We start from the raw sequence: 72089 nt of genomic DNA, 5'->3' as shown, positions 1-72089 counted from the left end.
TGATCGGATCGGTAATTTATATGGTCGGACGGATTTGGGTTCTATGTTTTGGTCCAGTTTGAAATCTATTTTGATACGTTCTTATAAATTGCAGAATTATCTTTATGCTATTTTTTATATATTTTGATGTTTAATTTATTTTAGAAAATATTTATTTATAAGAATACTATATATATGTGTATTCAATATAATGTATATTGCAATATTTATCTTATATAAAATTTTGTTTTTGTTTAAATGAATGTAATTTTATATTTATAAAAATAAAAGAGGCTAATATATTTTGTCTATTTTAATGGAGTAATCCACAAAAAAACATACTTATAGTTAATTTGGAATTTTCCATTTTCACAAAATTATTAAAATAAAATCTATTAAAAAGTGGAACGTATTATTTTAGATTGTTTGGAAACATATTTTGCTAATGTATTATTTGAAATAGTTTTAATTAATGTAACACTACAAGAAAACGTCTCCATAACAACGAAGATTTACGACGAAAATATTTCCTCGTAAATTACGAGGAGACCAAATTTCGTCGTAAACTCCATGTAAATTTACGAGGAAATATTTTCGTCGTAAAGTCCATGTAAGTTTACGACGAAAGTACGTGGAATGAGAAATACGTCGTAATCGTTACATCGACATTACAACGAAACATGTTACCGTTATATTTAGGTGAAAACGTGTATTCAATGTGCTTTAACTTACCTAATTTCGTCGTAAAGTTGTTGTAAATATTATGTTAAAACCATGTAAAATCCATGTAAAACATTCCTTGTAAAATCGTTGTTATATTTCAACTACCCAACTAGAAAATTTCTCTATATATATGTCATTTCCCACAACTCTCTTCCTCACAACACACAAACGAAAAAAAAAAATCAGAAAAAAAAATTTCAAAAAAAAATCTAAGAAAAACATGGCCGGTGACGGTATTATTTACGAGTTACGGAGTTGGATGTATTTGCACAAAGATTCCGACGGGAGGGTGACGAATGCATTTCTGAGCGGGCTAGAGACATTCATGCACCAGGCGGGCTGTACACCGATCACGCAGGAAAGCGGTAAGATGTTCTGCCCCTGTCGGAAATACAAGAATTCAAAATTTTCACGTAGTGAAACTGTATGGAAACATTTAGTAAACAGAGGATTTACGCCACAGTACTTCATTTGGTATCAACATGGAGAGGGTTATGGGGGAAATGAAGCAAGTAGTAGTAATAATAATTTTGAGGATGCTCATCATAGTGAAGAACTGAATCATTTGCATAATGAATATAATTATCATCAAGAGGAGCAGATGGTAGATCATGATAGGGTTCAAGATATGATTAGTGATGCATTTTTAGAAACAACTACAACAATAGCTGATGGAACTGGAAATGTAGAAGAGCCTAATTTGGATGCAAAAAAGTTTTATGAAATGCTAGATGCTGCAAATCAACTAATCTACACTGGTTGTAGAGAAGATCTCTCTAAATTGTCTCTAGCAGCTAGGATGATAAATATTAAAACGAATCATAATTTACCTGAGAATTGCACGGATGCATGGGCGGAGTTGTTTAAAGAGTATTTGCCAGAAGACAACGTGTCTGCTGAATCTTATTATGAGATTCAGAAATTCGTTTATAGTCTTGGGTTGCCTTCGGAGATGAATGATGTTTGCATCAACAACTGCATGATCTACTGGAAAGAAGATGACCAGTTAGAAGAGTGTCGATTCTGCAAAAAACCACGATTCAAACCGCAAGGCCGTGGGAGGAATAGGGTACCGTACCAAAGGATGTGGTACCTACCAATTACAGACATATTGAAAAGATTATATCAATCTGAGAGGACTTCTGCGTCGATGAGGTGGCATGCGGAACATGTCCAGAGAGATGGTGAGGTTGCACATCCATCAGACGCAAGAGCGTGGAAACATTTCAACAAGGTACACGCAAATTTTGCTACAGATATTCGGAATGTCTATCTTGGGTTATGCACCGATGGATTTAGTCCATTTGGAATGTCTGGTAGACAATATTCTTTGTGGCCAGTCATTCTTACGCCATACAATTTACCGCCGGATATGTGCATGGAACAAGAATTTCTATTTTTGACCATATTAATCCCTGGGCCGAAGCATCCAAAACGGTCTCTTGATGTTTTTCTTCAACCGTTGATAGAAGAGCTAAAGCAATTGTGGTCAGAAGGGGTGAGGACGTACGATTGTTCCTTGAAAAACAATTTTACGATGCGAGCGGTTCTGTTGTGGACGATAAGTGATTTCCCTGCTTATGGGATGTTGTCTGGCTGGACAACACATGGAAGATTATCATGTCCATATTGTCTTGGATCGACAGATGCTTTTCAACTGAAGAATGGTAGGAAGAGTTGTTGGTTTGATTGTCATCGTCGCTTTCTTCCACTTGCCCATCCGTACAGAAGAAATAAGACATTGTTTTGGCACAAAAAAAATTGTCAGAGACAGTCCTCCTCCATATCTCACCGGCCAGCAGATCGAAGCAGACATTGATTATTACGGAGCTCAGGAAACAGTTAAGGTTGGAGGAAATTGGCATGTTCCTTGAAATATGCCTGATGGGTATGGTGTCTCTCACAATTGGCATAAGAAGAATATATTTTGGGAGCTACCCTATTGGAAGGATCTTCTCTTACGCCACAATCTGGATGTCATGCATATTGAGAAGAACTTTTTTGAGAACATCATGAATACATTACTTAACGTCCCTGAGAAGACAAAAGATAACAAAAAGTCAAGGATGGACTTACCTGATATTTTCTCAAGAAGTGAGTTACATATCAAGAGCAATGGAAACGTTCATGTTCCCATCTTCCGGTTGTCATCAGAAGACAAAACAACCTTGTTTGACTGAGTTACATCAGAAGTTAAGTTTCCTGATGGTTATATTTCAAATCTGTCAAGATGTGTTGAACGAGGTCAAAAGTTATCCGGAATGAAGAGTCATGATTGTCATGTGTTTATGCAACGACTACTTCCATTTGCTTTTGCCGAGCTCTTTCCAGCAAATGTCCATGAAGCACTTGCAGGTAATTATAATTTTATAATATATATACATATGTTATGAAATGTTATTAATTTGATTACTTTTGCAATATACAGCCATCAGAGCATTTTTCAGAGATTTTAGCACACGTACGTTCAAGGAAGAAGTCATCGAACAACTTCATCAGAACATTCTGATCATATTGTGCAACCTGGAGAAGATATTTCCTCCTTCATTTTTTGACGTCATGTAGCATCTAGTTGTCCACCTACTGTATGAAGCATTGCTTCGTGGACCTGTTCACAACGGATGGATGTATCCGTATGAGCGACAGATGAAACATTTGAAGGGGAAAGCAAGAAATCTTGCAAAGGTGGAAGGTTCAATAGTTGCGGGGAGTTTGACAGCCGAAACATCTAACTTCACATCATACTACTTTGCTCCGACTGTTCATACGAGAAAAAGAGTTCCTAGAAGATATGATGATGGTGGAGTACCGACATCATATCCAATTGATGGTGTTCCTGACATTTTTTGCGAAATTGCACGGTTTGGTGGTAAAACGAAAGAAGTATGGTGGTCATGCGAAGAGGATAAACATAGTGCCCACACTTATATTCTGCTCAAGTGCGAGGATGCTGTGACCCACTACTTTGAAAGGTAAATATTTTTGTGAATGTTAATTATATGAATTGAAGTTAATTATGTATGACTTGATTATTTGTTTAATTTGCAGCATGTTTGTATCTCAAGTTGAAGAAGCAATACCAGGAGTATCTGCAACTGATGTGGACACATGTAAAGATAAGCACTTTGTCAAGTGGTTAAAATCACAGGTACGTAATATATCTCATACATTGATTAATTAAGTAAGTGTTTTGATACTTCAATATTAATTAAGAATATCTGCTTTTTGCAGGTTGATTATGACGATCCTTATTATCCCGTATAGTTTCACGAATTGGTTCAAGGTCCAGTTACAAAGGTCACCACATCACCTATGTAATTCACACGAGGATTTACCTTTCACACATACGAGTATGGGAGACATCGGGCAACGAGTAACTACGGAATATGTGTGAAAGGTGAAACAGACTTTTACGGGATCTTGCAAGAGATTATTGAAGTGGAATTTCCCGGGTTATTGAAGCTAAAATGCGTCCTCTTCAAATGTGAATGGTTCGATCCTGTTGTGAACCGAGGGATTCGGTAAATCAAATTTGGTGTTGTGGATGTAAATTTTGGGAGAAGATACAACAAATTTGAACCTTTCATTTTAGCTTCACAAGCCGAGCAAGTTAGCTTCCTTCCTTATCCTCCTCTTCGAACTTCCGGGATAAACTGGTTAGCTGCTATCAAAATTACACCTCGTGGACGCATTGCCGCTGGAGAAGAACCGCCCTTAAAAGAAGAAGACTCTATTAATGAAGTTGAGGTACCAGAACAACCAACTGATGAAATCTTTTTGATCGACCCGCAAAATTTTCAATATGAAGATATTCCCGAAGATGCGAAAGATGAAGCACGTGAAGACGAGTTCGAGAGAAGCGACGATGATGATTGTAATGATAGTGATGAGAACGAAAATGATTTAGAGTGATTTAATATTGATGAGAACAAAAACGATTTAGAGTGATGTAATATATGTAACAAATGTTGTATTTCTCTATTGTAACGTATGTTTAAAGAAATATTGTTTTTACCATCTTAATGTATGTGTAACAAATGTTGTTTTATATAATAAGTATTTCTTTAGTTTATAAAAATTTATTTGGAGTTTTAGGGTTTTAGAGTTTAAGTTGGAGAAAGAGCAAGAAGTAGTAGAGAAGAAGATATGATGTTAGATGATATGTGACTTTGGGGTTTAGGGACTTTATTCTCGGTGTTTAGGGTTAAGCGTTGTAAAATCGTTGTAAAAATAACACGGGCATGGTAACTTCGTCGTAAATGGTTATTCCACGTAATTTCGTCGTAAATGGAAAAAGACGGGCCTTGTAACTTCGTCGTAAACGGAAAAGCCTGGTAAATCAATTCGACGTAATTTCGTCGTAAATGAAAAAAGATGGGCCTGGTAACTTCGTCGTAAACGGAAAAGCCTGGTAAATCGATTCGACGTAATTTCATCGTAAACAGACGCGGGCCTGGTAACTTCGTCGTAAATGGAAAAACGCGGGCCTGGTAACTTCGTCGTAATATTACGTCGCGTTTACGACGAAACGTTTTCTATATATTGAGACACCGAGAGAGAGGCTGCCTCGTTCATTCCTCCAAAATTCCTTTGCTCTCCCTCTAAGGTACACTCCCTTTCCTCTTATATTTTTTTTAAAGTTAGTTTAGGTGATTAATTAGTTAGGTAATTAGTTTAGGTGATTAGTTAGGTAATTAGTTTAGGTGATTAGTTAGGTGACGAAATACTATAGTTTAGGTGATTAGTTAGGTAAAGAAATAATTTTTTAATTATGTCGTAATTGATTAAATTTATTTTTATATTTTTTAGATGGCTTCTAGGAGGAAACCAGCAGCACCTACTTATGCCCAGTTGTTTGGTGATGGTTCCAGTACATCTTCTTCCGGTCCATCGTCTTCCGATGCAGTTCTAGACTCTTAGACTTCTCAGAGAGTTTCTTCGAGTCCTCCTCTTCCACCGCAGATGCCTCCACCTCCTCCTCCAGCGGCTGCACCTCAGCCTGTCCCAGAAGGTGCAGTTCATCCGGATTTGCGTATGCCTTCATATGCTCCATTCGCGAGATATACAGTGGAGGATTTGCTTGCCCAGCCTGGACGGGAGGGTTTGGATGTTCTAGACCTCGATAGACCCCGAGGAACTTATTGGTAAGTTATTAATTTTTATTACATTAAAATTTAAAATTTTTTTATTTTCTAACGGTTAAATTGTTTTTTTTTTCAGGTTTGGGGCTAACAACCGTGCTAGCCGGAGCGTTTCGGCGACGATTAAGGGTTACTACGACGGGGCATATCCGAACTGGAGCAAGACACCAAATCACGTTAAGATCACTTGGTTTATATGTTTTGCGGTAAGATTTTTAAATTTAATTAAATTTTCACTTTTAAATATATATATATATATATATATATTTAATATTTATTATTAATTGTAATTTTTTAAAAAATTTTGTGTTTCCGCAAAAGTGGCATTGGTCTTTCGAAATCACCGAGAGGGTGAAGGCGAAATTCGTTGTAAAGGCAAAAATCCGCCTCTTCAACACAGTCTCCGATTGGAAGGACAAGTGGAAGATCTACGGGTATGAGGGAAAGCCCACTGAGCTCACGAAGGATGTGTGGGATGGCCTCATCGCCTATTGGGAGCACCCCTCTTCGATCAAAAAGGCCAATTCGTGCTCGGCTTCTCGAAGGATGAAGGATAAAGATGGTCATTTTGTCCATGCTTCACCGAACCGGACAAAAATCTCATGCAGGAGTCCGTCTAGAAGCTGTAAGTTTTGTTTTTAATATACATTTTAACATTTTTAATTAATTTAAATTTTAATATTTAATTTAATTTTTTTGTAGTTAGAGAAGACGGAAGTCTTACCATCTCTGTCTGAGCTATTCAAGATGACTCACGCCACATCCGACAGAGTTTTTGTGGATCCTGCATCTGAGAAACTCTTCCATGCAGTGGCTACTCAGATTGAAGAACGGGAGACGCAACTAACCCAGCAGTCTCCCGATGGATTACCCGTCACATTGACCACCGAAGAGGCTGACAGAATCTTCGAAGAGGTACAACTTAAAATTTTTGTTTACACTATTTTTAATATTTTAACATAATTAACTATATTAATATATGTTTTAATTTTATAGGTGGCTCCTAAAAAGAAGGGACGGACAGTCGGCATAGGCTCTGTTAACGAAGTTTCAAGGGCAACTTCGTCATACACTTCGAGACGGGATGAAGAGACTTCTTAGATGAAAGCTCGAATGGATAGCCAGCATGTTCGTTTAGACTCTCTTGAGGATCTGCTAGACGTGATGGCGGTGGGAAACCCGACTATGCAGAGAATGTTTAGTGAGAGACGAGCCGCTCTTGGGTTGCCAGTACGAGATCCCGAAGAGTCCGATCCAAAACGTCAACAGCCGAGCAACCCCACCAACTACTTCGAGGATATGTAGTTTTTTTTTATATTTATGTTTGTATTATGAATTTAAATATTATTGTATGACTTTTAAATGCCTTTTTAAAATATGTTTTTCAATTTCATTTTTCGTTTTAAAATTTAAAATATTTTAAATTCCGAATATTAAATATAAATTAAAATTTATTATATACTGATTAATAATAATATAATAAGAATCGATGTAAACTCCTGGTAAACATTACATGGAGTTTACATCGAATGTTTACGAGTGATTAACATTGAAAGATTTACGAGGGTTTTACATCGAAATGTTTACGAGTGATTTACAACAAAAGTATTTACGTGTGCTTTACATCGAAATCATTACGTGGACTTTACCACGAAATCTTACGTGTCGTTTACGACGAATTCTTTCCCTGCGCTTTACAAGGAATATATTTCGTCGTAAACGTAACGAGTCGTTTATGACGAAACCTCCGTTACGACGGACGTTTAACAACGAAACGTCTGTCGAGGTTAATTCGTCGTAACATCCCGTTTACGACGAATTTACAAAGAATATTGCCCTCGTAAAAATATGTTTTCTTGTAGTGTAATATAATATAATTTCTTATGAACATATAAGTCTTTATACATTGATTAAAGAATTAAAATGAATTGATAAGTGTTTACATATTTCTTAGAAATTCCAATGTATCGGGCTTCCTTTTTTATTTTTAGTATATATAGTATAACTCTATAAATTAATAATCAATAAATTAATAAATATAATAAATATAATAAATTAATAATTTTTTTCAGTTCCAATTTCGGCTGGTTCAAAATATAACACAAATCGATGAAATAATAATATTTTTTTAGAAAATATTATGTAAATATGTTGTCCTATTAAAATTATAAATTAATCATTTATACATATACACAATTTATGGTCAAACCTTTCTTATCTTGGACGACTTTCGTGTAATTCGTGAGATGGACGACTTCCGTGTAAGTCGTGTAGACAAATTTTTTTTTTTTGTTTTATTTTTTAATTGTAAAATTAACCTGAGTCTAGGTATAACAAAATATTGATTTTTTTTTAATTTTCTACCGGGTGACTTACGTGTAAGTCCTCCAGGAAAAGTCAAATTTCTGACACAATCCAGTCAAATGCAAAACCAACCTGTTTACCTTAGACAACTTACATGGAAGTCGTCTCGAATTTTTTTTTAACAAACAAAGATGGACGACTTCCATGTAAATCATCTAGAAAAACACATTTAAAAGTCAATTGCAAACTAACCTCTGCGCTGATCATAAGACTTCCATGTAACAGATCTGAAAAAAAAAACTAATTTCATAATTTCAACCAGTGAGATAACTTGTTTAGCACACAAAAGTCTTTTCCAAGCATCCAGAATCTCAAACAAAAGTGACCCACCAAAAATTGTAAACTTCAATGGTTCTATGAACAATAAACTTTTTAGAATCAAAATCTTGATTTTTTTTGGAAGAATATGGGGAGAAAGTGAAAGAGATGTTGTTTTTAGTTCATAATAATTGAGAACGAATGAGTGTAAATCGATTTGATGTGCATTAAGAGTTTCAAATTGGTTGTTCATGGTGGTTGGTGTATTGATATCAATGACAATCTTGTAAATAATTGAAGATGATGAGGTTGAGAGAGTAAAAGTACAATTTTCGAAAAGAAAAGAAGGAACTAAAAACATTTTCGTGAATAATATGAACATGTGGGATGAATAGGGCAAAAGAAAAATCCAAAAAAATCATGGGTTTGTTTTAGGTTTGACTTTGAGTTTTGAGTCAATTTTTCAAATAGCCCCAATATATATATATATATATATATATATATATATATGTTTGTTTTATATTCAAAATAAAATTATTTTTATATTTTTAACACTTAATATATTTTTATGGGATTTAGTAAAATTATATCTAAAATTACATTTAAATTCTATGAAACATATTTTATATACACTAAATAATATAATAAAATCTACATAAATTTGACTCAAAAAATAAATCAATATATATACACTAAAAATCAAATATTCTTCTTATTTAGGAAAAATATATATTACAATATAATCAATTTAAAAGGATTTTTTTATAGATTAACAACTCTATAAATTAATAAAATACCATAATCTCAATATTATTAATTTGTCGAGTTTTTACTGTAATTGTAATTGAATGATTGAGTGTTAGATGATTTATTGATAATTTATCCATTTATACAAATGTGTTGTTACGTGGTCATTTTTCTGTTTTTTGAAAAGTTGTTACGATTCTAAATATAATTATCAAACATACTAAATTAAACTAAACAATAGTTAACAAAAAAAAAACTAAACTAAACAATACATTTTTAATTTATGAATTTCTCAGGTATTTGTTGACCAAAAATTATTAACGAAACAAGACATTTTTGGCTGTCAAAAAAAGGGATCCGCACGTGCGAAAGAAGAAGGCACGAAGCGGAGAATAAGACCGTGTGTTTTTTTTTTTTTTATCTTCTCTCATTTCGCCGCTCTCACCAAACCAAACCTCTCTCTCTCTCTCTCTCTCTCTCTCTAGGGTGAGTCGAAATGATGAAAGCTTCAGTCAAAGGCAAGTACGATGGCGACAAGAGCACCGGAGTTGGTTCCCTCGCCTTCAACGCCGGCGATCTTAAGCTACGCGCCATCATGACCGATGCAACCCTCGTCGCTGGGCCTACCTTGAACGGCCTCTCTCTCGCCGTGGAGAAGCCTGGTTTCTTCATCGTCGAGTACAACGTCCCCAAGAAAGTAACTCTTTCACCTTCCTCCTCTTTTGATTGATTTCAATTTCCATGGAGATTGCTTACGATTATACCTAGGGAATCCATTTGTGTGGTTACAGGATGTTAGGTTTCAGTTCATGAACACAGTAAGGATTGCTGAGAAGCCATTGAATCTGACTTACATACATAGCAGAGCTGATAACAGAACAATCGTGGATGGGAGCCTTTTGATTGATCCTTCTAACAAACTCTCTGTTAATCACATGGTGGGAACAAACAACTGTAAGCTTAAGTATACTTATGCTCATGGGAAGATTGCTACGTTCGAGCCGTGCTACGACTTTGCCAAAAACGCCTGGGATTTTTCGGTTTCCCGCAGAGTTTATGGTGATGATGTTGTCAAGGCTACTTATCAGACGTCTAGTAAGTTGCTTGGTATGGAGTGGTCCAGGACCTCCAAATCCACTGGATCTTTCAAGGTAAATATTACGAAAGAGTCTATATCTATCAGTGACTTAAGACATAAGTGTTAGTTTTAATGGGATCCATAGGCTTATTGACATAAGTGTTAGTTTTAATGGGATGCATAGGCTTATTGACATAAGACATGATCCAGTGTGGGTGTTTTAGATTGTTGTGTGTATTGATTTCTCTTGCAGTAGCTTTAGTGCATGTTTAGACAAACACGATGAAAGGTTTGATTGTTGATTCTTGTTTTCAAACAGGTATGTGCGTCTGTGAATCTGGCGGAGGAAGTGAAAACGCCCAAATTGACTGCAGAAACCACATGGAACCTTGAAATGTAATCTCTTTTACGATTAACCAAGTTTCCCATTCAATTGTTTGGTGTGTTACATACGATTTTACTAGCCCTTGCGAATCTTCCCAGATTTTGTGGTACATTTCGTGAAACATCATCCATGCTTCTATTATCTTTGCAATTTATTTTTCTTTTGAAGTTTTGTTTGTTAGAGGATTAAAGTTTGACATAAGTACACATTGATGTAAAAATTAACTCTGAAACGTAAAAAATTGTGACTCAACTTTGAGATTAAAGAATGAATGTCAAATCTGATTGGTGATGGGGATAAAGAGCTTTTAATGTTAAGAAAAATGATGAGAGAGCACTAAATGATAGCAATAAGTAGCCTTAGGCATTCGATTCTGATTAGGTTCTTCAGTCCTATTTAGAAAATTTTGTTCGGTTTTGGTTTAGTTATTTTGGAATTCTGTTTGGTTTGGATAGCGAAGTTGGAAACAAGCTAATATTTGATTAATTCGTGTTAAAAATAAGAAAATTCAGATTTTTCGGATTAAATATTAGATTGTTTCTGCTTATTGGATAATTTTTTTGATAATTCGGATAATTTTAAATATTTAGGATATAAAGTATTTTGGTAATTCTTTTTTTTTTGGTATTTTAATTTATAAATAATGAAATTATTTAATTATTTTAAAATTAAATATAGTTAATATTTATAAGTATATATATTTTAGAAATTTGGATACTCATTCGGTTTTTGGCTCCGGTTCGATTTAGGTTGTTCGGTTTCGATTGTTCAGTTCTAGAGATATAGGATCTGCCCGGGTAAATCTTACACTCGAACCAAAGCTCGTTTTTATTTGCTTCGGTTCTTGGTTTCGGATAAATGTGCCCATAGCTATAAAAAATGAAACTAGAGTTTAGTACATACTAAGTTCTGGTTTAGAATTTATACTTTTGTAAATAATTTATGCACCTTTAAGTTTTGTACATATTTTTATTTAAATTTGTGTCAATAATTATGTTAATTTATTAATTTAATATGTCTGACATTAGTTTTGATTTAATTACAAATATTTCACTAAAGAAATGAATTAGTATATTTTTTATAAGTTTAATTTTGTTTTATTTTTCTTCTAATATATATGATTTTATAGGTTCATTTAAACTGTTTTGTACTTGATAAATATTTTTATTTTTTCATAAAATAGCCTGCAAAAAAGTGCAATCATAAAAACTATTAAAGATAGGTAATATAGGCAGCAATTCTTCTTGTTTAGAGCATGAAACCTCACTTCTTCACATGCCTCCGATAAAATGGATAGTTTTATCAATAGGCGATCTTTTCGTATTTCATGATACGATATGGAATGATCTAAACTTAAATTTTGACTACAATGAGCTATAAAAGAGACCCCTAAACCCTACAAGAAAGGGATTAACTATTATTCGCTTTCGGCTATAGAAACATGTAGCTAAAACTATAGGGTTTACAAAACCATTACATTGTACTCCTGCTCTATTGATCAATAAAACATATCCTTAATCTATTCACCTTCCCTGATTATACTACTTCATGTTTCAATAGTATTACAAAGAAATATATTTTATTTTACCTTAAAAAATTGGCGCTAAAAAGAGGGAATAACCAATACTATAAGACGATGACAGGAAGTGAGCATGGGTAATCCTTGGCCACTGCGGTCGCTGCTGATTTACCAGCCCAGCTTAAAGCTTTACAGAGGCAAGTCACTTTGGAACATTTGAAGGGGGTCCCCCACTTAGTGGAACTCCCACTTCAAGAGTTTTTTTTTATGTATGCATGGTCACTGTCGATCGGTGTTTCCAACTCATTGTCGATCGTTGCTACAAGTTCATCGTCGATCGATATCTCAGGTTGAGTGGCGATCGATGCTTCAATCTCCGATTCCTCATCATCTTCATGATCGCTGTTGGAGAAAAATAATCCATGAAGAGATTACTCCAGCTTCCAGGTTCCTGCCCCCGATCCAGGTTCCTTCCTCCAGCCTTTGACTTCAAGTTCCGAGTCAGATAATTCCTCTTGTCTCGGCAAAGAGGAAAACTTCCATATAAGTATAAACCGCCATATACCTCAGCAAAGAGGAAAACTTCCATATAAGTATAAACTTCCTTAAAATTCAATCTCTCTCTCTCTTTCTCTCTCTCTCAATTCTCTCACTAGTTATTGTGGCTTACTGGCGAATATAACGCAAGCTTGGACTGACAAAAACCCAGGTCGACGATTTTATGGCTGTCCGCGTTTTAAGGTATGAGATATATGATGATTGAACTTATTAACTAGTGATGGAATTGGAGAGATGATTCTCGTAGATTTAATTTGGAATTTGGAATTGCAGCTTGAAGATGAATGCAAGTACTTCTCTTCGTATTATGATCATAGATCATAGAAAAGATTCTCTTCAAGTGAACCAGCCTATCCCCTGTATGGGGCTTACACAGTGGTTGGAACAAAGACACATTTGGTTGTGAATTCCAATGTAGCAGATAAAGTCATATTTCTGCACGGCCCGATCAATAGTTCAAGTCACACACTCCCATAATCCATTTTCTCTTCATAGAATTCCCATCAACTTTTTATGTCAAAAAAATAATACAATATTGTGGAGTTGAAGGGAAATATCCAAATACATGTCTTATTTTTTTAATAATCCATATTTATAGCAATAAAATATGATTGTTCCTTCACCAAGTAATAACATAAATTAGTAATTAAAAATATCTAGAATCTATATTATTTATAAGGGACCAGAAATACCTTGCTTACGTATCATTAAGAAATGCATTAACATAAATACAGCCGTAAGAAGAGGTAATACAAAAGTGTGTAAACTATAAAAACGAGTCAAAGTGGATTGTCCAACACTAGCACTTCCGCGTAATAATTCTACAAGAGGCGATCCTATTACCGGAATAGCGTCAGGTACACCTGTTACAATTTTGACTGCCCAATAGCCAATTTGATCCCAAGGTAAAGAATAACCTGTTACACCAAAAGATGCGGTCAATACACCCAGAACCACACCAGTAACCCAAGTTAATTCGCGAGGTTTTTTAAAACCACCGGTGAGGTATACACGAAATACGTGCAGGATCATCATTAGGACCATCATACTTGCCGACCATCGATGAACTGATCGGATTAACCAACCAAAGTTAGCTTCAGTCATTATATATTGAACAGAAGCAAAAGCCTCAGTAACAGTTGGACGGTAATAAAAAGTCATAGCAAATCCCGTAGCTACTTGTACTAAAAAACAAGTAAGGGTAATTCCTCCTAGACAATAAAATATGTTGACATGCGGAGGAACATATTTACTAGTTATATCGTCTGCAATCGCTTGAATCTCAAGACGTTCTTCGAACCAATCATAAACTTTATTGAGATAGGTAAACCAAGGTTCCTCCCCCTCCAAGAACTGTATATGAGAATTTCATCTCGTACAGCTCAAACAAAAAAAAGACCCAAATACTGATTGAAACGGATATGGAATATAAAGTTTTAAACTTCTCTCTCATTCAATATTATTTAAGAGTCAAAATGCGAAAGCTCTTCTTTGTGGTTAAATGCCAAAAACTCAAGTCAGCTCATACGTCTTTATGTTGTGTTGATCGTTACAGGCCTCTTGAATCTTCTAGATTACCTACCGTTATTGTCTTTTTTAGTTGGTATTTGTATGGAATGGGAATACGGATTTCTTCTTGTTTTCTTTATTATTGATAGGAATTTTCTTGTTAAGACCCTACTTATTAATTGAAACCTCAGATTCATACGAAAACCACGATAATTCAATGAAACCTTCAAAGTCCAAAGTTCACTGAGTGAGAACCATTGGATCATCACTTATTCAATAAAAAAAAAAAGAGCTATAATGATTAAAAACATAAAATACAAAGAAGCGTTTGTCCTTTGATCTAAATAAGAGTTTAAAAGCAGAAAAAAATTGATTTATGAAAATTTATAAGATAGAACGGAAAGAAGTCCGGCTACGAGGTCTAAGTATTAAGTATGAATCATAGTTCGAAAACTTTGTGATCTATTTGATCTATTTCGTGCTCCAGATACTCGAATGAATATCCGACGAAATAAAACCATCTTGATAAAGATGACAGACCCCCTTCTCTGTACTATCCATAGGGTCAATTCTAACAAGTCACACACTCATATTCCGGAAATATACAATGCAGAAAAAAATTTCGCGGTCGAACTACCAAAGGAGAATAGGTGCAAAATTTTAGACCTACATACTTTACTTTTTTGTATCGAACAAAAAGCTAGCACTTCAAGATTCTTCTCAGTCTAATTCATTGAAATTCCATCCAGTAGAACAGAGGAATTATAAATCTCCAAAATAATAGATAGGAATACCGCAAATAGTGCCATTGCAACACCCATCAAAGGGGTCGTTCCCCATCCAGGAGCTACTTTACCATATTCAGAATTCAACGGTTTCAATAACTTCCCTACAGTAGTGCTTCTTGGACCAGATCTAGAACTATCTTCAACAGTTTGTGTAGCCATAAATCTTATTTTGTATTCATTACGATCTGTTGACTTTGTATACCATTCCGTTGTAAATAAACGATCTTAGCATAGATCCATTGTGGTCTTTCAATTATATAATAATGGAAACAGCAACTCTAGTCGCCATCTTTATATCTGGGTTACTTGTAAGTTTTACTGGGTATGCTCTATATACTGCCTTTGGGCAACCCTCTCAACAACTAAGAGATCCATTCGAGGAACACGGGGACTAGTTGACGTAATCAGCCTCCAAATAGTTGGAGGCTGATTACGTCAATGAAGAGAATGAAAAATTATTTCATTTTTTAGTTGAAATTGTAGGCGGTTCCCGAAAAAAAATAGCGAAAAAATGATCCCTAAAGTCGATACTAAGAGAAATGTATAAACCAATGCTTCCATAAATTTGATCGTGGTTTACAATTATAGCTTTCATACCTGTTTTGTTTATGTTTACTGAAGGAGTATACCTCCGGATAAAGAACAAAAAAGAGTCAAAGAAACGGCAGCGATTTAAATCAAGATTCCTACAGTACCCTACCTATTAAATGAAATCAAAAAAATCGCAAACAGAAACTAAAAGAAAAAAGCAATGTTGCATCAGACTGCTTGTCTTTTTGTAGTTGGATCTCCAAGTTTTTGGAATGCCCCAAATTCCACCTGAGCATCCAAATCTGGATCAATACCAGCAAAAACATCTCTGAAGAGGGTTCTAGAACCATGCCAAATGTGTCCAAAGAAGAAAAGTAGAGCAAACGAAGCATGCCCAAAAGTAAACCAACCTCTTGGACTGCTACGAAAAACACCATCGGATTTCAAAGTAGCACGATCTAATTCAAAAATCTCACCCAATTGAGCCCGTCTAGCATATTTTTTCACAGTTGCGGGATCACTATAACTTACTCCATTGAGTTCACCACCATAAAACTCAACAGTTACACCTACTTGTTCGACACTATATTTAGATTCTGCCCTTCTAAACGGGACGTCGGCTCTAACAATTCCGTCTCCGTCTACCAAAACAACCGGAAATGTTTCAAAAAAAGTAGGCATACGGCGTACAAAAAGTTCACGCCCTTCTTTATTTCTAAAGACGGGGTGTCCTAACCATCCAACAGCTATTCCATCCCCATTGTCCATTGAACCCGCTCGGAATAATCCCCCTTTTGCTGGATTATTACCAATATAATCATAAAAAGCTAATTTTTCAGGAATTTTAGACCAAGCTTCTGATACACTTTGATTTTCAGCTAGTCCGGCACTAACTCTTCGATATATTTCTTGTTGAAAGTATCCCTGATCCCATTGATAACGAGTAGGACCAAATAATTCGATGGGAGTAGTTGCAGAACCATACCACATAGTTCCAGCAACAATAAAAGCTGCAAAAAAGACAGCAGCAATACTACTGGAAAGGACGGTTTCAATATTTCCCATACGTAATCCTTTGTATAGACGTTGAGGCGGACGAACACTAAGATGGAATAAGCCCGCTAATATACCCAACGTCCCTGCTGCAATATGATGAGAGGCTATTCCTCCCGGAACAAAAGGGTCAAAACCCTCCACGCCCCACGCCGGATTTACGGGTTGGACCTTTCCGGTTAGTCCATAAGGGTCGGATACCCATATTCCAGGACCATATAATCCTGTTACATGAAATGCGCCAAAACCAAAGCAAGCCACTCCTGAAAGAAATAAATGAATTCCAAAAATCTTGGGCAAATCCAAAGAAGGTTTTCCTGTACGTTCATCACAAAAAATTTCTAGATCCCAATATACCCAATGCCAAATAGCTGCCAAGAAGCACAAGCCAGAAAACACGATATGTGCTGCGGCTACCCCTTCGTAACTCCAAAGACCCGGATTCGTTATAGTCCCTCCTGTAATATTCCAACCGCCCCATGAATTGGTTATTCCTAAACGAGTCATGAAAGGTATAACGAACATACCTTGTCTCCACATTGGATCAAGAACAGGGTCGGAGGGATCAAAAACAGCTAATTCATATAGAGCCATGGAACCGGCCCAACCAGCAACCAGAGCAGTATGCATTATATGAACCGAAAGCAAACGACCGGGATCATTCAATACAACAGTATGAACACGATACCAAGGCAAACCCATGGAAATACCCCTTTATCAATGAAAAATAGACACTATGTAACTTTATTGCATTGGAAAAAACTATGTTACGGACCCCCCCTTTTTAGGTAATTATTTCGGAGAAAGGATTAATATTTGTTCTATTCTGTTAGTAATAATGGAACAATTCGATTCATAGGAAAAAAGGGAAGCGGATCTATTCTATATCCGATAAGTACCAATACGCAATGGGGGTGAATCCTATGTTATATGAACCAAGATAGCTATTGTTGTTCAGAAGCCCGTTCGTAAAAAGTTTCCTTTAATTTTTATTCATTCTCTCTTACTTTACTTTTATTTTATATTTTATTTTAGCTTATTCAACTTCTAATTAAATATGATTAATATTAATAAAGTAGGAAAAAAGGATAATATGATAAAAAAAAATGAAACCCCAGTCTTACGTTTCCACATCAAAGTGAAATAGAGAACTTCATTCTCTTTTTTTTTCATTTCATGCCTATTGGCGTTCCAAAAGTACCTTTTCGAAGTCCTGGAGAAGGAGATACATCTTGGGTTGACATATAGTGCGACTTGTCAGATATATTGGGCTATATGGGATTTCCCCATTTTCTCCCTCGATCGAGATATCCTCTGTTTCGCTCAAAAAGATTGATTGAATTATCAAAAATTTGTAACGCGAAGCGCAAAAAATAAATTAGAATTAAATGCAGGGAGTATTTAGATTGATATTAGATTATCAAAAATTTTTTATGGTTTACGTGATCGGACTAATAAAATTAAGTATCCAGGCTCCGTTTAGCAAAAATCCAATTGATAATTAATATATAATATTTTTATAATTACTACTTAATATGATATGAATATGATATCAAAATTATGATAAAAATTCTATTAAAAAATAAAAAAAATACAAAAAATTGAAACAGGGTGATCTAAAACTGTTGATCAAATAAAATAATATAATTAAAAATTTATTGACTATTTGACAGAAGACATGTGAAAGAAATGAATTGAAAAAAAAAGAAGGAGTAGTAAAAAAAAAAAGACGCGGTATTTGGTTCATTTGTCCTATATGTGCAAATCAAAATCGGGCAAATTTTTCCTTTTACTCGGAGTAGAGCATAAACCTAAAAAAACGGAATAAAAAAAGGAAGAAGCCCATTCAGGAACAAGAAAAAACCATCCCCATTTCAACTGAATCTCGATGAAAAAAAAATATCAATGAATCAAGTTAGTCTGACAGGCCTAATCAATCGTTTTATTATTTTATTATTAGGATTATAATATCTAATAAATAAAAGGGGCCAAAACTTATTTATTTTTTCTTTTACTTTTAAAAGGGAAGCAAGCCCTTCCCTTATTAAGTTAGAAAGAAAAGCCTTCTCTGAAAAAAAAGGGGGGGTTGGAATCGACACATTGATTTTTTAACAATTTTTGTTGAACCGTATGCATCAAAAGGTGCCTGTACGGCTCCTAAGGAATAAAATTTTATCCTAATCAACCGACTTTATCGAGAAAGATTGTTTTTTTTAGGCCAAGAGGTTGATACCGAAATCTCGAATCAACTTATTAGTCTTATGATATATCTCAGTATAGAAAAGGATACCAAAGATCTTTATTTGTTTATAAACTCTCCTGGTGGATGGGTAATATCTGGAATGGCTATTTATGATACTATGCAATTTGTGCGACCCGATGTACAGACAATATGCATGGGATTGGCCGCTTCAATAGCATCCTTTATCCTAGTCGGAGGAGAAATTACCAAACGTATAGCATTCCCTCACGCTTGGCGCCAATGAGTTTTTTTATTTTAGAGAAAAAATACTATGCCTTCGCCCTCGGAAATATGAATTAGTTAAGTAATAATAGCATGGCACTTCGAATTCGATATGAAATTTTTTAGATTAAAAAAATTAGATTATATATTGAAAGAGTAGTATGGGATAAGAAAGGGGTATTTAAAATGATATCTTCCCTATTCGGGCACATCCCAGCGTCACAAACTTTGTTTTCACACCGGAAGCTTATTTACAAAAAAAAAGACACTTTGGGATTGCTGAATCATAGACGGATCAAAAAAAATGATATATAAAGCAACGGAACCATCATAGTATTTTTTTAACTCCTACAAAACAAAAAAGAAGGATGGTAATTGGATCATTTATGGATCCGCGTATAATAGAACCTATATTTTGTTTTCTTTCGCCGAAAGGAAAGGTCAAAAACGTAAATTCCATTCTAGAGCCGTATGCAACGCACAAAAAAAGCCTGTACGGTTATTCAAATTTCTCTGTTTTTTTGGTTATCTCGCCTCATTCTGCGAAATAGAAAAAGCTTTTCTATTATATCATCAGGGTAATGATCCATCAACCCGCTAGTTCGTTTTATGAGGCACAAACGGGAGAAGTTATCTTGGAAGCGGAAGAACTACTAAAACTTCGCGAAACCATCACAAGGGTTTATGTACAAAGAACGGGCAAACCTATATGGGTTGTATCCGAAGACATGGAAAGGGATGTTTTTATGTCAGCAACAGAAGCCCAAGCTCATGGCATTGTTGATCTTGTAGCGGTTCAATAAAAATAGGAGCGATTTCATGCAAATCTACCACTGCTAATTTTATATCTTTTTAGATTAAAGGTTTAGTTTCATATTCTCTTCAATATATTTTTTTTATATTGAAGAGAATCTTGAAGAGAAGTAATTCAGAATTAGCCGGTTAGAACCCATCTAAACCAGCCCATTATTTATATGATTCCGTATGCCAACCATTAAACAACTTATTAGAAATACAAGACAGCCAATCCGAAATGTCACAAAATCCCCAGCGCTTCGGGGATGCCCTCAGCGACGAGGAACATGTACTCGGGTGTATGTGCGACTCGTTTAGATCATAGACTGAAACACAAAAAGGAAATTCTTTTTGAAATATCAAGGATCAGTACCTGTTAATAAAATAGAATGGAGGAACTCGATTCATTATTTCAAAAAGATAGATCATTCATATCTTCTATTGTGTCTGAAACTTATGGTTTACATTGGTGCAAATCCAATCAACTCCATTTTTTAGAAAACCCCCAATGATAACAAATGGTTATCAATTAAGCGGGGGAAATCCCATTTTTTATTAAAAAGATTCCACTCTTGAAAGAAAAAACGGACTAACAGGGTAAATGACCAAATCAATTTTAAAATAAAATACCGTTACTGTATAAAGTGGATCTCATTGTGAAAGATCTATTACTGGAATATTAATGGGGTAGAGCCAAAGAATGTGAATTGTACAAGTTACCAATAGTATTGATTAATTAAAAGAAGGAGCTCCGGTGTATAGAGAGGACCTCACCGTTTTAGAAGTAACCATAGAAACGAAGGAACCCACTATTTATCCATTTCTATTTACTACTTTTTGTAGTTATTCTATTTTTTTTATATCAAGTACCAAGGCAATTTATCCTTTCAAAGCAAAGGAAAATACCTAGCCAAAAATAGTGGTGGGGAAGGTTAGAGTAGCAAAAGCCATTGGAATTTTTTTTTATACATTGGAATAATTCGTTTGGTTATTAATGACTAGTAAAGGGGAAAAGAATAACTAAAACTAAAAAAAGAATTAGTTATTCATCAAAGTTTGATTTATTCAATGACTAGAATTAAACGCGGATATATAGCTCGGAGGCGTAGAACAAAACTTCGTTTATTTGCATCAAGCTTTCAAGGGGCTCATTCACGACTTACACGAACTATGACTCAACAGAGAATAAGAGCTTTAGTTTCGGCTCGTCGGGATAGGGGTAAAAGAAAAAGAGATTTTCGTCGTTTATGGATCACTCGAATAAATGCCGTAATTCACGAAACGGAGGTATTCTATAGTTATAACCGATTCATACACAATCTGTACAAGAAGCAATTACTTCTTAATCGAAAAATACTTGCACAAATAGCTCTATTAAATAGGAGTTGTCTTTATACGATTTCAAATGAGATCAAAAAATGAGGGGATTGGAAGAAATCCACTAAAATATTTGAAATAGAGTTCTTAAGTAGAATAAGCTCGGGGAGGGTAGAGTAGAAATTAGTATTATAAAAAAAGTCGTCAAAACAAAACGAGGGTATATAGTCGCTAAAAAAAGACTTATTCTTTTTCTTTTCGACGATTCTTTTTTTTTTTTTTTTATGACAGAAACAGACGTAACAATCAAATTTTGATTCTTGATTGGATTTGTCGAACAAAATATTAACCTCTTTTTTAATTCCTTCAGATTAGTTATTCAATTGAAGAATAAGTCTATTTTTTTCTGGTTCTAAGGCTAGTAGTTCTAGGGGTCGACTCACTTCTTTCAAATTGTTTCTGATTATTAAGAAAAGGTAACAAAGATAAAATACGAGCTTGTTTTATAGCAATAGTAATTAATCGTTGTTGTTTTAAAGTTACTCTATTCACCCGTCTAGATAATATTTTTCCTTGTTCACTAATAAATCGACTAATTAAACTCATGTTTCTATAATCAATTCGATCCCCCGATTGGATCGGGGGCAAACGCCGACGAAAAGATCGCTTGGATTTAGTAAAAGGTCGCTTAGATTTATTCATAATTTTTTATTCCTTACCTATAAAATCCTATTTTTGATCGGATCAAAATAAAAACGATTGCTATTTCTATATAGGATAGAGTTTCTATATAGAATTAAGAATATAGGATTTGATTTCTTTCTATTATTTTATTTGTTTATATTTATATATATGTAATAATACGTAGATACTCTCATTATTCCTGTTCTTAAAATAAAATTTGACATACAAGCACTCAATTTTATCTATTTCTTAATTTCCCCATGAATTGTATGTTTATAACAATAGGGACAGAATTTTCTCAATTCCAATCGACTAGGAGTGTTATGCCGATTCTTTTGAGTAATATATCTGGAAATTCCAGCCGATTCTTTCTTAATATCATTTCGAACACAACTGGTACATTCCAAAATAATTGTTACTCGAACATCTTTACCTTTGGCCATGAAACCTCCTTTGGATTTATGATTCACCCCCAATCTTCTATTTTAATTTTAGGGTCCATAAAGAACAAGAACAAAAAAAATAGAAGCTGTTAATTAACTCAAAAAAATGTCTTAAATATTTCGTTGCAATGAATATTAATTAGTAATTAAATAAAAAGAAAATAATAAGTAATATAATGATTTTTTGAAAACTATATTTCAAATCTTTGTACAGTATTTTTTTTAAGTATCTCGTAGGATACTCTTTCCCTAGCAACACTTTTTTTTTAATTGGATCCTGAACCCTCGTTTTTATGACCTTTCGGCCCCCCTTTTTTTTTTCTAATTCTTTTTTTAGAATTAGAAAAAAAAGGGGGGGTTATTCCCCGATCGTTGATCGTATCTCTAAATTTTTTTATCCTTTCTGATGTTAATAACTAGAATTAAAAAAAGGGAAATGTTAATGCATCTGGAAATAAACGATTAATCTCTATTAATAAACCTGCTAACGAAACGAACCATAGAGTACTTAGTACCGGTGCTACGGAAAGATATGTTTTTAGATCTCGCATTTGAAATCCTCCTTCTTTCTTCTTTATTGTATTACAATATATATAGTAATATATATAACTATAGATGTACATGTAGTTAAGAAGTTCTTGTATTTGTATATGTAACCCCCCATTTTCAAAATTAGAATTGAAATATTGTCTACTAGAACGATCTTATAGATTCCATTTTCAAATGGAAACGCCTTTTTATGTAAATTTGAAATTGATAGGATTTGCCTAAAAAAAGTAATTTTTTTAATTATACTTATATATATGTTTGTTATCTGATATGAAACAAAAAAAAAGAAGGATGTGGAAAACAAGATAGGAATTGTTTACAATGACACTGTAAACCAATCGAAAGGGATGTAGCGCAGCTTGGTAGCGCGTTTGTTTTGGGTACAAAATGTCACGGGTTCAAATCCTGTCATCCCTACCTAATTACTGCTCAGAAGAGCAGTAACGAGGAATCCATTTTAGATTTATCTTTTTTTAATAAAATTGGACATACATATAATTCTGAATTTTATGATATACTATGATATAGTATATACGTACAAAATCGATTCGAGTTAAAGAATGTCCTCTTTCTAGCCTTTTCGTTTTTTTATAAAAAACAAGAAAAGCGCTCTTAGTTCAGTTCGGTAGAACGTGGGTCTCCAAAACCCAATGTCGTAGGTTCAAATCCTACAGAGCGTGATGTCACTCTTGTTTATTAGATTGTGTCAAAATTCCACTGTTCGCAAATAATTGAGCAGCAATCTGAATTCGACCTCCCGCATATGAAAGCAAGAAGGAGGTCAGTCAAAAAAAAGAGATGTTAATTAATCAAAAGTCCAACTGATCACCACGTCTGTATTGTAAATAAGCAGTTACGAATAATCCAGCCAAAGTAATAGGAATTAGACCTAAGACGATTCCAAATAAAGAAACTTCAATCATTTCAATTTTATTTTGTTTTCATTTTTGAAAGGGAGAAAAGAGAGGTACTATCTATTCCTAGCTCTTAATCTGTATTGCCGACGAATCTCAATGACCAAAATTGGGTAATTAACACGGTAAGGAACTATCGAACATATGAAATACCATATAAATCTTTTTTGATCAAAAAAGATTCATTCAATTAATTTCAAATAAGTCGTATTTTGCTTAGACCAATAAATAGAACTGAGGTTATAGTTAAAGCTGCTAGTAGAAAACCGAAATAACTAGTTATAGTAGGCATGAAGGGACTCAATAAAATATGTTTTTTTATACATATGTTTCTAAAGTACTTCCCGAAGTTTCAATAAAAAAATTTTTTAAAGTAAAGATAGATACAAATACTAGTTCCAAGAATCAAAAAATTAAATTGAAAATTTGTGAGTTATCAAGCATTATCGGTGGTATGAACAAAAATAGAGAAAAAGAAAAAACGAAATTCATCGTCTTTGGCATCTGCACCATCTCAGGATTCAGAATTCACGTAACTGATTCATTGAAAAACTCTTTAAGAAATTAATAAGAAAAAATAATACATAAAAAAATAACTCTATTATATAACTTCAGTTAAAACATAGAACTTTTTTTGAATAAACATGTAAAAATTTTTAAAAAAGTTGTTTGATTCTTTTTTTTTTAAGTGACCTTAGAACCTAGAATATGCCCCCTTCTACATTTATTCAAATTGAAATAAATTCAATTTTGAATAAAGTAGATTAATATAGTAGAGCAGTTTTCTTCATTTAATCTATGAAATTAAACCAAAAAGCAGTATCCTACACGGAGAACGAGATCAGTCAAAAAAAGAGTTATTTATTTTAACTAGATTTTTAAAACTTGTAATTAGCAATTTCTATTATCGTTTCCTTTCTAGGTTTTAGGTTTTTTTCTTTCGATATTATATAGAAAATAGAGTGAAAAACCCATCATCTTTGTAGTTAGTTAAAGAAAGAAAAAACCTTTAAATTGAATACAACAAAACAATGCACGCATTCCAAAGATTTAGTATTATTATTTTTTTATTATTTGTTGTTCTTTTGAATTGATCCAAAACTATTCTTCCTTTTCTTGTTACTGGAAATTAATTCCTTAAAATAAAATGAAATAAAAAGCAAAAACGGGGGGGGGTCACATTATCATTACAAAAAAATATCTTCTACAATTATGCATATGCAACAAAAATGAAATTGATGGGTTTTGGATTCAATTGACTTGGGACAATATGAGAATTTCCTTAATGAATTATTAGAATTAGAAACCACCCTCTTGAATTTTCATTTTATCTAATCTTTAGTTTATTTTCTAGTCCAAAACAAATAAAGGATCAAAGCCCCTATAGATTACAGATACAGGAATTTGAAGAAGTGGAACATGGTTATACATCGACAAGCAAAAAAAAAAACGAAATAAATTATCTAACACTTCAGTTCTATACTAATTCAAATTGCGTTGCTGTGTCAGAAGAAGGATAGCTATACTGATTCGGTAGACTCTAAAAATACCCTTGGTACTTTATTGACGATCTCACAAAGATGTAATCTCAGTGAATTTGAATTTACTGATTCATCTTTTACAGAATCGATTCCCTACAAGAATATCTGGAGTTCAGTATGTCTGGAAGCACAGGAGAACGTTCTTTTGCTGATATTATTACCAGTATTCGATACTGGGTCATTCATAGCATTACTATACCTTCCCTATTCATTGCGGGCTGGTTATTCGTCAGCACCGGTTTAGCTTACGATGTGTTTGGGAGCCCTCGTCCAAACGAGTATTTTACAGAGAGCCGACAGGGCATTCCATTAATAACAGGCCGTTTTGATTCTTTGGAACAACTCGACGAATTTAGTAGATCTTTTTAGGAGGACCCAATGACTATAGATAGGACCTATCCAATTTTTACAGTGCGCTGGTTGGCTGTTCATGGACTAGCTGTACCTACCGTTTCTTTTTTGGGGTCAATATCAGCAATGCAGTTCATCCAACGATAAACCGAATTCAATTATTTATAGAGCTATGACACAATCAAATCCGAACGAACAAAATGTTGAATTAAATCGTACCAGTCTCTATTGGGGGTTATTACTCATTTTTGTACTTGCTGTTTTATTTTCAAATTATTTCTTCAATTAAAATTAAGTAAAATTAAGAAAAGAGCGTAGAATAATAAAATAAAAAACAAAGAGTAGTAATTTTCTTATCCCATTCGTTTTCTTATCCCATTCGGATGGATTATATATCATAATTATCTCTGACTGTTTATGTTTCTAGCATGACCACTCGATGAAATGTGGAGGGAAGCAGGATAAATGGCTGATACTACTGGAAGGATTCCTCTTTGGGTAATAGGTACTGTAGCTGGTATTCTTGTGATCGGTTTAATAGGTATTTTCTTTTATGGTTCATATTCAGGATTAGGTTCATCCCTGTAGAAATTGGATGAACTGAGTTATAGACGTGAAAACATAAGAACTCAACGGGGCCCAACTCTTCCTTCTTTGTCTGATTCGAGGGGGTCCCGTTGAACTGCTAATAATCAGAACAATTTTTATCGTGTTTTTGAAAAATGAACTTAATTAGATTAGTAGGTTAGGAGCATATAGTATTTATTATTAACCTTTCAAAGATCGAAAAAAAGGGGGGGGGGTCACTTAATTTTATTTTTCTGCTTTCCCGACTGACACAATATTTTTTATCATTAGATCTATCATTAAAATTTTGTCTATACTCTATACTAATAGAAGTTTTTTCTTATTTTTTTAGTATTTCATCAAACTTGAAATGAAAATAAATAAAACTACAAAAAGTAACTATTATTAATACTATTAATTAATAATTATATATACGATATATATTAATATAGATATATTAAAACCTTATATATATAGAAACAGTAATATATATGTAAACTAAGAATAGGATTTTTTAACGAATGCAATTAAGAATGACAAGATCGACACAAGAAAAGGATGTCTAAAATTCCTTTTCTTGTGTCGAAGACTCGCAAGACAAGTAATACTCCCTATAGTCCCTAAAATTTGTTATTTCGCCAATTTCTAGTTCCCTTTTTTCTACGCTTGCTTTCCTTATTTTAGTATCTAGTCAAATTTTTCCATTCTAAATTACATTAGAAAAAAACTCTTGATTATTGATACATTCTATCAATTTCAATTGGTCACTAACGACAGAGTTACATCACACCCCCTCCCATTTTTCAATACAAATTTGTATTGAAAAATAAAGAAAAGGGGGGTAAAGTGAATTCTTCTTAATATACATACTAGGATTAGGACTATCAGACAAGTAATTCCTGACACCTGGTCGAAATCGAAAGTCTAAAGAGAGGCAAAAAGGCTTTTGATAATTTTTTTTGTTCTTTCTTTTTTACGAATTTGATAAGGCGAAATAGACAGATCTAAAAATTCATTTCGGATAATTGAACCTTCTCAAACTGTTTCTTTTTAAGAACCAAAAAGATTTGTGCCAAAACAACAGATCCTAAGAAGAACAAAAGGCCTTGGACACGTAATGGATCTTGAAGTACTATTTCCGCATCCCCCTGACCAAACCCACCCACATTAGGATTGCTTGTTAATGGTTGATCGAGTTTAATGGATTCGCCCTCTGAAACAAGAAGTTCTAGGCCTCGAGGGATAATATCAATTACTTGGCGTTCATTCGATGCATCCACTATGGTTATTTCGTATCCCCCTTTTTCTTTTCGTAAAATTTTACTTATTATCCCTCCTGCCGTAGCATTATAAACTGTATTGTTACTTTTGCTACCATCAGGATAAATCTGACCCCTTCCCCTATTTCCACCTACGTATATAGGATATTTTAAGAAGTGAACATCTTTATTAGTAGCAGGGTCTGGGGCAAGAATAGGAAAGGTTATTTCACTATATTTTTGACCAGGAACAGGACCTATCACAAGAATATTTTTTTTATTGGGGCGATAATTCTGAAAAGACAGATTTCCTATCTTTTCTTTCATCTCGGGTGAAATACGATCGGGGGGGGCTAATTCAAACCCCTCCGGTAAAATAAGAACAGCTCCCACATTCAAAGCTCCTTTTTTACCATTAGCTAGAACTTGTTTTAGCTGCATATCATAAGGAATTTTAACAACTGCTTCAAATACAGTATCAGGAAGTACCGCTTGTGGAACCTCAATATCCACGGGCTTACTAGCTAAATGGCAATTGGCACATACAATACGCCCAGTTGCCTCTCGTGGATTTTCATAATTCTGCTGGGCAAAAATTGGATATGCACTTGAAATGGATGCCCAAGTTATTATATATATCATGAGTGAGACAGATATGGAGCGAGTAATCTCTTCCCTTATCCAAGAAAAGGTATTTCTAGTTTGCATGGTCCAATCGTTTATCCCGAAAATTTCTACAATAAAGTTAGGTAGGTCGATAATATACTTCCCTAGCCACAATTCTGCTATTTACATTTACTGAAAAAATAAATTTTTTTGAAATATACAAGGAATCCCTCGTGGGTAAAAAAGAGTAAAGTAAATACGACTTTGATTTGGTTATGATGTATAAAGTAAGAAAGAGTAGAATTGGATCAGTGAATCGTTTTTTAGTCATTTATTGCATGATAAATCACTACAAGTGACGGAGATACACGATTTAAATAACGAAAGATCCAATATTTAAAAATTGTATCAAGAATGACTGGAAAGGTAGAAACTAGACCAGATAAAATTTGCTCATAATGAGCAAACCCAAAATCTTTGTAAATATAACCAATCATTAGTTCCCAACCGTGAGGCGAATGGAATCCGATACATAAATCAGTTAATAAAAGAATCGAAAAAGCTTTAATTGTATCACTTAAATTATATAGGAATTCTTGAACCCAAGAATTGAGAATAAAAAGCTTTTCCTTACCCCAAAAGGAATAACCACTTAGAATAACGAAAGATATTAGATTTGTCGAGAAGTGCAAGATTGTATGGATACGATACTCATTGTGTATTTTGATGAATTGGATCGTTTCTTTGTGGATTCCTAGACGAAATTGTTGTAAATCGGTTTCTGGGTATTCCTTTATCATTTCATCCAGCTGGAATAGTTCCTCTAATTGTATGAATTTTTCTAGAACACTTTTTTCTTGAATATCATTCAAGAAAGTTTCGCATTGTCTAGTATTCCACCAATTAGTAATCCAAGTTTTCAAACTTTTATTACAGCAGAGAGAGATCAACCAGGGCAAAAAGACTATAGATGTAAAATAAAAAAAAGGAATGAATGCTTTCTTTTTTGCCATTTTGAATCTGTGAATTGTTAATGAACCTACCGCATTTGTGGATTCTATTAGATCTACTATTTCTATCGAGCATGAGTTTCTATTCTAATTCAAATAGAATGTATTGAGCCTATAATCCCTTTTCTCTTTTTCTTTTGATTCAATACTTAGTCTTTGCTTTGAATCTAGAAAGAATACAGAAATAGACTCAGAATACACTTACAATTTGAATAAAGAAAAAATTGTATTTCCAGGATGTTATTCCCCCTTTTTTCGATCAATACTAAAAGAACTTTTTTGAATTTTTAAAATAAAAAATATGATTCTATTTTCGAGACGAATAAACTCCCTTTCTTTTCTATCAAATATATAAAAAAAAACGAGCATAAAAGAATAGATGAATGTTCAATTGAAAAAAAAGAAAGCAATTCTTTCGTTTTTTCTTCCTACTGCCAAAGGATTTAGTCTTTAAACTTTAAAAATGAATTCATTTCAAAATACTTCAATTGGTACACGCAAGAAGTAAGCCAATTCAGCAGCTTTTTGCTCAATTTCTCGTGTAGTAAAATTCTCATCAGTACGAATTAAAGGAATAGCCCCTTGACCTCTAATTTCCATATAAAGGACACGCCGGGCAGAAACACCCTCTTTAACTTCGATTCTGATCGACTGAATATCTTTCATAAGGAATCGTAAAAAGATGCGACGGCTTTTTCCAGGAAATCCCCAACGAAAAATCCGTACTATCCCTTCTTTTCGGTCGAAAAGATCATAACCACTACCCACATTCCACAAAATAGTGCACCACAAATAGCAACTAATAAAGAGACCCGCGATCCCATAGAAAGACATCACAATCCCTTGTGGAAAAAAAAGGATTTCCTGAGATGCAACTAACGATATAAAATTTTTACCAAGATAACTGGAAGTTCCAACCAATAAGAATCCCAATGAACCTAAAAATAGGATAAAGGCCCAGCAGAAATTACTTGTTTTTCGAGACCCCGTTATAAATTCTATCCATAGAGATTCTGATCGCCAACTCATATATATTAGATCCAGTTATACAATTTTTTGGAATTGAGAAAATATGACTTTCCTTTTTTTGTTTTCAAAGTAACTCTCATCAACTATAACTATTTTGTTGTGAACCTTTACTTTAGGAATAATTTATATAATTGTTTATATCTAAAATAATAAAATCTCCTTCCTTTATATGATCCCCTATAACTATATACATACAAATAAATACATTGACTTGAATTTCATCCAGCGGTCCGACGATGATCCATTTTTTCAAAAGAGCGCAAATTGAGTTACCCCATATAATACGTTTACACATGCATAAAAACTTTTTTTAGTTATGTTTGTAGGAATCTATGTGTTATACAATATTCTACCAAATGGGTCTTATCAAATCGAAGTTTTTAAAATAAAAAGGGGAGTTATACGATTCGGTCTCATCCGATCTAAAAAATCTTATTTTTTTGAATATGAAGAAATAAAGAAGCCATTGCAAGTGCCGGAAAGACTAGGCCTACTAAAGGCACAAAAATAGAGGGTAAGTTGTTGAAAGTTGTCATAAAATGGGGTACCTCAATTTAATATTTGTACCTGTTATTGTTATATTCTGAATTCTAAAGATATCTTAGAATATCTTGTAGTTTTATTATTTCTATTATATATATTATATAATTATACTAAGTATCTTTAAGTAAATATATATCGAATACTAATATACAACCTAATAGAAATAATAGAACCTACTAGAAATAGAATAAAAAAATAGGTACAAGAAATGCCAAACTAAATAAATGGACTTATTAATCTTTCAAAATAAAATAGATGTATTATCATAATCTCCCTGTTAGATTTATTATTCTTTTTGTTCTTTTTGTCTTCTAATAGTCATTAATAAAGAAAAAATTTTATTCCATTAAAATTTTATACAAAATTGATTGGAATCTGATCCACCAACAGGGAATTTTCGGGAAATGCAAAACGATGCAAGACTCTCTATAGATCTATATCTCTATTTGAATTATCTATCCATATGCAAGCAAGAGAGGAAAAAAACTTTGTTTTATTTTTCTAGTCGAATTTGAACTTCCCGAAAGCAAAAATTCACTTTTTATCTTGTTGATAAAGGTTTACTGAGTAGTAAACAAGAATATCGATAAAAAAATGATTCTAAAGAAAAATGAATTTTTCAGGGTTTTCGTTTAATTATGATAAACTAACTGTTTTATTTGATTTCATTTTTGTTCAAAGGAAAAAAAGCATGGAGCTGAAATAACTCACTCACAACACCTTTTAAAGGATTACGTGGTACAATTGCATCCAATAAGCCCTTACGTAATAAAGATTCAGCTGCTTGTGAACCTTCAGGCACGGCTTTTTTCAATGTTTGTTCAATTACTCTTTTACCCGCAAATGCAATATAGGCATAGGGTTCGGCAATAATGATATCCCCCAACATACCAAAACTTGCTGTCACCCCACCGGTAGTAGGAGATGTAAGAATTGATATATAGAATAACTTTTTACTTGATTGATAATCACATAAAACCGAAGAAATTTTAGCCATTTGCATCAAACTTAAACTTCCTTCTTGCATTCGTGCTCCTCCGGAAGAACACACTAAAATAAGAGGTAAACATTGATTGGTAGCATACTCGATCAAACGAGTTATTTTTTCGCCTACTACGGATCCCATACTACCCCCCATAAACTGAAAATCCATAACCCCAAGAGCTACCGGAATACCGTTTAATTGACCTGTACCTGTTTGAATAGCGTCAGTCAACCCTGTCTTTTTTTGAGCAGAGGCAATACGCTTTTTATAAGGTTCCTCCCTCGAATGAAATTTAATGGGATCCGCAGAGACCATGTCTTCATCCATAGGATTCCAAGTACCCGGATCAATCGAAAGCTCAATTCTCTCTGAACTGGTCATTTTCAAATAATGTCCACATTCTTCACAAACATTCATTTCGACTTTCTTATACATTAATCCATAACAATTGTCGCATTGAATCCACAATTGATTGTAGTTTTTAGTTATATCGAAATCCTTAGAACTCATTAAATTATTACGATTACTATTAGTTCTTATCTTGTCATTTTTGCTTTCACGAATCTTTCCACTTCCACTTTCACTACAAATGAAATTATAAATGTAACTTTCATTGGAATTATTACTATCGCTTAAAAAGTGACTATTAATACAGATGTGAGAACGAAAATAAGAGTCAATGCAACTATTAATGTGATTATTACAATTATATTTAGTATCCTTAATGTAAGGATCATAGTGCAGATCGTTGTCACCTTTAGATCTATTATTCAGATAACTAGAACTACAATAACTATAAAAAAAAATTTCTAGGTCACTCAAATCATTGTTAATCTCAAATTTTTTCTTTTTTATATCAAAATATATAGAATAACTATTTTTATTACTATCCCTAACAAAAAAGGTGTCATCCGATATGAAATTCCGAATGTCCTTGGAGTTAACTAAAAGATCAACATTATTGTAATAACTAGAACGCTCACCCCAACCATAAAAGTTTTTATCCATATCATATATAAACCGGTCTTTACTTATAGTAGTCTTTTCAATAGGAGCAAAACTATCCATTGCTTTACTTAGCTCGCCTCTGTATTCCAATTCTCCCTTAGAAAACATCAAATTGAACCACGATTTTTCCATAGAGCTTCTGGCCTCTATTTACATGAAAATAAAATAACAATAGATGAATAGTCATTCAATGAAAAAATTGAAAAATGCAAAAAAAAAATTTGAATAGTTCATTTTCTATTCAGAGTAAGCAAAGCATGTCAATGCAATTGCTAATTGCTAAGATTATTAAGTAAAAGCAATTGAAATTAATAAATTTCAATTCTAAATGAAAATAAGGATTTTCTTATATTGTGTAAAATTCTCATTAAAAAAAAGAAATATTTGTTCTTCGCTTATGAATATAAGCGATATGAAGAACTTTTTTAGTAAAATCTCGTATACTAATATAAAAAAAAAGTTTTTATTCCAATACGGAATGAAAAGAAAAGGACAACATGCAGAATGGGTAGAAGAAGTGGGGATACTTGGTTCAAGCCCTGACACGAAACTTAAAAAAAGAATAAAAAAATCCTAAGAATCCATATTTCGTATAGAATTTCTTGTGGACACTACAATACAAAAGTGTAGTTGTGTTTAATCTTCTTTTTTTTTCAGATTTTGTATATCTAGATTAAGTATGTATCTATCAAAAACAGTATATACACTAGATAAACTCGGCTCAATCTTTTTTTTACTAAAAGGATTGAGCCGAGTTTAATTGCAATTAAACTAATAAAACGGACGTGAATTACTAATCTAATTTCTAGTCTTGGCCATCTAATTTATCGATGGTTGGGAAGTTAAATGTGATCTCCTTCCATACTTCACAAGCAGCAGCTAGTTCAGGACTCCATTTGCAAGCCTCACGGATAATTTCATTACCCTCGACTGCAAGATCACGTCCCTCATTACGAGCTTGTACACATGCTTCTAGAGCTACTCGGTTAGCTACGGCACCCGGTGCATTTCCCCAAGGGTGGCCTAAAGTTCCGCCACCAAATTGTAGTACGGAATCATCTAATAAAATCACTCTTGACAGTAATATATGTTGTATATGTAAATCCTAGATATGACAATATGCGGAATTCATCCATGAAAATGAAAAACAAGGGGGGGTTGATATCGATGGGACGCATAACCGGATATGCTAAAATGAAAATATGAAAAAAAAAAGGCTAATGAGATCGAAATAATGAATCATAAATAGAGTTCCATTTCGGAATTGGCTAGATAAAACAAAGTCTTGCCTATTATGACAAATAAATCAAAGACTTTCCACAAAATTTTTTTTATTCATATATTTTTTATTTTAAAACTAGGTTTTGGTTAGTTGAGCTTGAAAACGACTATTCCTTCATTGAAATTTAATTAAGTAAAAAATTGAATTGCATATTCGCTTGGGTGGTACCAATGAAATCGAGTGCTTACTCCCATTTATTATTGAATTAACCAATGAATTTACTATCGAAGATTTTTTCTGTATTCGAAAAATTTCGCAACAAAATTGAACATATTTTTTATTATGAGAATAAATCCTACTACTTCGGATCCAGCGGTTTCAATACGTGAAAAAAACAACCTGGGACGTATTGCCCAAATCATTGGTCCGGTACTGGATGTAGCCTTTCCCCCGGGCAAGATGCCTAATATTTACAATGCTCTGGTGGTTAAGGGTCGAGATACGCTTGGTCAAGAAATTAATGTGACTTGTGAAGTACAGCAATTATTAGGAAACAACCGAGTTAGAGCTGTAGCTATGAGCGCGACCGAGGGTTTAAAGAGAGGGATGGACGTGGTTGATATGGGAAATCCTCTAAGTGTTCCAGTCGGCGGAGCGACTCTAGGACGAATTTTCAATGTACTTGGGGAACCTGTTGATAATTTAGGTCCTGTCGATACTCTCACAACATCTCCTATCCATAAATCCGCGCCTGCTTTTATAGACTTAGATACAACCTTATCTATTTTTGAAACAGGAATTAAAGTAGTAGATCTTTTGGCCCCTTATCGTCGTGGGGGAAAAATCGGACTATTCGGTGGGGCTGGCGTGGGTAAAACAGTACTAATTATGGAATTGATCAACAACATTGCCAAAGCTCATGGTGGTGTATCCGTATTTGGTGGAGTAGGCGAACGAACTCGTGAAGGAAATGATCTTTACATGGAAATGAAAGAATCTGGAGTCATTAATGAACTAAACCTTGCGGACTCCAAAGTAGCCCTAGTCTACGGTCAGATGAATGAACCGCCGGGAGCTCGTATGAGAGTTGGTCTGACTGCCTTAACTATGGCAGAATATTTCCGAGATGTTAATGAGCAAGACGTACTTCTATTTATCGACAATATCTTCCGTTTTGTACAAGCAGGATCCGAGGTATCCGCTTTATTGGGTAGAATGCCTTCTGCTGTGGGTTACCAACCCACCCTTAGTACCGAAATGGGTTCTTTACAAGAAAGAATTACTTCTACGAAAAAAGGGTCCATAACCTCTATTCAAGCAGTTTATGTACCTGCAGACGATTTGACTGACCCTGCTCCTGCCACCACATTTGCACATTTAGATGCGACTACCGTACTATCAAGAGGATTAGCTGCTAAAGGTATCTATCCAGCGGTAGATCCTTTAGATTCAACGTCAACTATGCTACAACCTCGAATCGTTGGCGAGGAACATTATGAAACTGCGCAACAAGTAAAGCAAACTTTACAACGTTACAAGGAGCTTCAGGACATTATAGCTATCCTGGGGTTGGACGAATTATCCGAAGAGGATCGCTTAACCGTCGCAAGAGCACGAAAGATTGAGCGTTTCTTATCACAACCTTTTTTCGTAGCAGAAGTATTTACAGGTTCTCCGGGAAAATATGTTGGGCTAGCGGAAACAATTAGAGGGTTTAATTTGATCCTTTCCGGAGAATTTGATTCTCTTCCTGAACAGGCCTTTTACTTAGTGGGTAACATCGATGAAGCTACTGCGAAGGCTACGAACTTAGAAATGGAGAGTAAATTGAAGAAATGACCTTAAATCTTTGTGTACTGACTCCGAATCGAATTGTTTGGGATTCAGAAGTAAAAGAAATCATTTTATCTACTAATAGTGGACAAATTGGCGTATTACCAAATCACGCGCCGATTGCCACAGCTGTTGATATAGGTATTTTGAAAATACGCCTTAATAACCAATGGTTAACAATGGCTCTGATGGGCGGTTTTGCTAGAATAGGCAATAATGAAATTACTATTTTAGTAAATGATGCAGAGAAGAATAGTGACATTGATCCACAAGAAGCTCAGCAAACTCTTGAAATAGCAGAGGCGAACTTGAGAAAAGCTGAAGGCAAGAGACAAACAATTGAGGCTAATCTAGCTCTCAGACGAGCTCGGACACGCGTCGAGGCTCTCAATACGATTTGATTTTGTAACTAGCTGACGTATAAAAAAATAGGATCCAAAAGCGAGAAAAAAAAAAAAAAAAGCTGGCTACAAAAACTTATTAGACACCATTGATCATGGTGTCTAATAAGTTATACCTACTATTGGATTTGAACCAATGACTCCTGCCGTATGAAAGCAATACTCTAACCACTGAGTTAAGTAGGTTATTTATCATCGTAAAGAGAAGGCACGGGGATACTTATCACATCGATAGGATTATAAATCCAATATTATTTCTAAGCAATACCAATAAACAACGAGATGAAAGAGATATAATGTTCGATCATATAATATTAATCTTGACAAGAAATTATCTACATGATAAGATAAGATAAAATGTGGATCATAAACACAAGGGCTATAGCTCAGTTAGGTAGAGCACCTCGTTTACACGTGCGCCAAAGTTTTTCAGAGGAGTCCATCACGCAATCAAACCAATTGATTGATCTTATTAATAAATCGATGTCTTACTCCATGACTTTTTTTTAGGAAAAAGAGGAGAACAATAGCCTGACATTAGGTCCTATTAAAGTACCCCATTTCGGTAGGGAATTAATAGAACCCATCATTGATTTGAGATATTGATAGGGTGAATACCCAGTCTACTTAATGCTAGGCAGAATGAGTATAAGGAACTCAAAAATGATCTTTTCGTCCTATGAACCTTAAGGTGTAGCAAGTTTCATATTTGATTTTTTAATCAGGATGTTAGAGACTATATTTAACTTAAGTTGATCTAGACCAAAAGCAAACCTACGTCAAGAGAACCCTTCTTTGAAACACTTTGGTAGTTATTCTGTATTGTATTAGAATTAAAAAATAATCAATCAGAGTACTTGGAACCATTTCTTATCTTTTTTTTTAAGAAAAAATATGGTAGACTAACTGATCTTTCTATCAGTTAATGAAAGAGCCCAATGCAAAAAAAATGCATGTTGGGTCTTTGAAAGAGTTCGAATCATTTTGATAATAATAAGTTCGAGCTCTTTTACCGAGCAGGTCTACGGTTCGAATCCGTATAGCCCTAACTAATAAATTTATTCTAATAAATGACATTCAAATCCAAATAATTGGATAATTTTTGACTTTTTATTGTATTCTTTATTTCTAACTGGTTACTTTCAATTTGTTGGTTCATAAAAAAAACTCCCAGACCCTAAACCATAAGTCCTGGGGGTCGTTCAGAATAAAACGGAAAACCAAATTTGATTTCATTTGATTTCAGTGGATCCAATCACTATCTATAGATATATCTAGATAGATACTTATAATTTAGAATAAACGTTTTTTATTCATTCATTTTCATAGTCGTAAGTGGATTTTTTGATACGTCATAATTTTAAAAACGAAGATATTTTTATCAATTTGTTTTATTTTTAAATAAAACATAAAGCAAATTTAAGAAACAGAAATAAAAAAAATTACTAGTTATTAATCATATTAATATTATATTATTAATATGAGAAACTATTAGTAATAGAAACATGGAAATATTAAGTAATAAGTGTACTGAAAATAAGATTACAATCAATAAATCTTAAAAGGAGACGTCTACCACAGCAACCAAACGAAAATAAATGATTCGATTAACCTGAATTTTTGTTTTGACGCAAGAGTTATATATACCTTGCCCAATCCACTCCGATTGGAATTGACTAAGCGGGTATTTTTTCCACATTCATAGGAGTTCGTCTATGTTTCTGCTTTACGAATATGATATTTTCTGGGCATTTTTAATAATATCAAGTGCTATTCCTGTTTTGGCATTTCTAATTTCCGGGGTTTTATCTCCAATTACGAAGGGGCCGGAGAAACTTTCTAGTTATGAATCAGGTATAGAACCGATCGGGGATGCTTGGTTACAATTTAGAATCCGTTATTATATGTTTGCTCTAGTTTTTGTTGTTTTTGATGTTGAAACCGTTTTTCTGTATCCGTGGGCAATGAGTTTCGATGTACTAGGGGTATCCGCTTTTATAGAAGCTTTCATTTTCGTGCTTATCCTAATTCTTGGTTTAGTTTATGCATGGCGAAAAGGAGCGTTGGAATGGTCTTAGTTCGTTTCCTGAATACTTGTACAATAACAATAAAAAAAAGTAAAAAAAAACCATTGAAACAATTATGAATTCCATTAAGTTTCCCGTACTTGATCGAACAACAAAAAACTCAGTTATTTCAACTACGTTAAATGATCTTTCAAATTGGTCAAGACTTTCCAGCCTATGGCCGCTTCTTTATGGTACCAGTTGTTGTTTTATTGAATTTGCCTCATTAATAGGCTCCCGATTTGACTTTGATCGTTATGGGCTAGTACCAAGATCAAGTCCTAGACAGGCGGACCTTATTTTAACAGCAGGTACAGTAACAATGAAAATGGCTCCTTCTTTAGTGAGATTATATGAACAAATGCCTGAACCAAAGTATGTTATTGCTATGGGAGCGTGTACAATTACAGGGGGGATGTTCAGTACCGATTCTTATAGTACTGTTCGAGGGGTTGATAAGCTAATTCCTGTAGATGTCTATTTGCCGGGTTGTCCACCTAAACCAGAGGCTGTTATAGACGCTATAACAAAGCTTCGTAAGAAAATAGCTAGAGAAATCTATAAGGATCGAATTAGACCTCAACGGGGTAATCGGTGTTTTACTACCAATCACAAGTTTTTTGTTGTACGCAGTACACAGACTGGAAATTATGATCAAGAATTACTCTATCCACCATCATCTACTTCAGAGATCTCTACTGAAACATTTTTTAAATACAAAAGCCCAGTATCTTCCCACGAATTAGTGAATTAGGGAGGATTTGAGAGAATAAGAAAAAAATCTTCATAAATTAGAACTCATGGTAAATGTGAAATACTTAAATTTATATAAAAAAGGTGTGGGGGAAATAAAAAAGATGCAGGGCACTTTGTCCGTTTGGCTAGCCAAACGCGGGCTGGTTCATAGATCGTTGGGCTTCGATTACCAAGGAATAGAGACTTTACAAATAAAGCCCGAAGATTGGCATTCTATTGCTGTAATTTTATATGTATATGGTTACAATTATTTACGTTCCCAATGTGCCTATGATGTGGCACCAGGTGGCCTCTTAGCCAGTGTGTATCATCTTACGAGAATAGAATATGGTGTCAATCAAGCGGAAGAAGTTTGCATAAAAGTATTTACTCACAGGAGTAATCCCAGAATTCCATCTGTTTTCTGGGTTTGGAAAAGTACGGATTTTCAAGAACGGGAATCTTATGATATGTTAGGAATCACTTATGATAGCCATCCGCGGCTGAAACGGATCTTAATGCCCGAAAGTTGGATAGGGTGGCCTTTACGTAAGGATTATATTGCCCCCAATTTTTATGAAATACAAGATGCTTATTGAATGATAAAAAATTTGAATGATAAAAATGAGTCTTAGTTTCTACAACTACGGACCTTCGCGGAATATTTTGAATTCGAGTCGTTTTTAGATCAAACAAACAGAAGAATTAAGGTCTTATTCATATTATTATAGATAGCTTAATCTCCAATTTGAAAGATACTTTTTTCCTAAAAGCCGAGCCAATAGGATGAACTAAAAAAAAAAAAGAGTTCTGCATTATGAACTTTGTATCGCGCACATAACTTAGTCAACTTTAGTCACATAACTGGGAATGAATAAATAAGATTGGAAAGCAATACAATAAATGGGGGGGGGGTTAAAATTCTATTTCTATTGTATCTAATCTAATGAATCTTGGGGGTATTTCTGCCCTTCAACGATAGATAACATAGATAGATATAGATCTTTTTTTTTTTACTTTTTTTTATTCTTTCAACCAGAACTTTCCTTTCGAATATGTATTAGGTATAAAGTCTTATACGTTTTTTTTGAATGGATGGATCCACAACATGAACAAAAAAAGAGAGGGGGATAAAGGATTATTGCACGTTTTTTACTAAAGATACGTTTAATTTGAAGACTATAAACTTATCAAAATTAATCAATCCTATGCCAAGAACAAGATTTGAACTGGTGACACGAGGATTTTCAGTCCTCTGCTCTACCAACTGAGCTATCCCGGCCTTTACCGAAGTATCATTCTCATTTTATGAGATGACTTATGTCTATGTCAATTAAAAGAAACGCAAAAGTAGTAAATGAAAAAAGTTTTGGACCGGGAATATATTGGATCTTTGAAAAGAAGACTTTCTAAGTTTTAGAATGAAAAATTATTTAGATTCGAAATAATTCAAATCGATATTTGTTTCTCATTTGTATATGTATGATATATCCCACAAGACTTGTATATAATTAGAAAAGAAATTCGAGTTTGTAAAAGTGTCGGATGAATGAAAAAAGATAATGAATTCTTGAATAACTAAAAAAAGGGTAAGGTGTCAAACAGACTTTTTTAGGGAGTAGGGTTGGGGATAGAGGGACTTGAACCCTCACGATTTTAAAAGTCAACGGATTTTCATCTTACTATAAATTTCATTGTTGTCAGTATTGACATGTCGAATGGGACTATATCTTTATTCTCGTCCGATTAATAAGTTCCACCAAGGATCTATCAGACTATGAAGTGAATCATTTGATTCAACACAAGGGATTGAACTCCATTTGTTAGAACAGCTTCCATTGAGTCTCTGCACCTATCCCGCTTTCTAAACTTTGGTTTGTTCGCGTAACCCAGGATTTGGCTCATGATTGCCCATTGTTAATTCCAGGGTTTCTCTGAATTTGAAAGTTATCACTTAGTAGGTTTCCATACCAAGGCTCAATCCAATTAAGTTCGTAGCGTCTACCAATTCCGCCATATCCCCCTTTTTGCTTTGAGATTAGGATCTCATTATGATGTCTTTCCACTTTTTCTTATGCCGAAACCTTGGAATTCATTACATATAGATACTTATTTTATTTCTTTGGTATCTTCTTGTATTTTTTTTAGCCCCATCCATATTGATTTAGTTTAATCAACAAAGATTCTATCATTTTTGTATTTGCAATTCAATATGGTTATATATTAGAGAACATATATATGTTCTTCCTTTTCTCATCGTTGTCTTCAATTTTAAGAAATAGTCGAATGGGAATTAATTATTTTGAAGGAAATTATTTCAATATCTAGATATTTATGTCTTGACAAAGCGTTCCCCGAATGATGCATCGAGATCAGAGTCAACCTCCATGAACCTTTATGGACTAAACTCATAACTGGTCTAAAAATGAATCTCCACGCATTCGCCTGGGCTGCGGAAGACTTGCCAGGGATTGACATCAACATAACCTGCCACGAGCTGAATATCGATCCAACCTTCAAACCAGTCGAACATAAAAGACGAAAGTTGGGACCTGAGCGCGCTACTGCAGTCAACGACGAAGTCGAAAAACTGCTTAAAGTCGGATCGATAACAGAAGTCAACCCTGTAGCTGTCAAGAAGAAAAACGGAAAGTGGCGAGTCTGTGTTGACTTTACTGACCTTAACAAAGCCTGTCCAAAGGATAGCTCCCCCTTACCACATCGATCAATTGGTCGAAGCAACAGCGGGAAACAAACTCTTGTCCTTCATGGATGCCTTTTCGGGTTACAATCAAATTATGATGAACCCTGACGATCGCAAAAAAATTGCAATTATTACATATCGCAGAACTTATTGCTACAAGGTGATGCCCTTCAGCCTCAAAAACGCCGGCGCAACTTATCAAAGACTCGTAAACCAGATGTTCTCCGAACAACTTGGTAAAACTATGGAGGTCTATATCGACGACATGCTCGTCAAATCCCTCCATGCAGAAGATCACGTGTCTCATCTAGAGGAATTTTTCATGCGACTAAACATGCACAACATCAAGCTTAACCCGGCAAAATGCAGATTCGCCGTAGCGTCGGGGGAATTCCAAGGTTACCTAGTGACATACCGCGGTATCGAAGCTAATCCAAAACAAATCGATGCACTGATCGAGATGGCTTCGCCCAAAAACAAGCGGGAAGTACATAGATTAACCAGGAGAGTTGCAGCACTTAACCGATTCATCTCGCGATCAACGGACAAATGCTTACCTTTCAACGATATCCTACGGGGGAACAAAAAATTTGAGTGGTCAGAGGAGTGCGAAAATGCTTTTCAACAGCTGAAACGCTACTTGGCAACCCCTCCGGTTCTCACAAAACCTGTCGAAGGACAACCTTTGTTCTTATATATCGCAGTATCAGCAACAGCCGTAAGCGGCGTCTTGATCAGAGAAGAGCACGGTGAACAGAAACCCATTTTCTACATAAGCAAAACTTTGCTAGATGCTGAGTCACGATATCCACTAATGGAAAAATTAGCATACGCGGTCGTAATATCGGCACGAAAGCTCCGACCGTACTTCCAATCCCACACGATCGTCATCCTCACGACCTTCCCTCTGAGGACGATTTTGCATAGTCCGAGCCAGTCGGAAAGACTAGCCAAATGGGGAGTCGAGTTAAGTGAGTATGATATAGAATACCGACCAAAAACGAGTGCAAAATCCCAAGTACTAGCAGATTTGTTGGTAGAGCTACCGACGGGAACCGTGACTAACAAGGAACCAAACTCGACATGGGTCCTTCACGTCGACAGATCGTCATCTAAGCAAGGATCGGGCATCAGAATTCGCCACACGTCACCAACCAGTGAAATCCTAGTACAATCGTTTAGACTGGAATTTCACGAGTCCAACAACGAGGCCGAGTACGAAGCACTCATTGCAGGACTACGATTAGCTCACGGATTGAAGATACGCAACATCCATGCCTACTGTGATTCTCAGCTAGTCGCAAGTCAGTATAGCGGAGAATACGAAGCAAGGGATGAAAGAATGGATTCATATCTCAAATTGGTCCAGAATCTAGCTCAAGATTTTGACTGTTTCGCTCTCACGCGAATTCCTTGCTCCGAAAACGTCCAAGCCGATGCTCTCCCTTCCCTGGCATCAAGTTCAGATCCATGTCTTAAAAGAGTAATTCCAGTAGAATTCATTAAACACCCGAGTATCGGACCACCAGTCATTGTCAACCTCATCAGGGATGAAGACGACGATGTAGACGAGGTCGCAGTACAACTAGAAGAAAAGTCGGAGCAATCCGACTACGGCTGCGATACGCCATGGCTGGAAACAATTCGAGCCTACATCATCGACGGAAAATTACATCCGCAAAATCCGAACCCAAGCTGCGCGTTATGTAACCATCGACGGAGAAATTTACAAATGGAAATTTTCCGGACCGCTCATGACGTGTTTGGAAGGAGAAAATGCGAGAAAAGTTATGGAAGAAGTCCATTATGGATCCTGCCGAAACCATTCCGGTGGAAGGTCACTTGCAGTGAAGATCAAATGCCACGGATACTATTGGCCAACGATGATCAGAGATTGTAAGAAATTCGCACGAAAATGCGAAAAGTGCCAAAGGCATTCTCCGACCATCCGACAACCAGCCGAGGTTCTCTCTTCCATCACGTCACCGTATCCTTTCATGCGCTGGGCCATGGACATCGTCGGACCCCTTCACAATTCAAAGCAAAAGAGTTTCCTCTTAGTCCTCACTGATTTCTTCTCAAAGTGGGTGGAGGCAGAATCATACGCGAGTATAAAAGATGTCCAAGTTGAAAATTTCGTATGGAAAAACATTATCTGTAGACACGGAGTTCCTTACAAAATTGTTACTGACAACGGATCTCAGTTCATCTCCGCCTGATTCGAAGCATTCTGCGAAAAATGGAAGATACGATTAAACAAATCAACTCCCAGATATCCACAATGCAACGGTCAAGCCGAGATAATCAATAAGACCGTTCTAGACGGACTTAAGAAACACCTAGACGCTAAAAAAGGCATGTGGGAAGAAGAGCTCGAAGGAGTACTCTGGTCGCACCGCACGACCCCAAGACGAGCAACGGGAGAAATGCCTTTCGCCCTCGTATACGGGACATAATGCATGATCCCCCCAGAAGTCGAATTCCCGGGCGTCCGAAGAAGATTACTTCCCGAACGAGAAGAGTTCAACAACACCATGCTCCTAGACAATCTCGACCTCATAAATGAGCATCGGGATATAGCGCTCGTCCGAATTCAAAATTATCAATAGGCAGCCGCAAAATACTAATTCCAACGTTCAAAATTGCCGATTCAACGAAGGAGATTTAGTCTTGCGCAAAGTCTTCCAAAACACCGCTGAGCGAAACGCGGGAAAACTTGGAGCAAATTGGGAAGGACCCTACAAGATCATAAAAGTAATTGGACCGGGTTCCTACGAGATAGCAAACATGCAAGGCGTAAAAATTCCAAGGACTTGGAACGCAATGCATCTCAAAAAATATTATAACTAAACAAATCGCTTCGCAATCACTAAACTACGAGACGACTTGATCTCCGAAAGGGGTACGTAGGCAGTTTGTCGAAAGAAAAATTCAGCTGCCCCTCTCTATAAAAAGGGGTGGGGGGGTGGGGCGGGTACGTATACGTATACTCGTATACTCCCAAGATTAAAATATCTGACATAACACTCGATATTTTCAAAACTTTTCCAACGCAAAAATACCACAGAACCGCACGATCATCTCTGATCCAAAAATTATATTCGAGTCTTAAAAGAACTCGCAAATTTACCAGTCACTAGGGAAAAATCAACCTTTGGCATTGCGAGACGTCACAAAAACGCCTAAGAAACTATTTCCCACCAGACATCGCATAGACAAAATCCTGGTCTCAAAAAAAAAAGGAACTATCATACGCATTAAAATCTTCTCAAACACGTACTCTTCTCGAAGATCCGAATGGTAGAATCTACCACCAGGTTCGTTGCTGATCACATCGAACTCCCAACGTCCTAAACAGACTAAGCCATCTCACAAAGATGACTCTTATACATCCGACACAAGGGTAACATTGCTATAAAAGAAATCTGAAATTTTGGTCAGCACTTCCACGAGACTTAAAAATTGTCCTTGGAGAGATGCTCGATTCCAACCAGACAAGTCATATAAGCAGAGAACCTATCGCGGACTTTAAATCGGTATGGAATCAGGTCGAAACTGTAACGGGATACGTAAGTCGAATTAGTCGTCGCACCCCCTAGAACCAAAAGTAAACCTAGGTCTTGTCCTAAACCTAGAACACAGGTCTTTAACATCTCAAGGTATGATATCAAAGATACGAGATCCTGAAACATGCCTTTATGCTTACATTTAACGTCCTTAGATATCCCGAAAAATTATGATTTTGCGGAAAACTCTCGAAACGGATCACGAATCTAGCATCTCACCGCAGAGAAATATATGAGATGACAACTCATAGTCTTCCTTCCCCACTATCCAAATAATTCGCATCTGAACGCAAACTGATCATCCATTCATAAAAAGCCGTAGAGCAGTAGGGATTCAAAGCCACAAGTGGGCAGTCCCAAAACATAATCATGGTCATACAAGGCCATAGCAAGTACTAATTCATAACATAAAAAAAAAAAATCTGTCAAGCGAGATCGTAACCTTGATGGTCATCTGAAATCTAAACCTCCCCTTCGCCCATCGCCTCATCGAAGCTCGGGGCCGCACCGCCTCCGTTTTCCCCGACCACAGGATCTTGCCCCTCTGGGCCTTCCGAACACATCGGAAGGAAACACTCAGACTTCAGGTCAGCCAAGATAAGGTCGAAATTCCCGTCCACGGTCGCCAAACCTCCCTTGCAAGTGGACAACCTGGCTTCCTCGGCCTCTAAGGACGAACGGGTTTCACCCTGGTGTGCCTGAACCGCTGCCATCCCACCATCGATAGTCGCCAGGGCCAAATCCCTGCTCCGAATGCACTCGAGGGAACCCAGAAAGTCGGAGATCTTCGCCAAACGGGTCTAGAACTCAACGCGGAGTACATCCTTGGCCTCCTCGATCCCACGGCTCCTCGACCCTTCACCGCTTTCAATCTGACGCTGAAGTCGACGTACCTATGAGGATTTGGTCTTCCTAGCCTTTTTCTCCTTAAGCAAAGAACTCTCCGTCTTCCCAAGGTACTTCTCAACCTCCCCAATCTGAACCTCGAGCTTAGACACCTTTGCGGAATGAAAATCCTTGATAGCACCCAGCATGACTTCAGATTCTGACAATTTGCCCTGCATCTATGTCAGATCTCTCGCAAGACGACTGATCTCGAAACCGCATTCGCTGATCATCCCATCGATTAGCGACACAAACTGCGAGATGAGGTAACAATTAGAGATATAAAGCAAAACATGGCTAAACAGAATCCAACGCTCTAAGGGTAAAAAGCCAAAGTAAGGAACGAACCTTTCCACGAAGTCTTGGCGCCAGGATCGACCCTTCCGGATGCGAAGGCTCCCCATTGTTGCCCGTCGTACACCTCCTCTTCCGACTCCTCGCTGGAACTGCCGGAGTAGCACTGGGAGCACGCAACGCCAGGACGATTTCCTTTCTGGTTGGAGGCGGAGGCATCGATTCAGTGACCTTCTCCTTATCGTCAACAATGATCGGAGTTGTAGATGAACCAGAAGGCTGGGACGAGGCATCCAAAACACACAAAATGCCCGTCCCGGACTGTTCCCCCATATCTTGCGGAGCCTGAACCACAGGATCGACGGCTGGGGTGACAACCAAAGTGGGAGAAGACGGAGGTTCGGCCCAAACGTGGATAGGTTCCTTCTCAGCTTTACGACGAGCCATCTTCTCTCGGAAAGAAAGGAAGCCGGCGACACAAGCTGGAGCATTGTTGGAAGGGGTTTGTGGGAACCGAAATTCACACTATCGATTTCCGTTTAAATAAGGAAAGTAGGAGAACCCTAATTTCCCAGAGGTCCCGGATATCTGCTAATACCACACGCCAAGAAATTAGAACACGAAATAAAGACGAGAAAAGATAAGAAATCGAAAAGAGAGTAAAGTAGATCTTATTCCGAATTCGCGTTTGAGCGTTACAACAAGGTCATAGCCTGGGCTACGAGAGCTGTCGGCGAGATTCCTAGTTCTAAAACCCTAAAGCTGCTAAACCTAATTGAGTCGCAGCTCGAATAACAAAAACAGAAAATTCCCTAAATTGCTCTAAGTGCTAAATTTGCTGTGTCTCGAATCCTTCTTTGCCTCTCACGTAGGACTCCTTATATACTTGCTCCTAGGTCGGCTTGCACCTTTCCCCTTCTGTCCTTAAGACTTCATAGCTCAAAAATGGAGATATTCCAATTTTCCCGATCTTCGTGATTATCTTCGGAAACTTCACAATTATCCGTGGAAACTTGACATTTATCTTGCCTTACGAACCAAGCATAAACCGTCATAAGGCTTATGGGTTTTCGGTTAAGAAATTGTAAGTGGGCTTCGAGGTGCGTTTTAGGTCTCTTTGGGCCGTCTTTCACTCGAAACGTTTATTACGGTTTCTTCGATAAAAACAAACTTCCCGCGGTTTTTATCATAAAGTTTGACTGATGACTTCGAGTGATGAGAAACAAAGAATGGTTTAGCCATGGCCTACGGGAAATAGCATTAAAGAGTAGACGAGAATGCATGGATTCGTGTCGTATCAACGGTTTGGGAAAGTTCAGTCGCTACGTATAGCGGCTGAGCCGTGTACGTGCTCGGTCGCTACGTAGCGACCTAGCTTGGTTGGAGTGATAGACCATGGATTTTACCTACTATTAGCCATGGTTTATAAGTGTTTTAAGATACATTTATTATTATATTGTGTCTATTTAGAGTATTTACAGGTCCATGTACTATTTGCAAGGAAATGATGTAGTTGGAGCTATTTAGAGAACTTTTGAGCTTCGCTGGAAGCAAGAGATGGTCGACGGTCGCAGCTCAATATCGATCGATAGTCACCACCAAATATCGATCGATGTCAAGTCCCTCGTATCGATCGATTATGAAGCCATCCGAGAGTTAATGACAAATTTGAAGATTTCAAGTTTCACAAAAGTCTCAATAATTACATCATTAGTCCATGGCCGCCTGTCAGGCTATTTATTAGGGTTTTGTATTGTTTTAGAGGCAGACTTGCCTAGAGACCTTTGAGACCTAGTTTGGAGGAGGCAAGAAGCCACCATTGAAAGAGGAGAGCTTAGGATTGGAGAGATAGATCATCTACTGCAAAACAGAGAAGATCTTGAATTCCCTTGCTTTCATTATTTCTGTTACTTTTGCTATTTAATTTATTTAAGTATTAATCAGACCATCATAACCATGTGTTCTGTGAATATGTCTGAGTAGTCTTTACTATTAGATTTAGGTTTCTCAAATAGGTTAATAAATGTAATACTGACACAACAATTGTTAGGATGTTTAGAAATATAGTTCAATCATCTAGTTATGCATTAAAGCTAAGTTTAGGATTGATCACCCTTTAAACTTAGATCCTAGGATTAATTGGGATCAAGCCATTGCTTGACTCAATACCTGAAAATAACTAGAATGATCTAACTGACTAGATACAGACGAGAGTTGGTCTAGTGAGTTAGAGAATACAAATCAAACCCGTTCGTAAAACTTTCTGGAAGAAGTATCGATCGACACAACGATAGCCCTGTCGATCGATATTTTTAAAGGTGTATCGATCGATATTCAGAATGAATTATCGATCGACACTTTCTCGCGACCAAAATAACGAGAGTTGAGGTCCGAGATCCAGATTTGATAATCAAAAAGATTATACCTTAGTTTGAATTCAAGAATAATTAATATTAATAAACTCCTAATTTTCCAAATTAAGTATTATTTATCATACCAGAGAATATACCTGAATCTAGCTACTTCAACCAACTGTTAACAAACTCAAAACAATCAATCGAGCAATAAACTTGCTCACCAACCAATTTACTGCTTTTTCTGATTAAATTTTATATTTATTAATCAAAGAATAACATGGCCATTTACAATGGTAGTTTGTATACCTAACTACTCAGTATCAAGGTAATAAGAAACTCTGCTATCTCTTATCCTGTATAGACTTCTAACCAGCGATGAAAAAGCCCTACCAGCTTGTGAGTGTCCTTGTATTTGAGCGATATAATCCTGTTACGAATAAGCTTGTCCATGCGCTTAATCATTGTCTATGTGCTCAGCCAAACTCCTTGGTGGCACCTAGAGTTCCTTTCTCTCCATGTGAAATAAATGACTGTTTGGAAAACAAGCTTCAGCAAGATGGTATCCAGCTTATTTTGCCGCGCTCGTAGCAAGGTCGTCACCGTAGTAGACCAATCTGGAGAGGCTGTGCAAAGCAGATTAGCCGTTAAAGTAAGTAACAGGGCAGGCAAAGTACAGATACTCCCTACTTTCATCCCTCTCACCACAGAACATACACCCCTGAGTAATCCCCCACTGTCTCATACGAACTCCCGTAGATAGTCTATCTTTGAAGGTCAGCCACACTTTGAAGGCCTGTCGAGGAACGGCTTGAGGAAACCAAACCAGCCTATGCCAGGGAACTTCCTGCTTCCTGATCCTAATCTGCTCCCATGTTGCCCGAGTAGAAAAATGGTTCTTAAAGTCATCACCATCGTGTCTCCAAAGCGTAAAGTCCCTTCCTGCATCCGAAGTTGGCATACTTGCATTCTCAATCTCATCATAGACATCACCAAACACTCTCCTCCCTCGCCTTCTTATGTTCCAGGCCCCATTGATACATGCATCTGAGAGCAAAGCCTGCTTTGGAATTCAAAGATACGTCGGTCCCAACTCCCCTGTTTTATCAATAAGGAGACCTGTGCCTAACCAATTATCATACCAGAAAGAAATGGATTCTCCATTCCGAACCTCACACCGCATGAACTCAGACACCATTGGCCTTAGCTTTAGAAATTTTCTCCACAACCAGGACCCCTTATTTGTTTCTTTCACCTCCCCGAAAGATCCCCTCTTCAGAGAGCTTAATATTTGCCCAAGCAACCCAAAGCGACCCAGCTAAAGTGAAGAGATTCCATACCAGACCCATAGCAAAAACTGTTGAGGTTTCTCTGAGTTTCCTAATCCCCAAGCCTCCCTCTGCATAAGGTAAACATAGATCACTCCAAGCTACTTTTGCCTTATGGCACGTATTGGGCGATCCAGACCACATAAACGCGCTACATAGGCTCTCTATTTCATCTAGACAAGCTTTTTGAAGGATGAATGATGTACACCAGAAATTTATCACGCTAGAAATGACTGACTTGATGAGCTGGAGTCGACCCGCAAAGGATAGTGAGAGATGAGACCATGATAATAACCTGCTGCGACTTTTATCAATTAGGGGTTCATAGTCTACTCTGGTCCATGCATTAGACGTTAAGGGGAGCCCAAGATATCGAAATGGCAGCGTTCCAACAGCTAGTCCCTGTGTCTCAGCGCTCTGATGCAGCAGTAGCCTGTTCTACCATGCTGAGTAAACAGACGACTTCGCTACGTTGATTTGCAAACCTGACAGTTGTGGGAACCGAAATTCGCACTGTCGATTTCCGTTTAAAATAGGAAAGTAGGAGAACCCTAGTTTCCCAGAGGTCCCGGATATCTGCTAATACCACACGCCAAGCAATCAGAACACGAAACGAGAGCATTAATAAAATAAGAAATCGAAAAAGAGAGCAAGATAGTTCTTATTCCGAATCTGCGTTTGAGCGTTTACAACAAGGTAAGTGCCTGGGCTACGAGAGCTGTCGGCGAGATCCCTAGTTCTAAAATCCTAAGACGGCAAAAACCTAATTGAGTCGCAGCTCGAATAACAAAAACGGAAAACTGCCTAAAATCGCTCTAAGTGCTAAGTTTGCTGTGAAAAGTCGGTTTACGCTTTTCCTCTTCTGCCCTTAAGCCGCCATAGCATAAAAATGGAGATATTCCATTTTTTCTGATCTTCGTAATTATCTTCAAAATTTCGTATTTATCCGCGGAAACTTGACATTTATCTTTCCTTGCGAACCAAGCGTAAACCGCTATGCGGCTCACGGGCTGTTAGTTAAGAAATCGTAAGTCGGGCCTCGAGTCATGTCTTAGGTCCTTTTGGGCCGTCTTCTGACTCGAAGCGTTTATTACGTCTTCTTTCGATAAAGAATGAACTTTCCAGTGTTTTTACGGTAAAGTTTGATCGATAACTTAGAATGGCGGGGAACCTGAAATGAGTTCACTACGGTCTTCGGGAGATAGCATCGAAGGGTAGACGAGAATGAATGGACTAATGTCATATCGACATTTCGGAAGAGCTCGATCGCTACGTAGCGACCAAACTTCGGCTCGAGCTCGGTCGCTAGCGGACGAACGCTCGGTCGCTAGCGGACGAACGCTCGGTCGCTATGTAGCGAACAAGCTTCGGCTCGAGCTCGTTCGCTACATAGCGACCGAGCTTCTACTCGAGCTCGGTTGCTACGTAACGACCGAGCTTTGGCTCGAGCTCGGTCGCTACGTAGCGACTGAGTTTCGGCTCGAGCTCGGTCGCTACGTAGCAACCGAGCGGAATGGACGCTCGGTCACTGCGTAGCGACCCTTTTCGAGCTCTTGTCCGATGACTCGCGTTTCCTCCGCAAAGCTTTTTGTAAAGAAGAATCTATTTCGAAGAAGTATTTGTCGAAGAAGGTTTCTACGTTTTCTTCTTCGGGGATTTGGACGTTAACTTCGTCGCAACCGTTTTTGACCCCAACAGTTAGCCCCCCAGCTCGTTGGGAGCGTGGATTTCTAGTGAGATCCCAATGCGCGGTATGGCGAGTTCGGACGAGATTGGTGTATTTGGGCGAAGTTCGTGTCCAAAAATCCGCAAGTAAATAGTAATTTCTCATGCCTATAAGAAGGGAGGTAATTTCTTCACAATCTTTACTCTTACTCATTCTCATAGAGAGGTTTCTTGAAAAGTTCTTTCTTCTTTGTCTTTCTCTCTATCATTTCCTTCTTGATAAAAAAAAAGAAAAACACGAGATGTCGAGTAAGAAGAGGAGTTCGAAGAAAGGGTCCTTGTCCGCGAACGTTTCTGAAGAGCTTCGAGTGCCGAAGATGGAATTCATTCCTCATTCGGTAGACCTGGCCGAGAACGAGGCATGGTGGGTGGCGTGTTACGGTTCGATCACGCCTCCCAAAGAAAAATCGCTCCCGGTCATGAACCATCGCCCGGTGGAGGTAGGTGCACCAAGTAGGAGTACTAGTGAATTCCTTGAGGTCATGCGGTCGTTCTACCATATTTCCGATGCGGTGGAGTTCAGGGTTCCTCTTCAAGGAGAATGCGCTAGTAGTCCCCCGGAGGGTTACTTTACTTGTTACGAAGCATTCGTAGTGCGCTGCCGTTTGTGATTTCCGATCCCCGAGACTATCGTCCGTGTGTTAGATTGTTTTGGGGCGGCGATAAGCCAACTGAATCCTCTTGGCATCCAGCACCTCATTGGAGTCCTGATCCTGCGGTACGAGCATGGTCTCTCCCTCACTGTCGATCATTTAAGCGCTTCTTCGGTTACAGATCATCAAGGATACGGACACGTACAGGCTGGTTCCTCGGAACTTCATGTCAGTGGTAAAGGGGTTTACTTCTAACTTCAACTCTTGGAAGAAGTTTTTCTTCTTCATTCGTGTAGACGCCGCGTCCGTTGAGGAGAGTTGTATCCCATTGTTCCGGAGGTTACCGAACGATCATCCCTTCATCAACCCTCTTGCTCCGTTTCCTGAGGACATTATTGCGGTGAGGGATCAGCTCAGGAACGGTCCTTTTTTCTGGACTTCCTTTACGCCGAAGAGAGTTCGAAAGGCACTGAGGTTTGTGCATCCTAGTCCTGCTTTGGGCGGATAAACAAGGAGTGATTCCGAGCCTGATGACCAAGGTCCCGACGCCGCTCCCACGATTGCGACGGGGCTGAAGTCTTCGAAGGGGAAAGATATTGACCTCGGTGACCTGGAGTTTTTGGTGGACGATTGCATGCTTCCAGGATGGGATCCGGACCTTGCTTTCGGCGATGGAAGCGGTACGAGCGAGGTCCCTATTCTGGACTTCCATCGGGCTTTGATGCTCCTCCAGCCACGAGCGAGTCGGGGAGGCCGAAAGTCGTCGCGGAGGGATCTCGTATCATCAACAGGGTATAAACTTTAAGAATTTTGACGATTGTTATTATTATTATTATTTTGCTTATAACGTGGCTATCGGTTTTATAGGGCTTGAACTTGCTTGGATCGGCCATTGAGGCGAGCCATAGAGAGGCCATGATCTATCGCTTTAAAGCGGAGAAGGCGGAAAAGGATCTTGCTCGCATCCGAGATGAGATGTTGGCGCGAGATGCTCAACTCGCTCGTGATCATGCCAGGGCTGTTCGTAGGGCGGAACGGAAGGGCAAGAGGGAAATTGTCGAGGTGATGAAGACTCGCGCTTCTCAATTCCAGGTTGAGTACGGGAATCTTAAGGACGCTTTCAACTCGCTGGGCGATTTCCGTGAGTGTAGCGGCTCTGTCGGGAGCCTTTGGAAGACGCGGGCGGATGACTACGTTTTCGAGAGGGAGATGGAGTTAATGAAGGGTGGCATGAAGGACCATGCTCACGCTGAGACGCTCATTCCTCCGATCGATGGGAAGATTCAGGGATTCTGGGATCCCATCCCGGTTTCTCCTGATACCGTAGAAACCACGATTGATTTTGCCGGGGACGATGAGGAAGCGAACTATCCCGCGGATGCATTCGGAGCTTCCTTGTCCGGGAATTTTAACTTTGATCTGTGAGTGTTTTGACGGGAAGAAGTTTTTCCCTTATCTAGTATTTAGCGGCCGAGTGTGGTCTTTGTTCATATATGTCTGGCCGAGTGTCGCCTTCGAACTTTGTATGGGCCTGTTTTGGCCGTTTTTATCGGGACTGGCCGTTGGTGGCTTTGAACCCCTACCGCTATGCGGTTTATAAAATGGATGTTTGTTTGAGTTATTTTGTTTCGAGTGGGTTTGAAGTAAACATGAGTTGTCGTCTCATATTTAACTTCGTTGAGGCATTCAATCTGTTGGTTTGTTCGAGACCTGAGTTTTCGTAAAAATTATTTACGATCTTTCGGGAACGTTGAGATGTGAACAGAGAGACATGTTTTAGGATCTCGTATCGTTTAGATATCATGTCTTTGAGATGTTTGAGATCAATGCGATGGGTTTAGGGAAAGACCTAGATTTACTCTCGGTTTTAAGGTTTGTGCGGTGACTAGCCGTCTATCGGCTTTCCTGTTGCGATTTCTACCTGATTCGTACCGATTTAAAGTTCGCGATAGGTTCTCGGCTTATACGACTTGTATGGTACGAATCGAGCATCTTTCCAGAGACAATTTTTAAGCTAACTGGAAGTGCTAGACCAAAATTTCGGATTTTTTTTGTAGCGCGCTTTCGTCCTTGTGTTGGACGTTCGAAGATCAAAAGAGTGATCAAGTTGTGTTTGTTTAAGACGGCTGATGTGTTCGTCGGGGCCAATCGACGAACGGAGTGTAAGATTTGTAGTGGTCGCGTTCGGACAATTTGTTCGGATCATCTCGATTTTTAACTTGGCGACGTCTCGCAGTTATTTCAAAGACTATACGTATATTTTCGGTGCTGAAGTGAGATTGTTTGGTGATTTTGGGCCGTACGAGGCTGCTGGCAAGAGTATTAACGTTTGTAGATTTTCTAGGTGTGTTCTGAGACTTTTGCAAGTGTCTTAAAAAGGAGCGACGCATATTGATCGTAAAAATTTTCGAAATCTCCTAAGAACTCGATTACAATAACGCATCTTTTCCTATGTGGGAGTATACGAGTATACGCACCCACTCCCCCCCCCCTTTTTAGAGAGGGGGATGGCTGAACTCGTCTTTCGACGAGCTGCCTACGTACCTCTTTCGAGGATCAAGGCATCTCGTAGTTCTGTTTTATGCCGCGAGCGTTTTCACTCGGCGGTTGTCGCCGTGCTGACTGCCTTGATCGTGATGATCGTGGCTGGGTCAGTGTTCTCTTCCGGATGTTCCGGTAGAGTTGTAGTGTCGGCTTCAGACTCATGTTGAGTTTCGACACCTGAAGCGTTTGCGTCAGCAGATGATGTTAAATTGTCTTTTCTTGAAACATTTTTGGTCGAAAATTTATCAATCTTCGTGGGTTTACGATTTACCGTTGCAGAGGTCTTCATCTGCCTTAACTTGTGCTTTGCGAGGAAGCACAGTCACGACTGTTTCTGACATCCCCAGATAGCTGCGACTCCGCTTGGGGTCGGGAATTTGACACCCAAGTGGTACATCGATGGAACGGCTTGCATAGCGTTGAGTCATGGGGTTCCCATGATCACGTTGTACATGGCAGGATGATCGACTACCGCAAATTCGACGATTTTTGTGATCTCCTTGGCATGACTGGTAGCTGAATCGACCCGAGGGTCATCGATACTTCGCCTGAAAAGCCTGTGAGCGGTTTCGGAGTTGGAGTTACTTCTCCGAGTTTGATGCTCATCCGATTGAGAGTGTCTCGGATGATTACATTGACCGTTCTTCCCGTGTCAAATGAGTACTCTTCCGACTTCTAGATCTCGTATGACGAGGTCTATGACGAGCGGATTGCAGTGAGGTTGATCGATCCCGCCGGCTTCCTCTTTTGTGAAGGTGATTGAGCAGTTCTGATCATTTCGGGTAGGAGACCATGTAGGCCAGTTTGCGCTCGACTCCACCTTCTACTGGTAAGCCTTGATGGCCAAAACCGTATCGTTGCAGATTTACGATCCTCCGATGATCATGTTGACTCTGCGACGATTGTTATCGTTCCCTTTGTCGTCTGGCCTCCTGCCGTATTTATCCCCAGATTGGTTTCTTTGAGGAGATCTCTCCGCGGGAAAATTTCTGTCCGGCTTAGGGGGGCGATCGATCTCGAGGATGTGATCTTTCACGCTGGTCACTTCCGAGAGCTCTCCGGCTAGTAGCTTCTCGGCCAGCCTTGCTCCCAAGACTTTGCAGTTAGTCTTGGAATGTCCTCGGGACTGGTGGAACTCGCAGAAGGTGTTTTCATCATATTCTTGATTGCGAGTCCACGTATTACCTGTGGTTTGGCCCTGGTCCGAGCCGATCGTGTAATTATGCGCTCCTTGGAGATCTTCCCCCTCGTGATGGACATACTTGTCGTTACAAGGGTTCTTCTTCTTCGTTTTTGGGTCTACATCTTTCGAGGATGGTCTCGCCGAATTATGTTTTTCTGATAAGACTTTTGTTTCTTCCTCGACCATGATGCAGTTCGTTGCATTGTGGAGGACGTCCTGGATCGTCCGCGGTTTGTCGAGGGATATCCATTTTCTAAATTTCGACTTGTACCAGAGCGCCTTTCTGAGCACATCGATGGCCACCTTGTCGCTTATCCCGCTGACCCTGGACATTACCAACTTGAATCGGCTGATGAACTCACGGAGGGGTTCGTCTTCCCTCTGGGACAGACTACAGAGATCGACATCGGAAGTTTCCCTATCTATGAACATAGAGTATTGCTTGAGAAATTCCGATGCGAGCTGTCGGAAACTTCCGATAGAGTTTTGGTTAAGGCGTGAGAACCATTCGAGGGCTTCTCCTTCTAGATTCTCGACGAACAGGCGGCAGTAGCCGGCGTCTCTTTCGCCGTCCTTCAGCCTCGCTCTTCCCATCGTGATGTGGAAAGCCTGAAGGTGTGCTCTCGGATCGGTCGTGCCATCATACTTCGGTACTTTGATTTTTCCTGGATCGGATACCCTCGTATCTGAGTTGCGAGTGGTGAAAGGGGTCTTCCGAGCCCCTTCCAGCAGCCTGTCGATCTCGGGGGCCGCGCTGGTAGCGTGATGGATTTGGGATTTTCCGGCTCTTACTTCTGCCGCAGTCTTGGTGATATAGTCGCGAAGATCGCGTATATTTTGATGTCTCGCCAGCAGATTTCCGTGCTTGTCGGCGTTTACTGCGAGTGAGCTCGGTTTGCTTTTCAGCCAGCTCTTCTTGTTCGTTCCAATAGAGGATTTCCTCCTCTTCTGTCATTGGTTTGTCGAACGGAGAGCTTTCCCGAGTGAATCGGCTTCTGGTCCTCCTTGGATGTCTGTCGACATCCTCATCAGTATCGTTGGAGACATTGCTAGGATCCAGGTTGACTTGCTCGACTCCGTTGTCCTCCGAAGCCTTCGCGGGAGGCGGAGGGCTTTCAAAGTTTCCCTTTTCGATGGGAGATTTCTCGCTAAGGTTTTGACCCGAAGGTCGTTCCTGCAAGGCTCCAGGCCTGTTGAGTGGGGTTGCGAAGTCGAGTCTTTTCCCGCAGACTTTAGTGGTTCCGCGGGGGCGGATTGCTCGAGTCCTTGCCGTTAAAGTTTCAACTTGTTTGGTCAAGGTGCTCACGAGCTTATCCTGTTCTTCCGACCTTTTTTCGTAAGTGGCGAACATCTTTTTAAACTCCTCAAGCGCCGCAGCACTGGCTGGTGCGTTGGCCGCTGCGGGAGTGTGGAGATCAGTGCCACTGCCTCCGTTAAAAGGAGTCTGCACGTTATCCGTGTCGTCAGTTGACATGTCTGGTTGAGCGTGATGTGGTTGAGAGTTAGATTGATCCGTACCCCCCCCCTCCTTCTAGCGCCAAACTGTGGGAACCGAAATTCGCACTGTCGATTTCCGTTTAAATTAGAAAAGTAGGAGAACCCTAGTTTCCCAGAGGTCCCGGATATCTGCTAATATCACACGCCAAGCAATCATAACACGAAATGAGAACAATAATAAAATAAGAAATCGAAAAAGAGAGCAAGATAGTTCTTATTCAGAATCTGTGTTTGAGCGTTTACAACAAGGTAAGTGTCTGGGCTACGAGAGCTGTCGGCGAGATTCCTAGTTCTAAAACCCTAAGATGGCAAAAACCTAATAGAGTCGCAGCTTGAATATCTAAAACGGAAAATTGCCTAAAATCGCTCTAAGTGCTAAGTTTGCTGTGAAAAGTCCTCTTCCATGCCTCTCGCCTAGGACTCCTTATATACTGGCTCCAAGGTCGGTTTACGCTTTTCCTCTTCTGCCCTTAAGCCTCCATAGCTTAAAAATGGAGATATTCCATTTTTTCTGATCTTCGTAATTATCTTCAAAATTTCGTATTTATCCGCGGAAACTTGATATTTATCCTTCCTTGCGAACCAAGCGTAAACCGCTATGCGGCTCACGGGCTGTTGGTTAAGAAATCATAAGTTGGGCCTCGAGTCATGTCTTAGGTCCTTTTGGGCCGTCTTCTGACTCGAAGCGTTTATTACAGCTTCTTTCGATAAAGAACGAACTTTCCGCGGTTTTTACCGTAAAGTTTGATCGATAACTTAGAATGGCGGGGAACGTGAAATGGGTTCGCTACGGTCTTCGGGAGATAGCATCAAAGGGTAGACGAGAATGCATGGACTAATGTCGTATCGACGTTTCAGAAGAGCTCGGTCGCTACGTAGCGACCAGACTTCGGCTCGAGCTCGGTTGCTACGTAGCGACCGAGCTTCGGCTCGAGCTCGGTCGCTACACAGACGAACGCTCTGTCGCTACGTAGCGACCGAGCTTCTGCTTGAGCTCGGTCGCTACGTAGCGACCGAGCGGACGAACGCTTGGTCGCTACATAGCGACCGAGCTTCTGCTCGAGCTCGGTCGCTACGTAGCAACCGAGTTTCGGCTCGAGATCGGTCGCTACGTAGCGACAGAGCGTTCGTCCGTGTAGCGACAGGGCGGAACACGCGTTCGGTCTCTGCGTAATGACCCTTTTCGAGCTCTTGTCCGATGACTCGCGTTTCCTCCGCAAAGCTTTTCGTAAAGAAGAATCTATTTCGAAGAAGTATTTGTGGAAGAAGGTTTCTACGTTTTCTTCTTCGGGGATTTGGACGTTAACTTCGTCGCAACCGTTTTTGACCCCAACAATAGTCCTGCAAAGTGTTCCATCATCCCCAGCACGCCACTGAGAGAGGACACACTCCCATCAGTAAATACCAAGATATCGTCAGCAAAACTTAGATGTGTCAGTCGCACTGCTCCACACATTGCATGATATCCAAACACCCCCTCCGCCGCCGCTTTATTCAGTTGTTTAGACAAAACATTATTCAATATCACATAGATATAGGGAGAGAGTGAACAGCCTTGTCTGATGCCTCTTGCACTAGTAAAAAACCCCTCTAGCTCGCCGTTAATAGTCACTGAAAAAGAAGCTGTTGATATACAGAGATGAATCCAATGGATAAACAGTTCTGGATGCCCCATTGCCTGTAGAACCGAGAATATAAATCCCCATTTCACCTTATCAAAAGCCTTTGCTATGTCAAATTTGATTGTAGACCTGTCTGAAGTCGAATCCAGATGATATTCCTTAACAAGCCCATTTGCAAGACATACATTCTCCAGCAACAGACGCCCCTTGATGAAAGCATACTCTATAGCCTCTGGGAGGATCCTCTTCAGCCTGTTGGATAGAAGCTTTGAGATTACTTTGTACATCAGATTGCAGCATGCTATCGGTCTGAAGTCTTTCATAGTCCGGGCAGGGCTCTTCTTCGGAATCAAAGCTAATATGGTAGAGTTTACCCCGGTAGGCAGAAAGCCAAACTGGAAAAAAGACTGAATCGCAATGACGAAATCTCTTCCCAATATAGGCCATGCTACTACAAAAAACTCCTTCGTGTAGCCATCTGGTCCTGGTACCTTTCCGTTCGGGAGAGACCTCAAAGTTTCATAAATAGCTGCTGCTGAAAAGGGAGCTACCATCATAGAGGCATCTGGCGCAGAACATCTGTAGTTTAGCAAATCCGGCAGCTCTTCCAGATAAGTGGATTCCGCATTGTCAGGTTGTGATTGCATAAACCTCTGGAAATAATCTACAGCTTCCCTCTTAATAGCATCTGGATCCGTAAGTACCTCACCATCTTCTTTGTAGAGCAAATTGATGTTGTTGCGAGCTATCCTTTCTCGACAAGCATTGTGATAGAAACTAGTATTCTGGTCACTGGATTCTAGATTTCTGCATGAACAGCTGCTCTTCAATACGTGCAAAGTGATGCCATCGATCAGACGCAACTGATTCAGCATGGAATGTCTCCGAGCAAGGATTAGCTAGCACCTGAGCTTGATAGATGCAGAGGTCGTCAAAGGCCTTCTTTGTGTGGATAGGGATGTCACCATAGTGCGTTCTGTTGAGATTTCGCAGATCATGCTTGAGCGTTTTTAACTTCTGATGGAACCTCTGGAGAGCGGACCTGGAGTGATATAATGGCCCCGATTCACCCCATTTACGTGTGATGAGAGGCAAAAAAAACTGCATTATCAATCAGAAAATTGAAAAACTTGAAAGGTTTCCTGACTTTGGTCTGTCGCTCAGTCAGAGATACAATGCAGCGAGCATGGTCAAAGACTCCTCCCGCTTCAAACTTGGCAAATGAATGTGGGAAGAATCTGAGCCAATCCCCATTTATCAAAGTGCGATCTAGTTTTTTACCAATAGGATCCAACCCTCGCTTGTTCCACCATCCAACATAAGGGAGATCCAAAAGATGACAATCATATACCAAGTCTTGAAAATGCCGCATGCCTGATTGATCCACCATATAATCCTGACTTCTAGAATGAGCGTGACATTATAGTCCCCTAGCAAAATCCAGGGTAGGGATAGGTGTGCATATGCTGCTCTTGTTGCTCTGATATCCTCCCAAAGTAATCTTCTCTCAGCCATGAAATTTGATGCATAAATAGCCGAACAAATAAACTGCTCCCCATTTACTGGATTTTGAACAGCACAAGTGATGATCTGCGCACTTTTGTGCAAAAGCATAACTACAACCTCATCCTTCCAACAAAACCAGATCTTCCCAAGACGGTTGTAGTCATAGTTAGTGATAGACTTCCAACCCGGTAGAGCATACCTCATTATTTTATAATGATTCTCCTGTTTAACTCGAGTTTCAGTTAAACATCCAAACATTAACTTCTCATCACGCACAAAATCTTATAACACTAGGTGTTTGTGCGGCAGATTGAATCCCCTTCCAGGAGAAGAAACTAGTCATGCCTTCCGAAAGGAAGAACTCTTTGAGTGCCATACATAGTCTGAAGCTTCAACTCCTTTGTGGTACGAATCGGTTTCCGGGCTAACTTTCCACCCCGCCCAGATTTAACAGACGATCTGGTCGAGAAGACAGCATCCTGAGACCCATTCTTTCCCTCATTTGCACACACTTCTGCTACCTCTACAACCTCAACCATCTCACCCTCCTCAATACTATCATCCTCTTCATCCTCCACTAGATCCTCCAATACTTGGAAGCGTGAAGGTGAAACAGTAACAGCAGCCGGCTCCTGACTGAAAGAGTTCACATCAAACGACACCTTTGCAACTTCTAGAACATCGAGTGATGGTTGAGACCGATGAGAAACACCCTGCCACTCTTCATTCTCCTGCATAACTACCTTCGTACCTGCTGCCGTAGGAGTAGTGATCTCAGAGGGGTCTTTCTCGAAAACACTTATGGCCGCACCTGTAACTGCTTCCACTGATCCTACATCGTTTTGCAAATCCGATACTGGGAGTGCTTCCAACTCTGCTAACAGGGCTCCTACTGGGGAGTCATTCTGTCCATGAATAGCAATCCCTGCTCCCTCATTACTCTCCAAACCTCAACATTTGGAACATTCTGCCCACTGCACTCTCCCGAGCTGCGCGCTTCTTCAATCCTTGTCTTCATAGTAATTTGTTTCGAGTTACATTCTGTTCCCTTATGTCCCCACTTGCTACAGACATTGCAACAAGTAGGGAACCATTGAAAACTTACCCCCACCTCCACTAAAGTGCCCTCCCGATCAGTGAAAGTCACAAGCTCAACAAGAGGCTCGTGGAGATTAACTTCCAACAGTACTCGCGCTACATCCAATCGAGTACAACGTTCTGTAGACGAATGCAGTTTAACAAACTTGCCCATAGGAGACGATAAGCACTTCAAACCCTTATGGGAGAACAGGTAATTTGGCACATACTTTAAATCAACCTACAGTGGCATTGCATACAAATTCGGAGGAGATGCTGCTGTCTCTGGAGTCCATAGATTGATAACTAGAGGCACATCAGTCACGTGCCAGTACCTCCTTCTTAATACCTTCTGTCGCAGAGCCTCATTTTCAATTCGAAACAAAAATGAAGTCTTGCTTATGAACTGAACATCGATTTTCACCTTCACACCTGGACTCGTCCAGATACGATTCACAGTAGCATGGATACTCCCAACATGTGGCGCATCCCCAATAAAGTATCCCACAACGTAATTCTTCCATAGAGGATCAGAGCTTGTATAGATATCTTCCGGAATGTCAATCGCCGCTACACCATTAGACACCTCGTACACCAGTCGCGAACTACCCACCACTGGAGATTTCCAAGGGCTTTGAGCCGCCTGGATAACCAGATCCAACGAATCCATGAGATCCCAAAATGACGATCTGAAAGAGGGAAGAAAATAACAGAGATTAAGAAACAGAGACATCTCGTCGATGAGCGTGAGGCTGCACCAACGGAGTATAGCCACTATTATTCTGTGAAAAAACTGTGATCCAATTTACTTCTTTAAAACGCATAAACCATTCAATCTAGATTTAGTTTTAGACAATAATCTATTGAGTAATTCTAGAGTCTCTGTGGATTCGATCCCTAAGTACTACATCCGAACCTCTTATTTAAGAGAGTAATTCACTCCTTAGGGTAATTTGAGTGATATCAAATTTGGCGCCGTTGCCGGAGACTCTTTCTTATTACCATTAGATTACGTTTAGAATTTAATCTAAATTTTGTTACTAAATTTGCTAAAAATTTTCTCTCTTTTCCTGGTGACACAGGAGCTGCAAGATGGAAAACATGGATTTCGGCCAGACATTGATCGACGAAGAGATAGGAATATCGATCGACAGAGCGAAATCAATATCGATCGACAAGTCGACAGGAACGACGCACATCAAACATCGATCGACAACACCCCGCCGGAAGCATGTAAGTATTCTCTTACCAATGATGCTAATGAAAGAGTAGTCCTAGGAAAACCTAAAGGTCAACTAAGCAACGCAAATAACCAAATTATAGGTGAACAGGAGACTGAAATCCCTGTTCAAATTAAATCTATCTCAAAAAGAGATAATGAATGGAAATTGCCTTTGCAAGACTATTTAAATCCTGGAAGGACCTATTCCAATAGGTCTGCAATTAGACTACCAAAAGATGATACCAAGAGATTTGGGATCAGTCCCAAATACTTAATCATGGTACGTCAAAACCCTTTCTGTGGGACCGTCTCAGAGCAACCACATGATCACATCGAATATCTAGAAGAACTGATAAATGACGAGTACAATCGCTGTAAACTCTGTCATTTTTCCTTAGAAGGCGACGCCAGAAAATGGCTAGACCAAATACCAACAGGATCTCTGACCTGTTGGAAGGAGATAAGAAGTGCTTTTATAAATCAATTCTTCGATGAGGCGCACTACTGGGATGCAAGTAGGAAAATATCCACGTTCCGTCAAAATCCACGGGAATCATTGAGAAACACTTGGGAAAGATTCAAGAGCTACCAACTTGAATGCCCCCACCATGGCTATTCAGAGCAGCAGCTCATTAATACCTTTTATGGAGGTATTAACCTTCATTACCAGATTACGCTCGACACAGCCAGTGAAGGGAACTTCAGTACCAGAAACCCTGAGGAAGCAAAGCGTTTGATTAAAAATATAGCTACGGGTAGATCCTACGAAATGATGGACGTAGAGTTAGGAAGAAAAGCTGACCCAGTTGATGAGTCACCTTTACTGCCCTTGAGGGACAGAACTAATTTGGTCTTTACCAAATTGATGATGACACCTTATCTGAACTAGGGCAGCAAATAGATTTTGCAGATAGCCATACCTTGAAAAATAATCACCCTAACCCCGATAGCTTTACCCAAAATTACGATGCTACTGTTGGATCACGCCAGGGCAGAGCAAAATCTAGGCTAAACCAAGATTTCACGGGAAATCGCAAGTTGGCCACTGACCTGAATGGAAAGATAGACATAGTCTTCAGTGAGCTGATGAGGAAGTTCGACACTTTAGGTGTCCAAATTAAGAGACTGGATAATCAAGTCACGGAAAACGCAGCCACGATCAAAAGAGAGACAAGACGTCTCCCTGGGCGGACTGACGTGAACCCAAAATGTCAAATTAATGCCGTGTTATTGAGAAGCGGAAAACACCTCATCCCGAGAGCAATAGAAATCAACAACACAGAAAAACATGCTGTAAGGAAACCGGTGAAAGTAGGTCACGCCTTATCAACCTCGATGCTCCCAGTACCGAGTCAGAAATACCTCGAGAAAGAGGGAAGCCAAACACTGAGGAAGAGCCCATCGAACTCGAGGAAGAAGAATGAGAAATAGAAGAGGATGCCGAAATCGATCAACAAGAAAGAACAAGTGTCAATCGACAAACCACGGTGAATATCGATCAACTCTCTGGAAACAATGTCGATCGACTCCAAACTCCGGCTGAACCGGGAATGAAAGAGTGTATAGGACTCTGCCACCCTTCCCTCCTAACAAGACTCAGACTAAGCGAGAGCTAGACAAAGCGATCTGCAAGAAAGCATTCGATAAGATCACGTTGGAAATGCCATTGAGTGATGCAATAAAAGTATCGCCTTCAATAAAAAAATACTTAAAGGATATGGTATCCAACAGCTTTCCAGCCACTGAGTGCAGCGTCATGATGGTTTCTGAGGAAGTAAGTGCAATAATACAAGGCGAGACCCCGATCAAGAGACCTGATCCGGGCAGTTTTGTTTTGGAGTGCAATATACGGAGCAAAAATTTTCCTTGATCCCTTTGTGACATGGGTTCCAGCGTGAACCGCATGCCACATTCTGTCGCAATATCCCTAGGATACGACAAGTTCAATCCTACCAAAATAACTTTGGTTCTAGCTGATAGATCCATTAGATTACCTGAGGGAGTGCTTGACGACGTGCCAATAAGGATTAGCGACTGTCACGTCCCAACGGATTTCGTAGTACTGAAATACCAAAATGAACCAAAGGACCCCCTTATTTTGGGTAGACCATTCCTAGCCACTGCTGGTGCGATAATCGATGTCAAGGAGGGCAGGATATGTCTAAACATTGGAAACATTCCAATGACTTCGACATGGACAACCTGATGAGACGACCCTTGATCGATAAATAGACATCCTACGTGGACGACATCAGTGAATTGGCCAAAGGATCTTTCATAAACTAATGCTCAGACGATCCTTTGGAAAAAGTACTCACAACTGATGAAGAGGAATCTTTCAGTGTCGATAGTAAACCTGAAGAATACACGTGATTAATGGACGTGAGCATGGAAACAGAAAGCGTTGATGACATAGAGGACGATGTTTTGGAAATCAACGTCGATCGATATTTACTAAAATCTGTCGATCGACAACCATCCTTCTCGAAGGAATGGGATCCCAAAAAAGCACCGAAGATTGAGTTAAAACAGCTGCCCGTTGGACTCAAATATGCCTTTCTCTATAAAGATTCATATCCAGTAATCGTGAACGCCAACCTCACAAACGGAGAACTTGCACTGTTATTAAATAAACTATGCAAATACAGGAAGGCCATCGGCTACTCTCTCGAAGACATTCCTGGCATTTCTCCAGATCTGTGCATGCACCAGATTCACCTAGAAGACGATTCGAAATAGTCAGTAGAACACCAAAGGCGACTAAATCCAAACTTGAAAGAAGTTGTTGAAAAGGAAATAATCAAACTTCTAGATGTCGGAGTCATTTACCCGATTTCGGATAGCAATTGGGTTAGCCCCGTGCATGTTGTACCAAAAAAGGGCGGAATCACTGTGGTGAAGAATGACAAAGACAAACTCATTCCTACTCGAACCGTCACTGGACATCGAATGTGTATCGACTATAGAAAGCTAAACGCTGCTACTAGAAAAGATCACTTTCCTTTACCTTTCATTGATCAAATGTTGGAAATATTGGCCAATCACCAATACTACTGTTTTCTTGACGGATACTCTGGTTTTTTTCAAATCCCTATACATCCTGACGATCAAGAAAAGACGACCATTACATGCCCTTACGGGACATTCGCATACTGCAAAATGCCATTCGGTCTTTGTAATGCTCCTGCCACTTTCCAACGATGCATGATGTCGATCTTTGCTGATATGATAGAAGACTTCATGGAAGTCTTCATGGACGATTTCTCAGTATATGGATCCAGTTTCAAAAACTGTCTCGATAGCCTATGTAAAGTTTTGGCAAGATGCGAAGAAAAGAATCTCGTTCGGAATTGGGAAAAATGCCACTTTATGGTTAACGATGAAATCGTCCTAGGACACAAAGTGTCTGCTGCTGGAATAGAAGTATATCGAGCGAAGATTGAGGTAATGACTGGCCTACCAGCTCCCATAAACGTAAAGGATGTGAGGAGTTTTCTCGGGCATGCTGGATTTTACAGGAGATTCATACGAGATTTTAGCAAAATCATTAGACCTCTCACCTCCCTCCTCTGTAAAGAAGTTAAATTCGACTTCTCACCAGAATGCGTAAAGTCTTTCGAGGAAATAAAGAAAGCGTTGATAAATGCCCCCATCGTACAAGCACCAGACTGGAATCTTCCTTTCGAAATCATGTGTGAGGCGAGCGATTTCGCTGTAGGAGCAGTTCTAGGCCAGAGGAAAGACAAAAAGCTGCATGCAGTTTATTATGCCAGTCGAACTCTCGACGAAGCACAAAGAAATTACGCAACAACAGAAAAAGAACTTCTAGCCGTGGTTTATGCGTTCGAAAAATTCCGTCAATACCTGCTCGGTTCACGAGTCATCGTCCACACCGAACATGCTGCAATTAAATACTTAATGCAAAAGAAAGACGCAAAACCGCGACTCCTGCGATGGATCCTTCTACTTCAAGAATTCGACATCGAGATAAAAGATAAAAGAGGAGTAGAAAACAGAGTTGCAGACCATCTTTACCGAATAAGGATAGAAAACGACGTCCCTATCGATGATTTCTTACCGACTGAAAATGTTTACCAAACGGAGTCATTCATCGGGAATGTAAGTCTCACTTCCGAGGACCTGTCGATCGACGATGACGATCCAATGTCGATCGATTACGACAGTTCCAGGTCGATCGACAACAACGATTGTATGTCGATCGATACTACAGATATTCTGAACAAAGAGACTAATCCCAAAACCCTCACCTTCGGTATAAAGGTTAACGTCGAGCACAACAAGCTATGCTCTGACCATGATTCCCCCGTGGATGAAAATCTGGATCAAGGAGTGCATGTAGTCGGACAAGGTTCAAAAGACAGACCTTGGTACGCTGATATAGCAAACTATTTCGCTGCCGACATAGAACCGGAAGAGTTGAGAGGGTACACGAGAAAAAAATTTGTAAGAGAAGTTAGGAGATATCACTAGGACAAACCATATCTCTACAAACACTGCTCTGACGGGATGTATAGGCGCTGCATCGCCGATACTAAAATACACGATATATTATTCCAATGCCATGGGTCCGATTATGGTGGGCACTTTGCAACCTTTAAAATGGTATCAAAAATTCTTCAAGCAGGATTCTGGTGGCCAACCATGTTTCGCGATGCTCATGCATTCATAGTGCAATGCGATAGATGCCAACGAAAGGGAAAAATTAGTAAAAGACATGAAATGGAAAATAAATCTATTCAGGAAGTAGAAGTCTTTGACTGTTTGGGAATAGATTTCATGGAACCTTTCCCTTCTTCGTACGGAAATAAATATATCCTAGTCGCTGTTGACTATGTGTCAAAATGGGTCGAAACGGTAGCTTCCCCCACAAACGACGCATTCTGTTGTTATTAAGCTTTTCAAAAGCATTATCTTCCCGAGATTCGGAATACCCCGAATAATCATAAGTGACGGTGGTTCTCATTTCATCAACAAAATTTTTGAAGGACTACTCCGTAAAAATGGAGTACACCATAGAGTTGCTACACCCTACCACCAGCAGACGAGTGGGCAGGTAGAAGTCTCAAATCGACAAATCAAAGAAATCTTAGAAAAGACCGTGGGCACATCGAGAAAAGATTGGTCTAGAAAACTGGACAATGCACCCTGGGCCTACCAGACTGCCTTCAAAACCCCTTTAGGAACCATCCCATTTCATCTACTGTATGGGAAATCATGTCACTTACCAGTCGAGCTGGAACACAAAGCAGCCTGGGCCATTAAATTATTGAATTTCGACATCAAACCGGCCGCCGAAAGAAGGCTCATACAGCTTAACGAACTGGACGAGATTAGACATTTAGCCTATGAGAGTTCAAAGATATACAATGAGAAAACGAAAGCATATCATGATAAAAAGATCATTTCCAGACGCTTAGAACCTAATGATCAAGTATTACTGTATAACTCTCGGCTAACGCTGTTTCCCGGAAAACTCCGATCTCATTGGTTTGGTCCTTTTACTCTTGTGAATGTCAATCCTTATGGAGCCATTACGCTTACAAATAATAAAGGAGACAAATTAACGGTAAATGGCCAACGAGTAAAGCATTATTGGGCTAAACCGCCAAATATCAAGCCCATTGACTTAGGCCCACTTCCCGATAATTAGAAAATTTGAATATCAAGTCAGGCTAAGGACTTAAAATAAGCGCTGAATGGGAGGCAACCCATTATTTTTAAATTTAAACTTTACAATTTTTGAATTTTTAGAATTTTAGGATCTAAAAAAAAAAAAATTAATTTAATTATCCGAACAAAGAGCCTATGTCGATCGACAACGAGGCTCGTCATCGATCGACATCAAGTAGCCAGACACAGTCTCACTTAAGTCGACATTTAAGTCGACATTCGCATAAACCCGAAAACCCTACGAAAACATTCCCCTCTCTTTTATCTCTAGTTTTTCACCTAAATCCGACGATTCCTTCACTCATTCCATTCGAATTTCAACCATCTCTCCGTTTAGATCACTTAACTCACGCATCATCATGGTATGAACACGAAATTGTCTAAATTTTCATTCTTCCTAGGGTTGAAATAGAAATTTGATTTGACTGAGATTTTAGAGCTTGAATCGATCGATTCGTGTTGGGGAACAATAAAATCGATCGATTTAACGGATTTTTGGTAACATGCAAATCGAATTGCATAATTTGGTTTTTACAGGTTTTTGTGAATGATATATCTATCGATTCCCATCGGTTTTTATCGATCGGTTTTCTCCAAGTCCTGTCGATCGACATCGAGACATCTCTGTCGATCGACAACGACAAATTAACGGACGAGCCTCGCTAATCCTTTCTTGGTTGTGAACTTCGTTTACAGGCTGATGAGAGGAGAAGAAAGAGGAGGTTCGACACCAACAGGCCAGGTCCTGTCCGTGACAGAGACGCTTGGTCGAGACAGAAGATTGGTCGAACATCAACTTGGTGGTAAAATCGCAAGCGATAAATATCGATCGGGAAATTTCGAAGAACGAGGTGGTCGAAGAATTGATCGTGAGTGAAAGATGAGTCAAATAATTTTCTCGACCACAGTTAGAAGATGTCTTAGATTGATCAGATGGACGTTTTCGAAGCAGAGACATCATAAGTCGGAAGCATGACGGGAGTCAAGCAGGACGGGAAGATAATACGACGGGATCGAAGCACGACGGACAAACCCGAAATTGGGTAAAACCCCTAATTTCGGTATTATGGAATTTTTTGAAGAAGTCGGAGCCTCGGGAAATATTTTCCGTCAAATTCAGAATTCTAATGGAGTTTATTAAAATTATTCAGCTCATCAGAATGTGAGCATAAAAATATTCGGGATTAATCGCGGGTCGAAAATATGCTGGAAGGGTCGAAATCGCGTAAATCGACCGAGAACCTCGAGGTGTATCGATGCATGTCATCTGGAAGTGGTCAACCATCTAATAAGTTATCTGTCTACACAAGCACGAGGTGTCAGCGCACATGGAAGCAGCACATGCGGAGCGACATGCAGAAGCACGAGATGTCGCTGTATCTGCAATCGAAGCATGTTGATTGACATGTGGGTGGTGTGGTGTCGATCTGCATGCAACCAGCCCACGAATCAGACATGTGGTGGTGTCATCTTGCATGACATCCTGATCTTGCTGACCACCATGTGGAGCACGAGGTGCCGCCGCGCATGCAACCGGAGCCATGCGGAGCGACACGCGGGCTGCCACCAACCTGAAGGTGATTGGCTGATGTCTACTATAAATAGGCATGCCCACCTTCACATTTCAACACATCCAGACCACTTCAGATCAGTTTAAAAACGTGAGAGAAAGTAGAGAGAGAAAGCAAGAGGTTTCGATAGTTTTTGGGAGTTTTCGAGATCAGTTACTACACCAGTTTTGAGTCATCGCCTAGAGGAGTTTCTGTTTGAGTTCAGAGTTGTTCAAAGGATGACATTCAGGGTTAGGCAAGCCTTTGCGGTCAGTTGGGAGAGGAGGCTACTTGAGCAGTTCAAGAAAGGGTTTTGGTCGAGGATTCGGGCAAGGGATCAAAGCCACAACGAACCAAACACTGTGAGTCACTGCAATTGATTGCTGACTTGTTTTATGCAGGTTCCCGTTACTTGGAAGTTGGATCATGGCAGCGGCCGGGTCTAACTGAGTAACGGTTTGATTAGTTAATAGTCGAGATTTGGTTGAATGAGTTGATAGCATGCTTAGTTATTGCTTGGGAATCATAGTAGCATGCTAATGGTTAGGTTGCTTGGTTAGTTAGCGAATGCGAACCCTTAGATAATATCGCTAGGTTGTGGATAGATAGGTATTCTGGAATCTATCTTTGGTTGATTGCATGCTTGGATTATTATTGCAATTTCGTTATTATCTGTTTGCATGCAGGGATTGTGATGATGTTATTGGTTAGTACTATGGAATTTAGGTCATATAGACCGAATTTCAAGTATGTATTATTATGGTTGAGTTAGTTGAGGATCTAGGCTATATAGGCTGAATTCCTAGTTAGTGTCGTATTAAGGGTCCTAGGCCATATAGGCTGGATTCTTGGTACTAGGGATTATTGTCAAGCTGTGACGATAGCTTGCCTGATCAGCAATGCTAGGATGATACGCGGCAAGGAAAGTTGCGTAAGCATGTCCCTACGCGGCTTGGCAGAGAGGTTGCATAAAGTATGCTTTGTACGGGGAGGTTACTAGGAAGCATGCTCCGTCATGTGGTATCCTTGGTGGGTGCTACATGTTAGTTTGCGGCAAGGAAGGTTGCTAGAGTATGTCCCCACGCGGCTAGGCAGAGAGGTTGCATAAAGCATCCTTTGTACCTTATTGGGGTTACATGTCAGTAGTTTGGATGTTCTAGCCCGTGTGCCTCTGTGGCTGCGAGTTAGGTATTCCGGGTCGAGAATGTGAGGAGAAAGCTGGAGTGGGTTGTGTAGTGTACAAGTGTAGAGTCGTAGCATATATTATTTTATTATGCTAATGGTGGATTATATTCCGCTGCTTATCTTATTAATGTTTATGTTCTTGTTGAGTCACTCAGGTTTCCACGGGGAAGTCTCGAGTGATGATTATTATTGTTGTTATGTTATTGTTAGGTGAACTCCTCGTCTTAGATTGTTTGGGGTTGGAATGGAGAGGGGTTGTATTTGTTAGTTGGGGCCCTGGCATACTGAGTGACACTAGGTTACTCATTAAACTCACCTATTGCTGCAGGAAACCTTTGTGGGAGACCGGGTTGCGTGGAAGCTGGACGTTAGGAGCACCGGAAGTACTTGTGCCTTTCCTTTTGTAAAACGGTACTAGTCTTTTGACTCGATATTGGCACTAGGCCTGGATCCATCTGTAATATTTTACTTGTAACGAATCTTTATTATATTCAATAAAAGTGATGTTTTATATTCGTTGCAATGGTTCTCTGATAAATAGACTTGTCCGGTCTAAACACAACGTTAGGTTTAGGTACGGGTTGAAAAGCCTTAGGCCGCGATCTAAC

General features: G+C 38.6%; 3 protein-coding genes and 1 non-coding gene across 4 annotated transcripts; 3 read left to right on the top strand and 1 right to left on the bottom strand.

Moving 5' to 3' along the window:
• The first annotated feature begins 9630 nt into the window (after positions 1–9630).
• On the top strand, positions 9631–10842 carry LOC106431740 (outer envelope pore protein 24B, chloroplastic). The gene is made up of 3 exons (XM_013872559.3): positions 9631–9909; positions 10004–10363; positions 10610–10842. The coding sequence occupies exons 1-3, from the start codon at positions 9709–9711 to the stop codon at positions 10688–10690; spliced, it is 642 nt and encodes a 213-aa protein (XP_013728013.1). The 5' UTR covers positions 9631–9708; the 3' UTR covers positions 10691–10842.
• Positions 10843–14352: 3510 nt separating this feature from the next.
• On the bottom strand, positions 14353–17739 carry LOC125581695 (photosystem II CP47 reaction center protein). Its single transcript, XM_048747551.1, has one exon. The coding sequence runs from the start codon at positions 17333–17335 to the stop codon at positions 15809–15811; it is 1527 nt and encodes a 508-aa protein (XP_048603508.1). The 5' UTR covers positions 17336–17739; the 3' UTR covers positions 14353–15808.
• Positions 17740–23491: 5752 nt separating this feature from the next.
• Positions 23492–23565, top strand: TRNAW-CCA. Its single transcript has one exon. It is a non-coding gene; the product is annotated as a tRNA-Trp (tRNA).
• A 10198-nt stretch (positions 23566–33763) lies between these two features.
• On the top strand, positions 33764–39746 carry LOC125581696 (ATP synthase subunit beta, chloroplastic). The gene has a single exon (XM_048747552.1). It carries the CDS (start codon positions 34263–34265, stop codon positions 35757–35759), a length of 1497 nt encoding a protein of 498 aa, XP_048603509.1. The 5' UTR covers positions 33764–34262; the 3' UTR covers positions 35760–39746.
• Positions 39747–72089: the final 32343 nt, after the last annotated feature.

The sequence above is a fragment of the Brassica napus genome, chromosome C2, assembly GCF_020379485.1.
Source record: "Brassica napus cultivar Da-Ae chromosome C2, Da-Ae, whole genome shotgun sequence".
Classification (NCBI taxonomy): Eukaryota; Viridiplantae; Streptophyta; class Magnoliopsida; order Brassicales; family Brassicaceae; genus Brassica; species Brassica napus.
The sequence above is the reverse complement of the archived record's forward strand: the minus strand, read 5'-3'. Positions and strand labels throughout refer to the sequence as shown.

Excerpts from the sequence above, each read along its gene's own strand:
- LOC106431740 (XM_013872559.3), top strand. The coding sequence starts at position 9,709 with ATGATGAAAGCTTCAGTCAAAGGCAAGTACGATGGCGACAAGAGCACC. Across the intron at positions 9,910-10,003 it reads AGTACAACGTCCCCAAGAAA|GATGTTAGGTTTCAGTTCAT; the intron begins GTAACTCTTTCA and ends GTGTGGTTACAG. Across the intron at positions 10,364-10,609 it reads AATCCACTGGATCTTTCAAG|GTATGTGCGTCTGTGAATCT; the intron begins GTAAATATTACG and ends GTTTTCAAACAG.
- LOC125581695 (XM_048747551.1), bottom strand. The coding sequence starts at position 17,335 with ATGGGTTTGCCTTGGTATCGTGTTCATACTGTTGTATTGAATGATCCC.
- LOC125581696 (XM_048747552.1), top strand. The coding sequence starts at position 34,263 with ATGAGAATAAATCCTACTACTTCGGATCCAGCGGTTTCAATACGTGAA.